The sequence below is a fragment of the Vipera berus genome (assembly GCF_964194415.1).
Source record: "Vipera berus genome assembly, chromosome: Z".
Classification (NCBI taxonomy): Eukaryota; Metazoa; Chordata; class Lepidosauria; order Squamata; family Viperidae; genus Vipera; species Vipera berus.
In genome coordinates, this window is record NC_138205.1 from 26,495,467 (window position 1) to 26,567,555 (window position 72,089).

Consider the following 72,089-nt stretch of genomic DNA (forward strand, 5'->3'; position numbering starts at 1 on the left):
ACCTCTCAGAAATTATACTTTCTTAGAACTAGTGGAGAAGTTGTTCTGGACTGTGTCATTTTTATTGACATACTTTATGCCAGGACTCAACTGAAGCTTGATTCTTTAGACACTTCTGCCTTTTTGGTGCCCTTGTTCCTAAGACTGTTTCTTCAATCACTCAGGATCAGGAGTTTAAACTGTAGGGTGTTTTTTTCCCCTGAGTTCATAGGGTGTTGGCTGTTCTCTTGATGAATCTGGCAGTGCCATCTCTGTTGAGATCCTGCTTTCTGTAGCCTGGAGCCATTAATTCCTGCCTTACCTGCTTTATTTTTTATATGCATATGACTTTATTCATATCTTTCCTTCATTTAATTTTTTTTGCATTGCAATAACAAATATTAAAAAGGAAAAAAAGTCTACATGAATAAAAATATATATTCAAAGGTAAGTTTTAATATGCATATTATATACGGTACATACTGTCATGTGTTCAGCATATTTATGTTGATATGCATTTTAAAATAAGCAGTAATTCATGTTTTAAGTAATTATTGAACCTACAGTGAGTTGCATTGTAACTTTAAGATAAATATGAGCAGCAATTACAGGGCAAGCAAGGGATAGTGATATTCAAATTAATAAAACATCTCCATTTAAGCCAGGCATGTCAAACTCGTGCCGACACATGATGTCGTGTGACAGTATCGGAACTTTTCCCCCATTGCCAGCAATAGGGTGGGTGTGGTTTTGGCATGACGCATCCGGCACATGGGTCAGGAGTTTGACATGCCTGATTTAAGCCCTGCTTTATCCCTGTAAGCCATGTTTCTTTGAGCTTCCACTCTTCTAGTCTCACACACTGACTAAAAGATCCCATTCTTTTTGTCCTCCCAATCTGTGTCCCAGGAGCACAAACTATCTCATAAAAATTCACTTCTAATTTTATACTTACAAATAACCTTTGCTGTAAGATTTCAAATCCAAATTTGTTTCAGATCACCCATTTATTTCTCTTTCTTGAACACACACAATTACTTGGACTCCAAAACAAATCTCCATCCTAAATTTCTCTTTGAGTAATTGATCTAGCAGTGCAACTTCTATAAGAGGCAATGTGGTGGTGTTTTTGATAGGTAAAGTTAGTGCTGATTTTAATCCTAACCAATAAATCAGCATAGATTTGGAAAGAAAATGAAACTTTTAAGTAACCAAAAAAATTCTGCTAGGTCTCTTGTAATCATCTTAACAGGTTTAGAATCTAAAGTATACAACCTTATCATAGAATTCCATATTTGTGGACCACATCATCCAACTGTATAGAAAAGTTCCAACATTCTTGATTTAAAGTATGAGAGTAGATGGAATACTTGGTAGAAATTTTGCATTTTGTTTTTTACATACAAATTGTATGGTTTAATATCTGATTCTCACATTTTGAACTATAGAATATACTGATTGGAAGCATGCAACAGCAACAGTAATGTCTTTCTCGAGCAACAAAAGTAATAGTTTTAACTCTTTGGATAAAAAAAGTCTACCGTATTTTCCGGCGTATAAGACGACTGGGCGTATAAGATGACCCCCTACATTTCCTGTTAAATTATAGGGTTTGGGCTATACTCGCCGTATAAGACTACCCCTCTTCCAATGCACACCAAATAAAAATTAAAAAAAACATCAGATTTGATTTTAATATGGTAATTTTAATTCAAATGCTTATGACATGCAGGTGCTTAGTAGGAAAACTGTCACTTATAAACATAAGGCTGTTTGTCATCAAACATGTAAACATAAAACAGTGCAAGTGGATTAAACTATAATAATAATAATAATAATAATAATAATAATAATAATAATAATAATAATAATAATAATAATAATAATAATAATAATAATAATAATAATAATAATAATAATAATAATAATAATAATAATAATAATAATAAGAAGAAGAAGAAGAAGAAGAAGAAGAAGAAGAAGAAGAAGAAGAAGAAGTTGGAGGGGACCTTGGAGGTCATCTAGTCCAACCCCCTGCTAAGGCAGGAAACCCTATACCATTTCAGACAAATGGCTGTCCAGTCTCTTCTTAAAAACCTCCAGTGTTGGAGCATTCACCACTTCTGGAGGCAGGTTGTTCCACTGGTTAATTGTTCTAACTGTCAGGAAGTTTCTCCTTAGTTCTAGGTTGCTTCTCTCCTTGACTAGTTTCCATCCATTACTTCTTGTCCTGCTTTCAGGTGCTTTGGAGAATAGCTTGACTCCCTCTTCTTTATGGTAGCCCCTGATTCCAGCAACCATTCCCTATTTTCCTAATTCACTTTTTCACTTTTCCTAATTCACTCTAAAGCTTTCCCTGCGCAGAGCCTTAACTAACACAAGCTGCCTGCAATTAGTGCAGGTTCGCATCCCACCAAGCTCAAGGTTGACTCAGCTTTCCATCCTTCCAAGGTAGGTAAAATGAGGACCCAGATTGTTGGGGGCAATAAGCTGACTTTGTAATAATGCTGCTGGGGGGGGGGTGAAAGCCCTAATAAACAGGCATATACACAGAATGAAGGCTATTGCTAAGCACATTGATTTGTGCTTTAAATTGTAAGCCACCCTGAGTCTTCGGAGAAGGGCAGGATATAAATGGGATTTAAAAAAAAAAAGACCAAATGGGAGATCCGCTCCAGGTTTTCCAGCCAGCCCGCCCAGTTCCTGAGTCAAATGTGTCCTTAGAGCTAAGCCGCTGCTCTGGCTGCTGGCTTCCCCACCTGCCTTTCCAGTTGGGATATACTACAGCTGGTCTTCAACTTTAGAAGAAAAGATGCCCAGACCCCAGCCTGTAAAAAATCACAGACTGCAGCTTCTTCTCCAATTGGTCCCGCTTTCCCTGCGCAGACTAAATGGGAGATCCGCTCCAGGTTTTTCAGCCAGCCCTGTCCCTAAATTTTCAGCACCCGGCGTATAAGACGACCCCTGACTTTTGAGAAGATTTTCATGGGTTAAAAAGTAGTCTTATACGCCGGAAACTACGGTACTTTTAAGTATATGGTTTTAATTTTAAAGAGTTCACATTCGTGTTGACCTTGTTTGGCATTTGCATAATAAAATGTTTTGCCAGACTTATGTTTTCCTGATCTTACCGGAGCATGATGAAATGAAATACTTTGTAAATGATGAAAAATAACTTTTAAAATATATATCAGGGCACAAATACCATATTTTGCTGAAAATAAGACCCATGCAGAAAATAAACCCTGGCCTGATTTTTGGTGTGTGCCTACATAAGCTCTACCCCCCAAATAAACCCTAGTTAAGAGCCTGCCCACTTCATCTTGCTGCCTGCTTGCTTGCTGCCACAATGAGGCAGGAGAGCAAGCACCACACTAGTCTTGCTGCCACAAGGAGAGGAGAGGCAGGTGGAGAAGTGGAGTATCTAAAAGTTACTTGTTCATACTTATATTTTAGAATATTATGTCTTCTTTTTCTTCTGAAGAAATATACCATATCTGGATATTAGACAACATGATGATTTCTAGATTACAAATATCCAAAATGGGTGAAGTTTATTTATTTTGCTTTGTTTTTAACTGAAGCCTGTTGTGTATGAAATAAATAACTGAAGCAATCACAAGTGATTGTTAGTTTGATCTAGAAAAATCAATGTGACAAAACAAATTCTGTGAATGTATATTTGAAAATATTGTTTGTTTTTGTTCTTGAAATTTAGGATCAAGCATTTTCCTCTATAAATATGTCATGACTACACAATGAAGGTACATTATATTTTACTATTACTTTTACTAGATTTTTTTGTTAATGAAATTCCAGGCACAATGTAGAAACAATAATTTGTAAACCTCAAAATTCAAGATTCAAGGGAATAATATTAAAAAGGCAATACAAGTGAATAATATAAAAAGAGCTGAAAAGACAATTGGTTAATTATACTTTAAGTTAGTAAACTTCAATTATAAGGATGAATAATAATTTAATTTTGACAATTCATTCTGACCACACAACCATCAGAAGAACTAATATTTCTTTTCCTGTCATATTCTACAATTATATTGCTGATGTATTTAATTGTACCCAATATATCCCCAGCATACAGGAGCTGTAATTTCAAATTACTATTTGGCATTTCTTTCCATTTTTACCAAAAAGGCAGGCTGTGAATTTATAAGGATACTAAAAGAAAATAATAATAGCATGTCATAAAAAGAGGTTGATAACATTTTCTTACTGAGTCTCATATTTAGAAAAAGAACCTCCACATTTTTATGAATACCCATTTGATATGATTCCATACCTGAAAATCCAATTCTGTGAATAGAAAATAATGCTGATATGGAAAAAAGGAAGGAAGGAAGGAAGGAAGGAAGGAAGGAAGGAAGGAAGGAAGGAAGGAAGGAAGGAAGGAAGGAAGGAAGGAAGGAAGGAAGGAAGGAAAGAAAGAAGGAAGGAAGGAAGGATTAGCTGGATAGTTAATAAAGGAATTTCATGGTACATTACTTAGACTTTTCTGACTTGTATGGTTGAATGCAGGATTTATTTATTCACATGAATGCACATTTTAAATATCAGTTTGTAAAAAGGAAAAGAGAAAGACATAGAGGGAGGAAGTTGGCAAAGATTTTATAGATGTATCCAGTGGTGGGAGTCAGCCAGTGGGATTTACACTAGTTCAGCGGAACCAGTAGCTAATTTTTTGTTGCCCAGGCACAGAATGGACTTCTGGAAGCGCCATCCACACAGAGAACTGGTTGTGGATATATCAATCAGAGAATTAGAACATTGGAGGAAATAGATGTCAAGTTTCTACAGCTGTATTTCTCTTATGATCACATATTTGGAAATTAAAGACAAATATATTATGATTTGCCATGGTTCTTTTATTACAGGGGCAATTATCTGAAAATACAGAATTAAAAAATAAGACATACATCAATGAATTCATTCTGTTTGGATTTGGAAACCAGAAAAGCCTACAATTTCCTCTCTTCCTAGCATTCTTCCTCATTTGCATAGGGACCATGGCTAGGAACCTACTAACTATTTTATTTATTTATTTATTTATTTATTTATTTATTTATTTATTTATTTATTAAATTTGTATACCGCCCTTCTCCCGAAGGACTCAGGGCAGCTTGTTTGAAAAGGTAGGTTTTGAGATCACGCCGGAAGGAGCGGAGGTCAGGCGCCATCCGGAGCTCGACCGGAAGATGGTTCCATAAATCCGGTGCGCTCACAGAGAACGCCCTCCCCCTGGGGGCCACTAGTCGGCATTCTTTGACCGGTGGCACCCTGAGGAGGCCCTCTCTGTGGGAGCGTACTGGGCGGAGGGAAGTTGACGCTGGCCGCAGGTGCTCCCCAAGGTATTCCGGACCCATGCCATGTAGGGCTTTGTAGGTCATTACCAACACCTTGAATCTCACCCGGAAGACAACTGGAAGCCAATGCAGCTCACAGAGCAGAGGTGTAACATGGGAGTGTCGGGAAACTCCCAACACAACTCTCGTGGCTGCATTCTGTACCAGCTGGAGCCTCCGAGTGGTCTTCAAGGGTAGCCCCATGTAGAGAGTGTTGCAGTAGTCCAGACGAGAGGTCACGAGTGCACAAGTGACCGTACATAAGGCATCCCGGTCTAGATAGGGCCGCAACTGGCGCACCAGGCGAACCTGGGCAAAGGCCCCCCTAGTCACAGCTACTATATGGTCTTCTAGAGAAAGCTGTGAATCTGGGAGGACTCCCAAGTTGCGAGCCCTATCTATGGGGGGTAATAACTCACCCCCCATAGAGAGAGATGGGATATCCTGAATATCCCGAAATGCCGGTACGCACAGCTAGTTACCCATGATGAACTTCTCCATACTTCAATGTACTTTTTTCTTGGGAACATTTCATGCTTGGAGATCTGCAGCAGCTCAAGCATCTTACCACAAATGCTATCTAACTTTATTACTAAAACCAAACAGATTTAATATAATGCTTGCTTTGTGCAACATTATTTGTGTGGTTCTTTCGTAAGTGTGGAATGTTATTTGTTATCTGCAATGTCCTATGATCGATATTTACTTATATGCAAACCTATCCATTATGTCACTATGATGAATGGCAAAATATGTCTCAGGCTAATCACGTGCTCTTGCAGTTTTGGATTTCTAGCAAATATCATTACATTGGTTATAATATCCAAGTTAGTTTTTTGTAATAATAGAATTGATCATTTTTTCTGTGATACTTTCCCAATTATTGAATTATTTTGTGGAGTTGTTGTTAGCTGCAAAGTCATGTCTGACCCATCCCGACCCTATGGACAATATTCCTCCAGGCCTTACTGCCCTCTACCATCTTCTGGAGTCCATTTAAGCTCACACCTACTGCTTCTGTGACTCCATCCAGACACCTCATTCTCTGTCGTCCCCTTCTTCTATTGCCCTCAATCTTTCCCAGCATTAGGCTCTTCTCCAGTGAGTCCTTCCTTCTCATTAGGTGGCCAAACTATTTGAGTTTTAGCTTCAGGATCTGGCCTTCTAAAGAGCAGTCAGGGTTGATCTCCTCTAGGAGTGACCGGTTTGATCACCTTGCAGTCCATGGGACTCGCAGGAGTCTTCTCCAGCACCATAGTTCAAAGGCCTCAATTCTTTGGTGCTCAGCCTTTTTTATGGTCCAGCTTTCACTGCCATACATTGCAACTGGGAAGACCATAGCCTTGACTATACGCACTTTTGTTGACAGGGTGATGTCTCTGCTTTTTAGTGTGCTGTCTAGATTTGCCATGGCTTTCCTCCCGAGGAGCAAGTGTCTTTTAATTTCTTGGCTACTGTCCACACCTGCAGTGATCTTGGAGCCAAGGAAAATAAAATCTGTCACTACCTCCATTTCTTCCCCATCTATTTGCCAGGAATTGAGAGGGCCAGATGCCATGATCTTGTTTTGCTTAATGTTAAGTTTCAACCCAGGTTTTGCACTCTCCTTCTTCACCCGCAACAAGAGGCTCTTTAGTTCTTCTTCACTTTTTGCCATTAGAGTGGTATCATCTGCATATCTTAGGTTGTTGATATTTCTCCCGGCAATCTTAATTCCAACTTTTGATTCATCTAGCCCTGGCTTTCTCATGATGTGCTCTGCATATAAGTTAAATAGGCAGGGTGACCGTATACAGCCTTGCCGGACTTCTTTCCCAATTTTCAACCAATCAGTGGTTCCGTGTCCAGTTCTCACTGTTGCTTCTTGGCCCACATATAGGTTTCTCAAGAGACAAATAAGATGGTCTGGTATGCCCATCACTTTAAGAACTTGTCACAGTTTGTTATGATCCACAGAATCAAAGGCTTTAGCATAGTCAATGAAGCAGAAGTAGATGTTTTTTCTGGAACTTTCTGGCTTTCTCCGTGATCCAGTGTATCTTGGCAATTTGATCTCTAGTTCCTGTACCTCTTCGAAATCCTGCCTGTACTTCTAGTAGTTCTCGATTCACATACTGCTGGAGTCTAGCTTGTAGGATTTTAAGCATAACTTTACTAGCATGAGAAAGGAGTGCAATGGTGTGATAGTTTGAACATTCTTTGGCACTGCCTTTCTTTGGAATTGGAATGTAAACTGATCATTTCCAATCCTGTGGCCACTGTTGAGTTTTCCAAATTTGCTGGCAAATTGAGTGTAGCACTTTTACTGCATTGTCTTTTAAGATTTTGAATAGCTCAGCTGGAATACTTGCACCTCCACTAGCTTTGTTGTTGCTCAGCTTTTCTAAGGCCCACTTCACTTCACATTCTAGGATGTCTGGCTAGAGGTCAGTGACCACCTCATTGTGATTATCAGGGATGTTAAGCTCATTCTTGTATAGTTCTTCTATGTAATTTTGCCACCTCTTCTTAATCCCTGCCATTTTGATCCTTTATCATGCCCATTTTTGCCTTAAACATTCCCTTCATCTCTTCAATTTTCTTGAAAAGATCTCTGGTCCTCCCTATTCTATTGTTTTCTTCTATTTCTTTGCACTGTTCATTTAAGAAGGCATTCTTATCTCTTCTAGCTGTTTTATGGAATTCTGCATTCAATTGGGCGTATCTTTCTTTTTTTTCCGTTGCCTTTCACTTCCCTCCTTTCCTCAGCTATTTGAAAAGCTTCCTCAGAAAGCCATTTTGCTTTCTTGTATTTCTTTTTTCTTTGGGATGGTTTTGGTTGCTATCTGTTGTACAATGTTGTGAAACTCTGCCCATAGTTCTTCAGGCACTCTGTCTATCAGATCTAATTCCTTAAATCTATTTGTCACCTCTACTGTACGTACCTGAGTGGCCTAGTGCTTTTCCCTACTTTTTTCAATTTAAGCCTAAACTTTGCAATGAGAAGCTCATGGTCTGAGCCACAGTCAGCTCCTGGTCTTGTTTTTTACTGACTGTATAGAGCTTCTCCATCTTTGGCTGCAGAGCATATAGTCAATCTGATTTCTGTGTTGACCGTCTGGTGATGTCCATGTTTTGAGCCGTCTCTTGGGTTGTTGGAAAAGAGTGTTTGCTATGACCATCATGTTCTCTTGACAAAATTCTATCAGCCTGTGCCCTGCTTCATTTTGTACTCCAGGGCCAAACTTGCCTGTTATTGCGCTTATCTTTTGGCTTCCTACTTTAGCATTCCAATCCCCCATGATGATAAGGACATCATTTTTTGGTGTTATCTCTATAAGGTGCTGTAGGGCTTCATAGAACCGGTCAATTTCATCCTCTTCTGCACTGGTGGTTGGGGCATAGACTTGGACTACTGTGATATTGAATGGTTTGCCTTGGATTCGAAATGAGATCATTCTGTCATTTTGTGGATTGTATCACAGTATTGCTTTTCCTACTCTTTTATTGACTATGAAGGCTACTCCATTTCTTTTGAGGGATTCTTGCCTGCAGTAGTATATCTGATGGTTATCTGAATTAAATTCACCCATTCCTGTCCATTTTAGTTTGCTGATATCTAAGATGTCGATGTTCAGTCTTGTCATCTCTTGTTTGACCACATCCAGCTTTCCTTGATTCATGGATCTTACATTCCAGGTTCCTATGGAGAAAAAAATCTTTACAGCATCGGACTTTCCTTTCACCACCAGACACATCCACAGCTGAGCGACCTTTCGGCTTTGGCCCAGTCACTTCATTCTTTCTGGCGCTACTAATACTAGCCCTCTGCTCTTCCCCAGTAGCATATTGGATGCCTTCCGACCTGAGGTGCTCATCTTCCAGCGTCATATCATTTTGCCTTTTTGTACTGTCCATAGGGTTTTCATGGCAAAGATACTGGAGTGGGTTGCCATTTCCTTCTCCAGTGGATCATGTTTTGTCAGAACTCTCTGCTATGACCTTTCCATCTTGGGTGGCCCTGCACGGCATAGCTCATAGCTTCATTGAATTGCACAAGCCCCTTCGCCACGACAAGGCAGTAATCCATGAAGGGGATTTTGTGGTGACACTCATGCCTTCAAAATGTTTCTTTATGTTTTATGCTCAATATCTACTTTCCCACCTTCCATATTAACCTTTACCTCTTACACTTTCATCATTGTAGCCACAATGAGAATGCCTTCTATGATAGGGAAACAAAAGGCATTTTCTACCTGTTCTTCTCATCTCTTGGTAGTTACTATTTTTATGGCACATTGATGAGTATATATGTGGTACCAAACACCAATAAACTGAATGGACTTCATACTGTTCTTTCTCTCTTTTATACTAGTTTGACTCCCATGCTTAATCCTATTATATATATATATATATATATATATATATATATATATATATATATATATATATATATATATATATATATATATATATATATATATATATATATCTCCTGAGAAATAAAGAGGTGAAAGATGTATTCAAGAAATGTATTTCATACCTGTTTCTTAAATACATGGAAAAAATCAGATATTAAAACATTTGATTGCATTCTTTTCTTGTAAAGATTTCAAGATGTGATTGCCATTTTATATTTATGATATTCTTTACAAAATAACTAAATATACATTATTATTTTGGTGTACCATACTGATTTTTGAGTATGACTCATTTTGTAAACTGTGCCAGTACATTAAATAAATTTAGAACTTTTATTGGCTTTATAATTACTAAAACAGGTAATTCAGATCCTTTTTTCCTCCAACAATATTTCTACTAGTCTTCCTTAGATAGGGGCAGAAATAGACATAGAAATATATCAAGATACCACTTTACAATGCCTTAGTAAGGCCACACTTGGAATACTGCATCCAGTTTTTGTCACCACAATGTAAAAAAGATGTTGAGACTCTAGAAAGGGTACAGAGAAGAGCAACAAAGATGATTAGAGGTCTGGAGGCTAAAACATATGAGGAATGGTTGTTGGAACTGGGTATGTCTAGTTTAATGAAGAGAAGGACGAGGGGGGACATGATAGCAGTGTTCCAATATCTCAGGGGCTGCCACAAGGAAGAGGAGGGAGTCAAGCTATTCTCCAAAGCACCTGAAGGCAGGACAAGAAGCACCTGAAGGCAGGACAAGATGGAAACTAATCAAGGAGAGAAGCAACCTAGAACTAAGGAGAAACTTCCTGACAGTAAGAGCAATTAATCAGTGGAACAACGTGCCTCCAAAAGATGTGAATGCTCCAACACTGGAAGTTTTTAAGAAGAGACTGGACAGCCATTTGTCTGAAATGGTATAGAGTTTCCTGCCTGAGCAGGGGGTTGGACTAGATGACCTCCAAGGTCCCTTACAGTTTCATTGTTGTTGTTGTTGTTGTTGTTGTTATTATAATAAGATAATAGAAGGAGATAATGAAAAGTCACAACAGATATTATATTGTTTCTATTATATAATAATGTACAATACAGTAGATTTTTATTATGTATATTAAACATGTAGTAATGTGTAAGTGTTAAGACACTGGAATAGAGAGGGGTAAGCTGGATGACTTGGGCTATTCACTCTCCCTCAGCTCTAGAATGGAAAATTGAAAAAGGCCTATGAAATACTCCTAACTAAATAACAACTTGTATTCCCTTTAACATTTATAATAACTTGATTTATTTGAAGATGCATTGTTCTTAGTACTGGCTGTTAAATTTATGAACTTGATCAGTGACCTTAATAAAACTGAATGAATGTATGCTTCTGATTGTTCTGTTTCTTAGAATAAATATATTTCATTCAAACATGAGTACCCATGTTTGGGTATTCAGACTGTTCACTGACAGTTTGCCCTTTCATGTTTGCATTGCAATGTTTTAAACAAGTCAAAGACAAAGTTTTTGCCAAATGTTTCATATTATTAGTTCCGTCACTCCACTCAGTGAACACATTCGTGTGCCTGTATTTGTTTTTAAGACAGCAGCATATCTACAAATCCATACATGCAGATTAGTTAGGGCTGTATGCTTATAAGACTGCATAAGTGTTTCATTCCCTCCCTCCCTCCCTCTCTCTCTCTCTCTCTCTCTCTCTCTCTCTCTCTCTCTCTCTCTCTCTCTCTCTCTCTCTCTCTCTCTCTCTCTCTCTCTCTGTGTGTGTGTGTGTAGGGACTGCCCTTCAAGAAATCCCTGTAATTCTAGGTGAAACAATCAATTCTAAATACTGTGCTAATTTTTTACAATAATGTGTACTTTTCTGAGAAAAAAAAATTGTTCTTTTTTGTAATGGCTTTTATTGCAAAGCATAGACAAAACCATGTAAGGCAGTACTGAGGATACTTTGTGGAGTTAAGATGTTCAAGAGATACCCAATCACACATTTCCTTCTTGAGTACTGCACCACAAGGGGGGCCAAACCTTCTCCCATATTAAGCTTTGAGCATGAAGAGCTCATAAGTTTTTGAGATAGAATAAAATATAGTGTTTTGCTCAAATACATCACTAATTACTCTTAGTTAGTGTTAATTGCTCCCTCTTCAGTAAATTTCCCCTGAGGACAGTTAATAGTAAATGTGTTAACCATAATGCCAAGGAAACTAGTACAAGATTTATAAATGAATCAGTATATATAAAACATACTTGTTTGGATCTATATTTCCAAATATTATGAAAGAGGAACCTAATTGGCCATTAAAGGTAACATGGTGATGCACAATTCTCAAATTTCAAATACCAATAATGGATGAGGTATTTTTGTTTTGCTTTATTTTTGCTAGAGCACTGCTCTGAATTAAATAAATGTTCTTAGTTTAGTCTAGTCAAATCAATGTCATAAATCTTAGGGTGAATAAGGTTAGAAGAATTTGAATAGTGGTTCTTGAAATTAAGGGTGAAATAAATCCCTGTATAAGCATGACTACATCATGAGTTTACTTTTTCTTCCTAATTCTGTGTTTAAAAAATGTAAGTGTGAATAACTGATTTTTTTTCAGAATTAGTAGAAACAATTATCCGTGAACCTTGAGAGTAAAATACTTAAAACAAAGCATAGATAGATGGATGGATGGATAGATAGATAGATAGATAGATAGATAGATAGATAGATAGATAGATAGATAGATAGATAGATAGATAGATAGATAGATAGACAGACAGACAGACAGACAGACAGACAGACAGACAGACAGACAGACAGACAGACAGGCCATTTTGCTGTAAATTTGAAAAAATACTAATCTTATAAAACTGAAAATAATTGCTTTTTTAAAAATAATGTAGACTACATCTTTATCTAATGACCAATATTAACTCTCCTTTCATATTTCATGATGTATTATTTTATATTCATTTATTCTATCTTATCTCAAAGGATTAATAACAAATATTATAAAACTTCATACATTTTCCTGATGCATTGTGAATCACATACTTATATTCTACAGAAATAGAAAAATATAGAAGTGGCCAGATACAAGAGAGAGAGAGAGAGAGAGAGAGAGAGAGAGAGAGAGAGAGAGAGAGAGAGAGAGAGAGAGAGAGAGAGAGAGAGAGAGAGATAATTGTTATATAGATCTATTTTGCTGGAAGTTTTAGAAAGAATTTTTCAGCTATCTTATTGATAGCATTTGTAGCTTCTTTACTGTATGTCTGCATTGGGATTAATGCAAATGAGTAATTTTTAAGTTGTAATAGCAAGCATTTTTAAAAGATTTTCAACATTTTATGAATGTTACAATAATGGAATTAGTACACTTGATGAAACAGGAGTCAGACTTCTATGTTTCTTTTTTTCATTAGCACATATTTTGAAATCAAATAAAAATGTCTATATGTTTGTTATTTTATTTTTCCCAGGAACAATTTATTACAGATTTAATAAATCAGACTTACAACAATGAATTCATTCTGCTGGGATTTGGAAACCATCCAATATTACATATTCCCCTCTATCTGCTCTTCTTCATCATCTATATGGGGACCATGGCTGGGAACCTACTTATTATTCTATTGATTGTCCTTGATCAACATCTCCACACTCCCATGTATGTCTTCCTTGGGAATCTGTCATGTTTGGAGACCTGCTGCAGCTCAAATATCTTACCACGGATGTTAACCAGCTTCCTTACTGGGAGCGACATGATTTCATTTAGGGCCTGCTTTGTACAACATTATTTCTTTGCTTCTTTGGGAGCTGTGGAGTGTTTCCTGTTATCTGCAATGTCCTATGATCGGTATTTAGCTATATGCAAACCACTCCATTATGTTACCATAATGAATGACAGAATGTGTTTCAGACTTACAGCCTTCTCCTGGATTAGTGGTTTTCTGGCAGCTTCAGTAACACAATTTACCATGTCTCAATCAGTTTTATGTGATAATAAAATAGATCATTTCTTTTGTGACACCTTCCCAATCATAGACCTGTTTTGTGGTGACACTCATGCCTTCAAAATGTTTCTTTATGTTTTATGCTCAATATTTACTTTCCCACCTTCCATATTAACCTTTACCTCTTACACTTTCATCATTATAGCCATAATGAGAATGCCTTCTACTTTAGGGAAAAAGAAGGCATTTTCCACCTGTTCTTCTCATCTCTTGGTAGTGACTATTTTTTATGGCATACTGATTAATATCTATGTAGTACCAAATGCCAATAAACTGAATGGACTTCGCAAAGTCTTATCTCTCTTTTATACTATCTTGACTCCAATGCTTAATCCTATCATCTATACCCTGAGAAATAAAGAAGTGAAGAATGCTTTGAGGAGGTTAAGTTAAAATGAAGATGCTGCTGTACCTGCTTCACCACTGTCTTGCTGTTGAGCAACCAAGCCAGCCTACTTGTTAACCACTCCCAGGAATTTGATGCTGGTAACCATCTCCACAGATGAATCCTTAACACAGAGAGAAGTGTGGCTGTGCCTGTCTTTTGTGAAATTGACAATGATCTCTTTGTTTTTTTCAGTATTTAAAACTAGGCTGTTTTCCTTACACCAGTTCACCAAACCCTCAACCTCCTTGCAGTAAGCACCCTCATTGTCATCATAAATAAGGCCCACTACTGTTGTATCATCTGTGAACTTCACAATATGGTGGAAAACCTAGCACTACAGTCATGGGTCAACAAGGTGAACAGCAACAGACTTAGGACGCAGCCCTGAGGAGAACTTGTGCACAAGAAAATGTTGTTAGAAATGTTTGTTCCAGCTTGCACATATTGGGGCCTTTTAGTAAGAAAATCAAGAATCCAGTTACACAAAGGAGTGTTTAAGCCTGTAATAGGCCCAGTTTGTCTACTAGATCCTGGGGAATGATTGTGTTAAATTCCAAACTGAAGTCGGCATTTATTTATAGCTGTCTTTGCAACATGTTCTAATCTCTCTTTCTATAACATTTGATCTTTTTATGTGATATATCTCCTCCCTTTTAGATATTTATCATATTTATTTCAGGGGCAGGTTTCTTCCTTTGTGCTTTGTCCCATAATAAAATAAAATAAAACATGAGAATCAATTTGTGAATTTGTAGGTGCTACAACAACTTCTTTGATATCACTGGGAAAGAGACTTCAAGTTGGAATGGGGATGTTCCCCATTCTGTACTGGTTCTAACATATTCAAAACTGCATCCACCTCATTGCCGGCAATGGAAAAAAAGTTGTGATATGTCATGACATGTCATGTGACATTGTGAGTTTGACACCTCTGCTTTAGATTGTCTGTGGGAATTGCAGTAGTATTTCTTCTATACTGTAGATATATAGGGGTGGGGGAATGGATGAATAGCTTCACTGTTGAATTGTCTAACAAGGGATGCACTGTGGTTCAGTTATCTCCTCATAAAAATGGTATACATTGTGTATTTGCAATGATTGCAGGATCCATGATCACATGATCATGGATCATCTTGATCATCTTTACAGCTGGTTTCCTATGAGCAAAATAAATGGGGAAGCCAGAAATCAGTTGCAGATCAGGGGCATGTGACATTGCACTTAATGACTGCGAATAAGCTGAATTTGTAAAAATGCCGCTTGGGGGGCGGGGCGAAAGCCCTAATAAGCAGGCATATACATAGAATGAAGGCTATTGCTAAGCACATTGATTTGTGCTTCTTAGATTGTAAGCCGCCCTGAGTCTTCGGAGAAGGGCGGGATATAAATGGGATTAAAAAAAATGATTTTCTAATAATCCCAGTCAAAACTGAAGGTTAGACATATTCACATAATATTTCACTTTATGACTGTCACACTTAGTGACAAACTTGCCAGTCCTAATTGCAGTTGGTATTTACTATCCACATTCAAATTTACATTTATCTCCCTGCCATGTGACTTATATGGTTATATTTGCATTGATGATACAGGCTGCCACATAGATCTTCTCTACACATTTCAGCAACAAATATCTTGCAGGTTTACTATACAACCTTGCATTTTGGTAATGTATTATTTTATTTAAAATGTATAGAAATAGGTTGTTGTCAACAATAAGCTAATAAAGAAATATTTTTTATGAAATATGAGATAACCGCATGATGAAAACAAGTGACAAAGGACAGCAAAAGAATGAAAAGAAGATAGGATCTAGTTTAATTAATTTGTCTTATCAAATGATCTTTGCAATTAAGTCCAGGTTTCATAATTATATTGTAGCATTTTTGAAAAAAGATGCAACCCAGTAGTTCTGCACCAGAGAAAAAAATACCAAAGACTTCTACAGCAACCATGTATTCCCTTTGGTGCTCAAGTAAGTGGGAACAAAGGGGTCCCAAACACTACAAAACACCAACAAGATGCATGTAATAATTTTGGCCTCATTAAAGCTCTCAGACAAGTTCCTTGCAAATAATATAATAAAACTAACAAAAGCTAAGACATCCCTTATACCAGGCATGTCAAACTGCTGGCTCATGGGCTGGATGGGTCATGCCAAAACTGCACCTACCTCATTGCTGGCAATGGGGGAAAAGTCACCATATGTTGTGTGAGGTTATATGACTTGCGAGTTTCACATGCCTGCCATTTCCCTGAAAATAAGACCTACCCTGATTTTTAGGGGTGGGCCTAATATAAGCCCTACCCCCAAAATAAGCCCTAGTTAGAACCCTGCTCATTCCATGGCACCTTGCTACCACAATGGGGCAACAAAGCGCGTGTAGCACTGCTGCCACCACAAAGAGGCAAAGCAGGTGGGGGAGGGTGTGGAGCTGTCCCATGCACCCCACGCCCACTTACTTCAGGGCATCCCTAGCCAGGCCATTCCTTGCTTGATGGCTTTCTCTTTCACTCCCCTCCCAAGCCAAACTGCCATGACTGGACCCTTTCTGCCATTTCGGAGTCAGGGGGAAGTGATGGCAATAGGGTCCACTGCTGCTGTGCACAGCTGGAGGCACTTTAATAAACAGATCATTTGTAAACAGGTGCACACTGAAAAATAAATATTCTTCTAAGGTGTTTTTTTTTTAATGAAATTGAAGATCTTTCTTTCCCTAGACTTCCTCATGCTGCTTTTTCCCTAGTGATCTGTATATGCCTGGGGAGTAAAGGAAACTTTCTTCCTACTCTGATAAAAATACTCTCACAAAACGCAATTATACAATTACATTTAAAAAATCCAAACAGTCATACAAACATAACATTAGTAAGAAAGCTATGAAAGAAATATAACATTAAGGCATTAGGACTGAATCTCTGTTCAAGTTTCCATCACATCAGAGACAGTGGTAACAACTTTATTTATAGATGTTTTGGTAACATATTCAGTTTCTATAATATTCGATCATTTTTATGGGATATATTTCCTTCATTTTAGACATTTATCATGCCTATTTGAGGTACAAGTTTCTTTTCTTTGTGCTTTGTCTCATAATCAAATCAAATCAATTTAAATGTGAGAATGAATTTATATTTTGTGTGTTTATAAGTACAGCCAAAAGTTCTCACATATCACAGAGAAAGAGATTTTAAGTTGGAAATAAAGATATCCAGCTTTCTTCATTGTGTCTAACATATGCATAAATAATTTTTAAAAATTCATTTCTTTTGTGATGGATGTATTTTTTTCTCTCCACTTCATTCCATTAAAGAAACAGTGACATAATTGCAAATACCGGGAACATTGTGAGGTTAGGACAAAGCAGTATAAGTGAAAACACTCTAAGCTGAATGAGTTCTGAAGAAATTCTGTCTCAGCTTTAGATGATCACCTTTCTACATTTGTCATGACTATTCCATTGAAGGTACATAGCTCTTTTGTTCCCTATTAAAAATTGTGTATCTGAAGACCCAAGGTATTACTAAATGATATTAAAAATTAAATGAAAAAGAAATCAAGTCATACTTTAAGTGAGAAAATTCTAAAAAACTGAATTTATTTGAGTCATGTGTGTTTATAGTAAAAAATCATGTGTTCCTTCATAATAGCCATTGCCTTTTGTTATTCAAAATGTAGATTTGATTTCTATTTTTAAAAAATACAATGGTAGTTGAGACCAATCTGTCAATATACAGTAAAAATAAAAGTACCTAGTTGGCTCTGTCAAATAATATTTTATTATTTTAGAAAAAAAATATTTTAAGGGAGGAAAACCAATAACACTAATGATATTGAAGAGGTAGTGGAAGTGGATTTTTCCCATTTTCATACATGTTTTAAATCAAAGAGAAAGATGACAATATGATTTGCCATGTTACTTTTTCCAGGGACAGTTATTGGAAACTACTGAAATGACAAATCAGACATTCAATGATGAATTCATTCTGCTTGGATTTGGAAACCATCAGATACTACATATTCCTGTCTACTTGCCCTTCTTCCTCATCTACATGGGGACCATGGCTGGGAACCTATTTATTATTCTATTGGTTGTTTTTGATCAACACCTCCACATTCCCATGTATTTTTTCCTTGGGAACCTTTCATGCTTGGAGGCCTGTAGCAGTTCAAACATCTTACCACAAATGCTATTCAACTTACTTACTGGAAGTAAACTGATTTCTTACACTACTTGCTTTGTGCAACATTATTTTTTTGGTTCTTTTGTATCTGTGGAATGTTACCTGTTGTCTGCAATGTCGTATGATCGGTATTTAGCTATATGCAAACCACTACATTATAGCATCATGATGAATGGCAGAATGTGTTTGAAACTGATAGCCTATTCTTGGATTAGTGGTTTTTTAGCAAACACTATTACACTGATTATCATATCCAAATTACTTTTCTGCAATAATAGAATTGATCATTTCTTTTGTGACACCTTCCCAATTATAGAATTATTTTGTGGGGACACATATGCTTTAAAAGTTTTTCTTTATGTTTTAAGCTCAGTATTTACTTTCCCACCATCTATATTAACTCTAACATCTTACACATTTATCATTGTAGCCATAATGAGAATGCCTTCCACTGTAGGAAAACAAAAGGCATTTTCCACCTGTTCGTCTCATCTCTTGGTAGTGACTATTTTTTATGGGACTCTGATGAGTATCTATGTAGTACCTAACACTAACAAACTGAATGGGCTTCATAAAGTATTCTCTGTGATCTACACCATAATAACCCCCATGCTTAATCCTATTATATACAGTTTAAGAAATAGAGAAGTAAAAGATTCTTTGAGAAGACTATTTTACATTTTGTTCAAGTTTAGAAAAATATAAAAAGAGTCAAAGTATGTTCCTCTTATATTCTTAAATGAAATACTTTATTTTTTCCTTATAGTTTAGATAATATTTCATTCATTGATTGTTCTATCTTCAAAATCAGTTCTGTAGATACATATTTAATCAGAAAACAAAAACTGCTTAATTTTATGTGCATTGAAATATTATATGTATTGTTTTTAGCTAAGATAAATTAAAAAGTTATGAGCATCACACGGGGTTTTCAGGTTATGTGAAGTTTTACAAATTTATTGATATTGTTTGGCCAAATATTAGAATTAATCCAGCAAATGTTATTAAAAGGCATAATAAAGCTCTAAGTTTATTTATTCAAAAAAATTGTTAATTAAGAAAAAGTTCTAAATTTTGGCTCCCATAGACTAATGCAGCTATCCTCCTACAAGTCTAAAATAAGTCTATAATTGTCTTGTTGATAGTTTTGGTCTGAGGTCATTAGACAATCTTTTTTTTCCTTTATGATTGTTGGGTTTATGTGTTGAAAAGAATGAAGTTCTAAAACCCTCAACTTAAGAAATAAAGATTATTCTGAGGACAACATGGAAAAATAGTTAGGAAACTGTAGCATAAACACTGAGGGTTAGGAGTAATGTTTCAGTATAGTCAACCATGGAATTGGAAGTGGTTCTCTTCCTTGCTCTGAGGCAGTTTCCAGTCAAAATACAACCATCATCAAAAAAAAAACAACACAAAAAAACAAGCCTCTTTGTTTACAGGTCAGGATGACCTAATGAATTCCAGTCATCCTGCAATAGATAAGTCTCTGTATATAGAGTTTCATTCATCAGGCAATATATATATATATGCATACAATATATGTGGGATCCATTGAGGATTTCCCAAGAGGAAGAACCTATAATTTTAGGATGATAATAACTCTGTATAACCACTTCCCTCCCAACTTCTAAAGAAAACATGTTTAACAGATTTAAATTTTTACTCTGTTCCACAGTAGATTTGCACAAATCATATTACAGATTATAGACCACATTCAATTCTAGTAATTTTGGTGTAGATTCCTTTTGTATTTTTGTGCCTTTCTCCAGATGTTTGCTTTTAAACACCTTCAGCATTTTAGATTTAGATTTGATAAAATACTAATCTACACTTTTTTTATTTGTGTCCTAAAATACTACAAACTAGACTTCTATATCTCCTTTTGAGATTACTAAATTATTTTTCATGATTTTTTTAAATGGCTGGGGAAGATTTAATTCCAAAGGAATTATTGAAAATGAATGTAGTATTGGGAGCTAATATTGGACAACAGCATAATACACATAGACATCAGAAATGCTATGAATAAATCTAACAGTTTCCCATTGTATTAAAAGTATATGAAAGAAACCCAGCAAATTAATACTCAATCTGCCAAATTTCATAACATGTTTTGTGGTGGTTACCTGTAACAGAAACTTGTAGATTGGATGTGGTAATAATAACATTTTGGCAGAAGAATAAACAGTGCAAAGATAGGTCAGCTTTACACTTTTGCCATTTAGCTGAAATATATATCACTTAACCTCAGAGAAAATGTTATGTTTCATTCATAGATATGAACATATCATTTGATTCAGTTTCTAGGAATTGTTACCCATCGCCCAGTACGCTCACACAGAGAAGGCCTCCTCAGGGTACCGTCAGCTAGACAATGTCAGCTGGCGACCCCCAGGGGGAGGGCCTTCTCTGTGGGAACGCCAGTCCTGTGGAACCAGCTCCCCCATGAGCTTCGGATGGCCCAAGATCTCCAGTCCTTTCGCCGTGGCCTCAAAACACTCCTTTTCCACCTGGCTGACCTGGACTGATTTTAATTATGTTTTTAATTTTTTAACTCTAATTTTTAATTCATTTTACTTTTAATTTATTGTACAGAGGCCTTTAATTTTAATTTTATCTTAACTTCTGTATTTATTGTATGTTATTGTTGTTAGCCGCCCTGAGTCCTTCGGGAGATAGGGCGGCATATAAGTCCCAATAATAACAATAATAAATAAATAAATACTTAATTGACTGGAACCTCTTTACTCTATTCTAATTATGAAACTACACAGAACAACATAGTTCCAGTTAGATATAATATTCTGAAGAACATCTGCTTAACTTTCTCACTCATGTTCATTAAAAAAAGTGAAACAGAACTACATTTCAACACAGGTATAACTACATAAATTCTCTTGTTAGAGTCCTGTCATAGAGTTGCATTTTCTCTCTGGCCAATAAAACTATTTGGTGTTTACTGATACATGATACAGAATACAGAAACATTGAGATGGAAGCGACTTTGGTGGTCTTCTAATCCAACCCCCTGCTCAAGCCAGAGACCCTAAATAGCCATTCTGGACAAATGGCTGTTCAATCTTTTCTTAAATTGCTAGTGATGGAGTATCCATAACTTCTGGAGGCAAGCCATTCCACTGGTTAATTGTCACTGGGGAAGGAAATTTCTCCTTGATTCTAGGTTGGGTCTCTCCTAGATAAATTTCCATCTATTATTTTTTGTCCTGCCCTTAAGTGCTCTGGAGAACACATCTCTGGAGGGCTAGGGACAGGGGTTGCTCCTCTGTCCTGGTCCTATTAGATCTCTCAGCGGCGTTCGATACCATCGACCATGGTATCCTACTGCGGTGTCTCAGGGGGCTGGGAGTGGGAGGCACCGTTCTACGGTGGTTCTCCTCCTACCTCCAGGGTCGCTCGCAGTCGGTGTTGACAGGAGGGCAGAGATCCGCCCCGAGGTCTCTCATTTGTGGAGTTCCTCAGGGGTCGGTTCTCTCGCCTCTCCTGTTCAACATCTATATGAAGCCGCTGGGCGAGATCATTCGTGGTTTTGGGGTGGGGTATCATCAGTACGCTGATGATACCCAACTTTTTCTTTCCACCCCGAACCAACCCAGTGATGCCCTCTCCGTGATGTCCCGGTGCCTGGAGGCGGTTCGGGTCTGGATGGGGAGAAACAGGCTCCGTCTCAATCCCGCCAAGACTGAGTGGCTGTGCATATCAGCATCTCGGGTTAACCAAGTTATTCCATCCTTAATGATGGGGGGTGAGGTGTTACCCCCCCGTCGATAGGGCTCGCAACTTGGGCGTACTCCTGGATTCACGGCTCAATTTTGAAGACCATATTGGAGCCGTGACCAGGGGGGCTTTTGCTCAGGTTCGCCTGGTGCGCCAGTTGCGTCCCTATCTGGACCGAGACGCCCTACGCACAGTTACTCACGCGCTTGTGACCTCCCGTTTGGACTACTGTAATGCTCTTTACATGGGGCTGCCCTTGAAGACCACTCGGAGGCTTCAACTGGTGCAGAATGCGGCCGCGTGAGTTGTAATGGGGGTTTCCCGATACTCCCATGTAACACCTCTACTCCGTGAGCTGCATTGGCTTCCGGTTGCCCTCCGGGTGAAATTCAAGGTGCTGGTTATCACCTATAAAGCCCTACATGGCCTGGGTCCGGGATATCTGAGGGAACACCTGCTGCCAGCATCAAACGCCCTTCGCCCAGTGCGCTCCCACAGGGAGGGTCTGCTCAGGGTCCCACCGGTAAGAGATTGCCGGCGGGTGACACCCAGGGATAGGGCCTTCTCGGTGGGAGCGCCTGCCCTCTGGAACCAGCTGCCGGTGGAGCTGAGAACTGCCCCCGACCTCCGATCATTCCGCCGGGGCCTGAAGACCTGGCTCTTCGAGCTCTCGGGCCCAGACTGAGGAGAAATTTTTAATTTGGGGTTCTTTTTAACTGACTACAGGGTCAATTTAATATTTTTAATTTGGTTCTTAATTTTTGTATTTTGGATTTTTAATTCCCTGTAAACCGCCCTGAGTCCTCAGGGAATAGGGCGGTATATAAATATAACTAATAATAATAATAAGAACAGGTTGACCTCCTCTTGTCTGGAAAACTGCCATTAGTCCTTATTTTCATTAGACTATATACCCAGCTCTTGCAAGTGTTCATTATATGTTTTAGCTTCTGGATCCCTAATCATCTTTGTTGCTCTTGTCTGCATTCTTTCTAAAGTCTCAATATCTTTTTTATATCTTTTGTATGGTGACTTGGATGCAGTCTTACCAAAACAGTATAAAGTGGTATATTAACACTTCACATGTCCTTGAGAGCATTTAAAAAAAATACAAAAAGGTTTGAGAAGATGTCTCAGGACATTTGACTTTGTTTTCAGAGAAGATGACCCAATTATCAATTATGAAAAACCAGCAGTAATATACTCAAGAAATTATGGAAAACACAGGACATGTACATCAACCAAACTAATACAAACAGGCAAGACCCATCTCTTTGCAGATCTTTAGTACTTGCAAAATATTAAAAAGGTTGTGTGTTAGTTAAGTTACAGCACACTGTTTGACAAATAACATATGTACTCAACCAAAGTTTTTCAGTCAAAAATCTTAAGGACCCTTATTTGTTTGCCCCAATATAATATGTATTCTCTCTGTATGTTTTTGTCTTTGTCTCTGTCTGTCTGTCTGTCTGTCTGTCTGTCTGTCTGTCTGTCTGTCTCTCTCTCTCTCTCTCTCTCTCTCTCTCTAACACACACACACACACAAACACACAATTCCCTTCCAATTCTTCATTACAGCTGGCATCTGGCACAATACAGCTCTGCCATTTAAAAACCTAGCTTATATTAATCTAGTAAGAATCCTCAGCTTCCATGGCCCTACTGGAAATTTTCATAAATAATTAGGGTAAATATGTGGTGATGATGATGGTGGTGATGATGATGATGATAATATTCATTCAGTCATGTCTAACTCTTGGTTGTTCTATGGGCCAGGTGTCTCCACATCTTCCAATTCATTACTTTTTCTATTAACATTTGAGCTTAAATTCTTCTAAGGAAGCCCTATCAAAACTATAACTGAACTGTGCATTAGTTTCTTTATTATTAGAAGACAAGTTAGATATAAAAGTAAATGTATATATTCTTGTCCACTCAAGGAGTATAAACGAGTGGCTCATGTCCTTCTCCACTTTCCTTGTTTTTGATCTGACATAATCACTTAATTAGGCATACTATGAGTTGACACTAAATGTTCTTATTCTTATTCCTTAGCAGTTAAATCAATGACACTCTTTAAGAGAATGGCCAAATCTGTTCACTTATTACTAAATTTTAGAGCAAAACAATATACCATTGCTGTATAAAACAACACAAACACTATTGTGTAGAGTTTAACCTGTTCCATGATTTAGTTTTTATTGCAATATTTTTAGTCACTGGAAATGAATACATTTCACTTATTTGGATAGTAGAGATTTTTAAATTTTCCCATTAGCCTTTCTTCATTTGTTTGGTTAAATATTTTAATTAATTCCCTAGTGCTGAAAACAAAGTATTTATCATAGGGAGAGTTTAAACCCGTATGGACACTAACTGCTTGTGAACATTTTGCCTACTTGAGAAATTTCTTTCATATGTTTAAATATAGCTTTGAATCTTAGACTGAATGAAGTCTAAGGTTCAGGTTGTAAATTATGTTTTTCTTCAAATGTAATGTGGTATACTGTATATTATAGATTCAAGGAGGGGAAAGGAAAAGGAATTTACTTACAGTTATGATTTCATAGAAAAATTCTGCATTCTGCACATTCAGATTTAAGGATTAGAAAATACATGGAGAAACCCTTCTAATCTGACAGACATTTTTAACTGCTTTACCATTTCAGTTCACTTTATTAAACACGCGTGGAGCTGAATCTCAGGTATTTATTTTTAATCCCTATAGACAGTTGTGTATAATCTGTGGATGGAAACAAATACCTTAATGCAATAAAAATACAGATAACCTTAAAATGGTCTCATGCAAGTGGCAGGATCTAGTTAATGAATTCTAGGCTTTCTTGATGGGAAAGCACAAGTGAATTCCACAGTTGTCAGGTAGAATGAGAAATTAGAAAATACTCTCGAAAGCAATGACAAATTATTTCTGAATTGTTCCCAATAAAACTATATGGGTATATATATATATATACAGTGCTTTTTTTGTAAAAGAAAAAGGTGCCGGAACTCACACATGTCATAGTCTTTATCTTTTACATCTTTAATGCACATTATTTGGTTAGTATGTCTGAATAAAGCAGATAATAAGAATGAGGATGAAGATGAAGATGTCTGCTGAGGAGTAAGGGATTTTCTTTCCTTTACTCATGATCTGCTGTGTTTGCTTTCACAGCTGGCTCTTTGGCAGCTGGATTTAAAAGGTGAGCACTTAGGAATGATACAAAATAAATTTTGGATGGCTGTGGAACCACCAGGAAGAGGAAATTTTGAAGATTGCAGCTACTTGTGGGAGCAGCTGAAAAATCAATGGGCATTGATACCTCTTGCCACCAGTAAAACATTATTTTAAATATGTCTTAGATTTTTTTTTAAAAAAAAGATGAGGATGATGACAAAATGTTTTCAACTGGAATGAAGTTTTAACTTAAATAAGGAAGTGCCAGACTATTAAATCAGTTTTATGCCATAAGTGACAATAATTTTTATAACCATGGTTAAAAGTATGCAAATATGAGAAGAAGACATAGCTAGAATCTGAAGAATGGTGTCGTAATTAAGATGCATAAATCTTATATTTAACTCTAGGAGGAAAGATCCTGGGTATATCAGATGACTGTAATGGAGATTACTAATCAATTACTGACCATAGACTATATATATTCTTGCACATTAGTACTCTAAAGTCACAATTCTGTACTGAATACTTTTAGGTCTTGTATCAGTTTTTTATGAGGAATCCTTGTTTTTTATAGGCTTTGCAACTCATTGATTTAACCTACAGAATAACCATGGAAGGCAGAGAAGAGAACAATCAAACAGTAATAAAAGAATTCATCCTGCTGGGATTTGGAAATATTTATGACTTTCAAATTCTTCTTTTTCTGGTGTTTCTAGTTATCTATCTTGTGTCAATGCTAGGGAACTTTCTTATTGTTGTCATAATTGTAGCTGACCAACACCTTTACACTCCAATGTATTTATTTCTGATAAATTTATCTTGCTTAGAAACATGCTACATTTCAACTATTTTTCCCAGAATGCTTGACAGCTTCCTAACTGGAAATAGGTTGATGCCATTAAATTCCTGTTTCACACAGTTATATTTCTTTGGGGGATTGGCTACAGCAGAATGCTACTTACTTGCTGCCATGTCTTTTGATCGGTATTTAGCAATATGCAAACCATTGCATTATGTTTCCATTATGAGTATGAAAACCTGTCTGCAGTTAGCAGGTTACTCTTGGATTATTGGGTTTCTTGTGAACTCTGTGCCCACCTATTTAATAAAACAGTTAGTGTTTTGCGGACCTAATGTAATTGATCACTTTTTCTGTGATTTTACACCACTACTCCAAGTATCCTGCAGCAACACCATGAAAATCCAGCTCCTAATATTTATTCTGTCAGCTATCTTTGGATTGCTTCCTTTTCTTTTAACTCTTATCTCCTATGGCTGTATTGTAAAAAACATTTTAAGGATTCCATCCACTGTAGGAAGGAAGAAAACATTTTCTACTTGTTCATCCCATCTCACTGTGGTTATACTCTTTTATGGAACTATAGTGATAGTATATGTATTGCCAAAGAACAGAACCCTTAGAGATCTTAATAAGATCTGCTCTGTGTTCTACACCATTTTGACTCCCCTAGTAAATCCTTTTGTGTACAGTCTGAGGAATAAAGATATAAAGCAAGCTTTGAGGAAAGCTATCAATCACATTTTTGTTTGACTGTAGGCAGATGTCTATCCTACCTGCCACTCAATATTGTTTCCTTTGTTTTTTAATGGTACAACAAATATAAAAAATGATGTATTTTAATGTCATCAATAAGTGTTACAATTTCCAACTTGGTGAATGTATTCACAGGCAAAGACCCCAGAATAGCTTTTCAGCAGATCTAGTTTGGTTATTCCTAATGGGTATAGTTAATTAGACCCTAATGAACCTGGTTTAAGTCCTGATGCTTATATGGACAATCTTGACTCAGCTTGGTTCTGCAAGACCTCTGCAGCTGAGGACCAAGCTACAGATTAAATCCATATTAATAAATGGGCTCAGAGATAAGATTGTAAAGTACTGAGTTAAGATTCTCCATATAAGCATCAGGACTTAAACCAGATTCATTAGAATCTAATTAACTATAGCAATTAAGAATAACAAACTAGATCTGATGAAAAACTATTCTAGGGTCTTTGCCTATGAATACATTGAATCCATAGCTCAGTACTCGGCTGCAGAGGCCTTCCAGAAAAGCCTGACTGTGAAATGCAGGCTGAAATGCAGCTGCAGAATGAAACTGCTCCTTTAGTCACAGAAGTGGACAAGCTGGGTGGGGTTGTCAGTGATAGAAATTTATTTATTTATTTTTATTTTAATTCGATTTATATACCACCCTTTCCCTGAGGGACTCAGGGCAGTTTACAGGGCAATTAAAACAATACAATATACAAGTTAAAATAAAAATTAAATTAGATAGCCCAAAAATAATAAAAAAACCAAACCTTAAAAACCTTAAAAATCCTCAGTCCAGGCCGGCAAGCTCGAATATCCAAGTCACCCCCCCCCCAAAAAAAAAAGATCTGTTACCTCTTTTGGAGGCAAAAAGGGAAAAAAAATCCTGTCTTATTTTCAGGGAAACACGGTACATTTTTTAAAAAAAATCTATAAAATAAATTGAAAGAAAAACTTGTTCTATTAATAAAGAAAGTAAAACCAGATTTCTATTGCTCCACACATACTTTGTTAAAGAGTGGCACTGCCATCAAAATAAGATGCTCTAGTTTCAGTTCTGTCTGTCCTGTGGATGGATACCAATTCTTAAATTGTGGGGCAGCGACTCCATCTTCTTCTTCCCATGAAAGTTTATTAGAAGTAGGGAACTGTAATACTTGAACTAATCCTGAGTTCATCATAAATTTTGATGCTCTTGTGATGAATACATGTGAATCATTGATATTTAGACAGAAACCAATATATCCTAGATGCCTCTAGGTTATATTGGATCCAGAGGAATCTAAGAGAGTCTTGGTAATTTTTCTTTACATTCTATGTCATGCAACATTTTATTGCCTTTTAAACTAAGGAGATGATCAGGGCTGTGGGTGAATTTCACACAACTGTCTTCCCACTAATCACAGATCTTTATGATCCGAGAGGAGTAATGCCATACACAAAGAGTGAATATGACCAAAGAAATATGACTCCATGTTCAGGCAATACACCGTTGCAGTAAAGGCAGCAGGGCAGGCTCATTTCTCTGGCTTTATTGCATCTGCAAATGTTTGCCTGAAAGCTCTGTTGAGACTACTGCTCTCTACTAGGTAAAGTTGTGGACTTACTATTCTGTTTTGTTTCTGTGACATATTTATTAAATTTCATATTAAATTTATAATAGAATTTCAGCAAATGTTGAGACCATCATTTTGATTCTCTGTAGGAACTGCAGTAGTCAGCTTTATCAGCAATATTTATGTGTATAATAGCGAAGGAGGAATGACTTGATTATTGTGTGCTTTACAGGCGGGGTGGGGAGGAGATCCCCAGGATTCAGCTATTTTCTCCTTTAAATGTATTTGTCCACTAGTTTGAGGTGATAAATCTATCATTAGGCTGTTGATGAAGATAGTCCTCACTTATCAACCACACATTCAAAATTACAATAGTGTTGAAAAAGGAGACTTAATGACTGGTCTTTGAAGTTGTGGCCATTGCGGTGTCTCTGCTGTTAGTGATCAAGTTTTAGGAACTGGACAACCATGGCACATTATGCGTTTATAATGGCTCCAAAGTCCTATAGTGACAAGATTACCATTTGCAACTACAACAGCTGACTTCCAATAAGAAAAATAAATGGAGAAGCCAGCAGTACTTTACTAGTCATGTTCATGTGACATTATGCTTAATGACTATAAGTGATTTGCTAATGTCCATAGACAGAACTAAAGTTGTAAATCAGACATGGACACATGATTTTTCACTTTATGACTGTCCACTTAGTGACAGAGTTGCCAGTCCTAATTGCAGTTGGTAAGTGAGAATTACATGTAATCACATTTACATTTTCACTCTGCACCATATGAATGTGAGTTCTGGTTGTATTTGAATCCATGAGATAAGCTGCCAGAGGAATCTTCATTATACATTTCAGCAAATAACATGTTGGAAGTGGACCGTACAATGTTTTTGCTTTCATAATTTCATAATTCATGCTTTTTTTCGGTTATTTTCCCTCAGTTTTCACGAGCTTTTTAATTCTGGGTGGGTGCGCTTTCTCCTATAGGATAACTAAAAGGTGCGGTAGTTGCCGCCCCCTGAACATTCCCTCTGAAGAAACCCTGGGGGGGGGGACACAACAAAAAGCAGTGTCATCTCGACCAGAGTTCCTTTATTTTATTACATTTTATTTTATCTGAAAAGCATCTTATGTAAAACAGTAGTGTCAAGATTCTTTAGCATCACAAGGACTAAAGTAGGTTTATATATTTTGGTATTGCTCCAAAGATGGCGGACGTGCTGGGGAGAGCTCCGTGAGCCCCAGCGGTAAGGCATCCCCCAGGAGCCCCTCAGGGATGTCTCTGAACCCCTGTGGTGGGATCAGAGGGTTAGGCAATTGAGTCAGGCAATGTGCCGTCTGCTGCCTCCCCGGACCGGCCGTAGGGGCGCCATGGCATCTCCGGCCCGCTCCCTGAACCGTTTGCAGCCGTTTTAACCAGTGCCGCCATCTCCTCTCTGCCTCAACTGCCTCGGTCTATTCTTGGGCGGCGTCGGCGTCTCTGAGCGGATTTTCATCAGAGGAGACGCCGCGGATCAGCTGAGCAGAGGAGACAGCAGCGGCGATAACGGCGACAACGGCGATGACATCTCCGAGCCTCCCACGGACCGTTTTCCGGGAGCCTTCAACTGCGGCGGTGACAGCGGCAGCATGACATCTCCAGCCAGTGCCCAGGCCATTCGCAGCCGTTTAAAACCCATTCCGTCTTCTCGCTGCTCTTCTCTGAGCCTCCTGGGCCCACTTTTGTCAGCGACGGCCTCTCTGAGGCGGAGGAGGTGGTGGAGACGCCCGTGGATCAGCTGAGCAGAGAAGGCGGCGGCGGCGGCCACCGCGGCGACGTACCCGGGCCGCTCCTGGGCCGCAGCGCGGACCGTTTTCAAAGCACTTTCAACGGCGGTGGCGGCGGCGGCATGGCATCTCCAGGCAGCTCCCGGGCTGTTCACGGCCGTTCACAATCCTATACCGACGCCTTCTCGCTGCTCTGAGCCTCCTCGGTCCACTCCTGGCGGCAACGGCATCTCTGAGCTGCTTTTATCGAAGGAGACGCCCATGGTTCATCTGGGCAGAGGAGACGGCGACGACAGCCATGGCGGCGTAGTACTTGGGCCACGCTCGGGCCGTTTTTCGGGCCGCTTCGGCGGCGTCAGTGATGGCGTCTGGGGCCTGGCTCGGCCAGCTTTGGTGAACAATAATGCCGTTTCCCAAGCCCTCACCCCCTTTTTTTGAAGACCTGGGACTCCCGTAACTCTGGGAGGCCGCGCTCTGGACGGTCCCCAACCAGTAAGGGCCTATGGAGCTGCGGCCGGGAACAACACCCAGAGTATCAGTACGGCGAGGGAACTGTAGGGGTGACTAAGCCACCGAATCCGACGCCAGATGAGAATCTCACCACCTTGCCTTCTGCCTGCACTTAACCTTCCTTGCCTACCCTCTCCCCATAGGACATGATGGGCCTGGGTGCAAGCCACGGTGGCAGACTGGCTTGGCCTTACACCTGCAGCCCCATAGAGGTGGGAGCTCTATGGGGTATGCTTCACCCAGAGGGCATTCTGGACTATCCCCGGAAACAGAGCCACAACCCATCGTGAGAGGATGGGGAGTGGCCTGCTTCTGGGGTTCACCCGGCTAAGTGGCAGTGGCTGGGTGACGGTCCAGATACCCACCTACCCTGACTCGACCCTCCTGCTAATCACCATCTATGGGACTGCCTTCCCGGAACCCTTCTTGACTCTATGCACCTTTGCTACTCTAGCACGGATCTGCACGCCCTCAGGGGTTCCCCCCTCTCCTGGGTGCGACCCGCCTTCGCTACCACCTCCAATCCCGATGAAGGGCCCGACCATTGGGCCTCTGAGAGATGGCCGGGCATGGTCAGGGGCCTCCAGCATAAATCCAACAAGAGGCCCCTTGTTAACTTCTTAGTAAAAATTTTTGTGGGGTTAGGGAGGGGGTGGGAGTGGGCTGTGGTTGTTTGATGAAGGGGGGCCGTCCAACAACCATTGCGCAGGCCAGGCCTATGATCGTTTGCGAAGGGGAGGAGCGGGGTTCGGTCGCCGACGAAGCCCAGAGGCGAGCCGACGAACTACCAATTCCCAGGACGGTAGGGAACGGCAGAAGGTGCACAAGCAGAGGGCCGTATCGACACCGGGAGGGTCATCTCCGCTTTCTACAAGCGGTGAGACGCTCCGACCCTCTCTCTCTTCCCCGAGGACCCGGGAGCGAAGATGTGCAGCCTCCTGAGCTCAGGCTGGTCTAGCTGAATGCCAGGTCCATTGCTAATAAGGCTCCCCTTGTTCGAGATCTAGTTGAGGGTGGGCACGCGGACCTGGCTTGCATCACGGAGACTTGGCTGGGCCCAGAGGGCGGTGTTCCTCTGGTTGACCTTTGCCCGCCTGGTTTCCGGGTGCTACACCAGCCCTGGCCTCATGGTAGGGGCGGAGGAGTGGCAGTAATTATCAGGGAGACCCTAAGCCTGCGGGAGACCACCGTTCCTCAGATAGTCGGGTGTGAGTCTCTCTTTTTGAGATACGGTCCTGGGGCACAGTTGGTCCTGCTGCTGACGTACCTTCCTCCTAATCACGCAGCGGCAGCCCTGCCTAAGCTACTCGATGTCCTCTCGGGGTTGGTGGTTGAATTCCCCAAACTCATAATTTTGGGCGACTTCAATCTACCGTCCCTTGGAGGATCATCTGAGCTAGCTCAGGAGTTCATGGCTTCCATGACGGCCATGGACCTGGCGCAAGTAATTTCAGGACCGACTCATGAGGGAGGCCACACCCCTGACTTGGTTTTCTTATCTGGACGGTGGCGTGATGATCTTGGTGGGGGCTCTCCAACCGTTATGCCCCTGTCATGGACCGATCATCACCTCCTACGGCTGGTCTTCCGCTTTGCCACCCTCTGCCGTGGGTGTGTGGAGCCAACCAGATGGTACCGCCCCAGGTGCCTAATGGACCCTGATAGGTTCCAGGCAGTGCTTGGGAACCCACCTGCACTCCCTGCTCACAACTCGGTGGATGCCTTAGTGGAAGCCTGGGAAAGGGCAGCCACGGAGGCACTTGACCGAGTTGTACCCTTGCGGCCCTTGACCCGGCGCAGATCCCAGCGAGCCCCATGGTTCACCGCGGAGCTCCGGGAGATGAAGCGTCGGAGACGGGGCCTAGAGAGCCGTTGGAGGTCCAGTCGATCCGAATCCGACCGGTTGCGACTAAGAATCCACACTAGGTCTTATCTTGCAGCGATAAGGGCGGCGAGAGCCAATTCCTTCTCCGCCCTCATCGCGTCCGCAGATAATCGCCCAGCTGCCCTGTTTAGAGTGACCCTCTCCCTTCTGAATCAAGAGGTGAGGGAGGAGCCCTTACAGGGTCGAGCTGAGGAATTTGGTCAATATCTGTTGGATAAAATCGCTTGGATTCGAACCGGCCTGTACTCCAACTGGGCAGAGTCTGAGGAACAGGACACAGGCAGTCTTGTCGACATCATCTGGGAGGAGTTTGATCCTGTGACTCCAAAGGAAGTGGACAGGATTATGGGGAGGCTGAGCTCCTCCACATGCTTATTGGACCCGTGCCCTTCCTGGCTGGCTTATGCAGCTCGGGAGGGGACACGAGGCTGGTTCCAGGCGGTCATATCTGCTTCTCTGAGTGAGGGTCACTTCCCTGCCTCCTTGAAGGAGGCGGTGGTGAGACCTCTCCTCAAGAAGCCCACCTTGGACCCAGCTACATTGAATAACTTTCATCCGGTCTCCAACCTTCGTTTTCTTGCGAAGGTTGTTGAGAGTGTGGTGGCGCATCAGCTTCCTCAGGTCCTGGATGAAGCGGATTATCTAGACCCGTGCCAATCGGGTTTCAGGCACGGAGACGGCATTGGTCGCTCTGATGAATGATCTCTGGAGGGCCCGGGACAGGGGACATTCCTCTGTCCTAGTCTTATTAGACCTCTCGGCGGCTTTCAATACTATCGACCATGGTATCTTGCTGCGGCGCCTCAGGGGACTGGGAGTGGGAGGCGCGGTTCTTCGGTGGTTCTCCTCCTTTCTCCTGGGACGCTCGCAGTCAGTGTTGGCAGGGGGACAGAGGTCGACTCTGAGGCCTCGCGATTGTGGAGTTCCTCAGGGGTCGGTCCTCTCGCCTCTCCTGTTCAATATCTACATGAAACCACTGGGTGAGATCATTCGTGGTTTTGGAGTAGGATACCATCACTATGCTGATGACACCCAGCTTTTCATCTCGACTCCAAACCACATCAGTGATGCCCTCGACGTGATGTCCCGTTGCCTGGAAGCGGTCCGGGAATGGATGGGGAGGAACAGGCTTCAACTCAACCCAGACAAGACTGAATGGCTGTACATACCGGCATGCCAGGATACTCAGAGTATTCCATCCCTTAATATCAGGGGTGAGTTATTGCCCCCCGTTGATAGGACCCGCAACCTGGGTGTCCTCCTAGATTCACAGCTCTCCTTAGAAGATCACATAGGAGCTGTGACCAGGGGGGCCTTCACTCGGGTTCGCCTGGTGCGCCAACTACGACCCTATCTGGACCTGGATGCCTTGCGTACAGTCACCCATGCACTTGTGACCTCTCGCCTTGACTACTGCAACGCTCTCTACATGGGGCTGCCCTTGAGAGCCACTCGGAAGCTTCAGCTGGTACAGAGTGCAGCTGCACAAACACTTTTGGGGGCTTCCCGATACTCCCATATTACACCTCTCCTCCGTGAGCTGCACTGGCTTCCAGTTGCCTTCCGAGTGAAATTCAAGGTGCTAGTGATGACATACAAAGCCCTACATGGCATGGGTCCGGATTACCTACGGGAGCACCTACTGCCAGCGTCAACACCCCTCCGTCCTGTGCGCTCCCACAGAGAGGGCCTCCTCAGGGTGCCACCGGTCAGAGAATGCCAGCTGGTGGCCCCCAGGGTGAGAGCATTCTCAGTGGGTGCGCCAACCCTTTGGAACTGCTTGCCTGCCGAAATCCGGATGGCCCCCGACCTTCGCACCTTCCGGTGGGACTTAAAAACCTACCTATTCCAGCAAGCCGTCCTGGCCTGATAGATTTTGGGGTTTCATTTGTTTTACTATTGTTTTACTGTATACTTACCTTGCTCTGTACACCGCCCTGAGTCCTTTGGGAGAAGGGCGGTATATAAAAACAAACAAATAAATAAAAATAAATAAATAAATAATATATTGTTTTATTTAAACCATGGATATAGGTTGTTTTCAATAGTAAACTAATAAAGAGACTTTACAGATACTGTATTTTATGAAAAATATAAGAAAAAAACAATACTAAAAAAATAATTACAAATTAAAGAGGGAAGCAAAGAAAAATATATGATAATATCTAGTTTAATTAAGTTTTCTTATCAAATGATCTTTGCAATTAAGTCCAGGTTTCACAATTATAATATAACACTTTGGGAAAAAGATGCAACCCAGTAGTCCTGCACCAGAGGCCAAAATGCAAAAGATTTCGACAGCAACCATGTATTTCCCTTTGGTGGTCAAGTAAGTGGGAACAAAGGAAGCCCAAACACTACAAAACACCAACAAGCTGAATGTAATGAATTTGGCCTCATTAAAGCTATCAGGCAGGTTCCTTGCAAAGGAAGCTGCAATAAAACTAGCAAAGGCTAAGAAGCCCATATAGCTAAGGACACAATAAAACATGGCAGCGGATCCTTCATTACACTTAACTGTGATCTTTGTCCTCTGTGATGTGAAATCCAAATCTGGAAAGGGAGGACTAATTGTTAGCCAGGCAACACAGATTACAAATTGGCTGAGGAAGCAGAGAAGCACAATAGAGTTAACTACTCTTTTCTTCAGCCAGTTTCTCATCTTGCTTCCTGGCTGGATAGCTTTGAAAACTAAAATGATTGTGATGGTTTTGGCCAGTACAAAGGAAATGGCAGCAGAGAAGATGAGGCCAAACATTATTTGTTGGAAAAGACAGGTCAGTTGCCTAGGCTTGCCAATAAAAAGCAAGGAGCAGAGGAAACAAAGCAGGAGCAAAAAAAGCAGAGCGTAGGTGATCTCCCGGTTGTTGGCTTTGACAAGGGGAGTCTCCCTATGTTTAATAAAAATGGTGAGTATCAGAACTGTGATGAAAGACAAAATGAGAGAAGAGGAGGCTAGCAGAACTCCCAAAGTATCAGTATAAGAGAGAAAGTCTATTGATTTTTGAATACATTCATCTTGTCCTTGGCTGGAATGCTTATTATCTGGACATTGGCTGCAATATTCTGCATCTGGAGTTGAGAGAGGGGGAAAGAGAGGGAGGGAGGGACAGAGGGATTGAGTCAGAGAGAGAATAATATTTAAAATTATTCCACTCAATCTGTTTTACAAAAATATAGATATGGAGGATCGCAAACAATATAATTCCACATTTTTGTAAGTAATTTTCATAAATTGTTGAAATTTAAGCTTGTTGCAAGTAGTCAATACAGTAATATCTCAATTTATAGTTTCAATTCTGTCATTTACATTTGAAAATCAGAATTCTAACTAAAAGTAAAATTATATGCAAATTGACACTTAAAAGTTCTAAATTTGTGACTTCAGTAATTCAGAACAACTTTATAAAGAAAGTCAGTAAGCTGTAGGAGATAGACAGTATACTAGGAACAGAAAAGATACAGACTTAAGTCCACCCACAGGTATAGAATAAATGTTTTCTGGCATACTCAAGATCTCTCTGCTTCTCCTATCTAAGTGGCATGCTGCAGTGGAAAAAGAATGTGGAAGGAAGCCTACGCTTAACTCCTGGAGAAATATGCAGTATTTTTTTATTTTTATTTTTATTTTAATTCCATTTATATCCTGCCCTTCTCCTAAGACTCAGGGCGGCTTACAAGCTTAGCAGTAGCCTTCATTCTATGTATATGCCTGCTTATTAGGGCTTTCACACACACACACACCCCAAGCGGCATTATTACAAAGTCAGCTTATTGCCCCCAACAATCTGGGTCCTCATTTTACCTACCTCGGAAGGATGGAAGGCTGAGTCAACCTTGAGCCTGGTGGGATGCGAACCTGCACTAATTGCAGGCAGCTGGTGTTACTTAAGGAGGCATTAGCCCACTGCTCCACCAAGGCTAGAAACTTAAGAATTAAAAGAAAAGAAAAAAATAAGGCAAACTTTGCAATGAACCTAATGCATTCCATTTATCCCTTAGTACATTCATTCATTTTGCTTCAATCTAAGATAGATATTTTGTGTGTACATTTAACAATGCTTGTACGATCCCTAACTATGAGAACTTTCAATATCTTCATATATACCTGTTGTGTTAGAAATTGTGCCTTCAGGGCATGGAATGCAGTCATAACAGCAAACTGGTTCCCCTTCTTGAAGTTGTCTATGGTATCCAGTTTGACAATTCTCAGTGCAAGAAGAATGAGGTGTTGTCTAAATAAAAAAGTAAGCTTTTATTTTTTACTAACAAGTCTTTTTCTTTTGATCTCAAACCAGATTTCCAGATGCCTAGAACTTAGATGTAACTATAGGTTAATGATCAGTCACTTAGCATTTTTCCAAGTTATGATAGATCTCCCCAGAGTTACTTATGACCTTTTTCATAAATACCTAAGAATACTGCCCTCCCCCCCCCCATGATCACACAATCACATTTTGGGCACTTAGCAACCTGCTTGCATTTATAATCATTTGCAGCATCCACCAGTCACATAACAGCAATGTTCGGCATTCCAACTTTTAATTCAGGTTTCTGGCAAATATATATATATATATATATATATATATATATATATATATATATATATATATATATATATATATATATATATATATATATATATATATATATATATATATATATATATATATATATATATATATATATATATATATATATATATATATATATATATATATATATATATATATATATATATATATATATATATATATATATATATATATATATATGAAAAAAACTATTGAAAAATAGTTCAGTTAATGATAGCAGTATTCACTTTACTGTAAATAGATTGTAAAATTGGGCATAATCACTTACAACCATAATTCTGGGCCCTGTTACAGTTATAAATTGAAGACTAGTTTATATAAAATCAATGTATCATTTTATCTTTAGTTTATCTGCTAGTCCACTCCCCACATAGTTAAGCATGTAAAGATCATTTTTCACATGACCAATAGAATTATGATATTTTTTTTCCTTTTTAGATTGTGGAAGGCTTGTGAAGAAAGTTTTATCCTTTTATCATTACTTTACATTTAAAAAATCCAGATAAAGTGTTGGTATATTTTTTAATAAGCAGACAAAAAACAAATCATTTCCCCTTCTTTGACAAATTTAGGAGATTGGCAGCAGGAAAACAAGTGCAAACTCATTTATTCAACTTGTTTTTATTATTCATGGCACTCAGAAGGAGAAGGTATGGAGACCTCTTTCAGCCTTTTCTGCACCAACACTTGGATGAATGTTAATAGCAATAAATATATTAATTGATTATTTACCTATTGCTTTCATGAACTACTTTTCCAATATGAACACAAGCCATCTTGCTGTATATATTGTACCCATGCAATTTTTGCTTCCAAAAAATTCGGCTAAGGCTCAAGAATCTTGACCAGCCAAAAAAGATAGCAGAAGATAATAAAAATAATTCCTTGCCCATCACAGTCCTTTCAAAACAGACTCAGCCGCCCTGAGTCTTCGGAGAAGGGCGGGATATAAATGGAATTTAAATAAATAAATAAATAAATAAATAAATAAATAAATAAATAAATAAATAAATAAAAATGAGAATAAAAACATATTGCCTAATTAGGAAATGCCTTATAAAAGACTGAAAATAGTCTCCCTGGAATATAAAAAAGTGAAAAAGAAAAGTGGGAAGAACCCACAGTCCACTGTACCTGCCTTGATTATAGATATGCCTTGCTAGGCATGTCCCTGGCTCTGGAGAAACATGTATGAAAGTTTATATATATATATAAAGTTTAATTCTTAAAATTATTAAGAATATATATATATATATATATATATATATATATATATATATATATACACACACATACATACGCACACATACATACACACACATACATACACACACATACACATTCTGAAATCAATGACACTGCACAACCAAAGTAATCATACTGTACCAACTGAAATGTATCAACTAGTTGATGTCTATCCATTATGTTTGTTATATTGACAAGTGAGAAAACATTTAGTTTCAGAAACAGGGACATAATAATTTGCAGCATTTGTGCAGGAAAAGCATCGTATTGTTTTCCCATGTAAAACAGAGAAAATTAAAATTTAGTATTTAAAATAAAGGGGGAACAAAAATGTCTCACCTGATTGAACCAGCTATTCCATATAATCATATCATCATTAAAAGTGAACACCAAGGTTTTCAGTCTTTCCTGCTCCACCCTTCCAACTTTTACCTGAGAAAAAGACTCATTTGGGAAGACAATGCAATTCACGATGTCATAACCATCTGTAGATTCTTGGTCCTCATTAAAATAAATTTCATCCCTAGCACTATTGTTAAATCGAATAGTTTTCAAAACATGATGAAGCTAGATGAAAACAGATTAAGTTAGATATAGTTAAATATGAAGGGTATTCTTAACAAGATCTGAAAATTAAAAAATTGGAAAAATAACAACAATATCCACTCCATTGATATTCCCCTGTTGTGGGGCAGGAACTTGGAAATCTCCAATGAGGTTGAGAGCTATAATGGTGGTACTTTATTCTACCAAAGGCTTATTATGCCAGATAAGTCTTAGCAAAAGAGACAGAGTAAGCATATCCATATACCATTAATGTGATGACAAAAGAGAAAAAGAATCCTACATTGGATCAATCATTGCTCAGGCCAATGAGAACGGAGTCAGACGTTAGAATTCCTGGACATCTGTCCACAAGTGGATAGTGGGATTCAGGACCACAGCTACTCTAGGTAACCAGAACTATGGACTCTGTGAGAATATTGGAAGAACAAAAAAGCCTAAACTATACTGTGTTTCAAAATCTTTGAACTATTGAATCATTGAATCATTCAACCATTATGGCCTGCTATTATAAATCAGAACCAACAAAGTGGGAATACTTAAAGTTAGTATTTGAACATTGGAAAATATTTTATCCAGACTCAACTATTATTGAACAATGATTAGCTGATAAAAAGATTAATTACCACAAATAAGATATTCAGGAATGCAGACTTGGAAGAGATTCAGAAAAATCACCACAATACAAAAACCACTATGATACAGAAAAGATTCTGAGGCCTTAGAAAGAGCGAAGAGAATAGCAACAAAGATGAGGTTAGGAGGCTAAATTATTTGATGAACAGCTAAGGAAACTGGCTTTATTTAGTCTAAGACTAAATTTAGGCTTAGGGATGAAATGATTATGTGGGAGGAGCAGGCAGAGCAGGGGGGTAGAGCTAATGATATCATCAGCTTAGAGTTTCTATGTTCCTGCAAACAATCTAAATCCAACTCTTTTTGAATTACATTGGTCCTTATCTGGCTCTAATTGAACTTGATTGACTAGATTTTTGGGTGTAGATTTGAACATGTGGTCCTGGTCCTTTGTGCCTGACAACTGTAGTCTTAAAATACTTCAAAAATTGCCACAGGGAAGAGAACATTGATTTATTCTCCATAGAACCTAAGGGAAAGACAAGAAACAGTGGTGGGCAGCTTGTCAAAAGGAGACTCAACCTGGAAATAATTTCCTGCATATTAAAACAATTTTTATATATACTATTATTAATAATGCTCACCTGTAAAAAATCAAAGAATTGGAAAAGGAGCCCAGAACATTTGGAAGGGAATATTTAAACATTATACTGAATTCCTTTAGTTATTTTTTATTTAAATTGCATAACTGCCCATCTCAAACAAGTGACTCTGGGCAGCAAGCAAACATAAAATAATTAAAATACAAGGATTTTTAAAAAGTTAAATATGATCTTGCCTCCTCTGGACATATTTTCCAAAATTGCCCTTAGTTTATATGGTCTTCCTTGAAATATACAAAAACACTGGTATTAGAAGATTATTTATTTTTGTTTGTTTGTTTGTTTGCAGAGGATAATTGCTTTTGTACCAACAACTATAAAATTTCAGTATTTTGAAAAATAATAAAAAAATGAGTAAAGTACAACTTACCTGCTCTGCCCATCTTTTCCAAAAATGCACCTATTTCATATGTTGTTCCTTAGAATACACAATATTTTTGTGGGGGTAGATAATTTCATTGGCTATCTGGTTTCATAACAACAATTTCAGTATTGGAGAAAATACCTGTTGCATATTCAGAAAACTTGATCCATCCCATTTTTTAAGTTGTCTATACTTGGAAGTACAGGAATAAATTGTATGGAAAGCTTGGGCTAGTATATGTACAGAATTATAGGTACTGTAACTTTGGCCTGACATGATCCTTTCAAAAACAGCTCCTGGCAAGGACTCCATTTTTCCTTTTTCTCTGCAGTTTATTTCATCTTTGGCAGAATTTATATAATGATTATAGTATCCTTGTTTAAATGCATAGTGACAAAATTCCTGAAAGATGATATCATCTTTAGGATAAAGACAATCCAGTGAATCAAGATAATCCTGGAACCCCGGCACATTGTTTGTGTGAATTGTGAAAGACAAAGCACCATGGAAAGCTTTCAGAAACCAGAGCCCTCTGGAATTGACAGCAGTGAAATCCCATTGAGCAGTCATGATCAATACTTTTGTTACAAAAGGAATTTTTTTATAATAGGCATTACAATCCATCCATATTGTGAACATGAGGAGGTCCCGGGAATCCCCACTTACAACTACCACATTGGCACTGGTTTGGGAATATGTATGCTCAATTTTGTCTAATTCAGTTTTAATTTCTGTTTCAGAGGCAGTTTTTGTTGCCAAGGTCTGAGTGAATGACACACAAATATTATGCTTTGACAGCATTGTGACTAGAAACCTCAAAAACATTTCTCCCTCATTATTATCTGGTGCCATTATACCTATCCACTTCCATGAGAAATGAAGAAGTAACTGAATTATTCCTTGAAATTGTAATGATTCACTAGGGATCATCCGATAGAAGAATGGAAACTGGATCTTATTACTTAGCCCGGGATCAAAAGAACCATAACTGATCTAGAAGAAAACACATGAGAAACCTAAGGAGAGGATGTTCTAGTGAAAGTTCGAAGTATTTTCCTCACTATAAAATGTAATTAAAATAAAACAATAAAATAAAAGTATTAAATTAAATTATTAAATATAAGCATTTGTAGAATAAAATGATTAGCATTTATGTTTCTATATTTGTATGACACATTGTGAAATATGTTCACAGTAAAAATAAAAATCCACTTAATTGTTCATGGATAACATTATGGACATTATTAATGTCAGTCAAGATATTAATCTATAAAATCTTGGTTAATGGTCACTTTTAATATTGGCAAAATAAATTTATATATTTTGCATCTGTTTTTTTACATCTTTGTGAGATTTATAGCAATATAAGGATCAGATAAGAGAATGTGTGAGAAGAAAGTATTGCTTAATCTACTAGCACTGATGACGTTACCTAGTTGCGTAATTAAACGCTTACAAGTAAAATGTCTACCAAATTAAGAGAGTACCAAAGACACCCCCCAAATACTAATTTAATTAGACTTTCATATAGTATTAGCTGTCAGCTGAATATCCACAGGAAGTGACACAACTTAACTTTCAGAATATTTATACCTGCGGTATCTTGTAGATGCCTAAAATATTTGAAATTTGGATAGAATTTTCAGAGCCAAGTCCCCCAACAATGGCCAAGAGTTGTGCATCACATCTATAATTATACTTTCCTTTTTTGTGTGTAGTAAGCAGCTGCAATGTATACAAATAAGTCATAATTCCCATGTAATGGTTGTCAACTATGCGGAAACCCAGAGTGATGTTTGATAGAAAGATAGGATCCTTGTTGATCTCATGAACAGCAAATACAGCAGCCAAGACATGCTGATAATTCTTTGGTTGTATTCTGAAAGTGGAATCACATTATGATCTTATGATCTGGAAAGTGACATTTTTTTATTAATAAAAACTGAGAGATGACAATATTGCTATTTTATATTACTTAGTGGTAGAATTCCTTAGTGAGAATCAGTTTATATTTGATCTGATTTCATTTGTAAGCAAGTACCTTAATTATTTACTTCACAACTGTTGGGAAACATCTAAGAAATGAAATAAAAGGACAACAGCTTCTTTTCTAAAGGATTTTTTTGAAAAGCAGAAAGACCTTGGAAAGTAATGATTGCTTGTGAACTCATTATAAAAAAATAAGTAGCAGAAGCAAAAAAAAAAATCAGAGTGGAAAGGTAAAAAGACACAGTATAATACAGTAAACTCCAATTGTGTTATGCCCCTCAATGTTTCAGTGTAAGAATAACAAACAATACTTGCAGGAATACCTCCTTATTCTATTGTGGAAATTTTGTCTTGAGTCTGAATGTCTACTCAACCTTTTTACTGAAATTGAACCTTAAGTATCATTGAGTTATCATTTGGTAATTATATATTTGCTATTATTCTGACTTTATGAGAAATGAAGCATTCCACATTATAGCTTTCTAAACCTTGCATTGTTGGAAATCATTTTGGGAAGACACATAAAGTATGTGTACATTATAACTGAGTTATGCCAGGGTCTGGAAATGTAAGGATTGGTTGTTTGAGATTAAGAATCTAAGATCACAATAATGCATGTAGTATACTTAGAAAACTGTGGATAAATACTCTCACTGTATCTCTGTTGCTTTGTTTTGATCATTATTAGAATAATATTATTCTAATTCTAATTATTAATTATTAATCTTGTGAGCTAAATTCAAGATCCTGAAAGCTTTACAATAAGTGTCTATTTGAGAATTTGAAGACTAAACTTTTCTAGAATAATAGCTTTGTGCTTAGTTCCCTGAAGGTTATTCAGTTTAGTCTGAATCAAAAGATCTGTTTTGATTATATTTTAGATCAATCTGAGAGACATACGGTCAACTAATTGTACAATTTATCACTGGAAAATACAGTTTCAAAAAATGTCATGCATATGAAAATTATTACAACTTGAATTTATGACTGGTTCTAACTATTTAAAATTGCTTGCTTATAAGAAAACTTTCCCTTACCTCTTTCTAATCACATTAAAGAACAAAGGAGGCTTTTCAAAAGTTCCCTCACCATAAAAAGCAGAATGAATAGAAAAAATCCCACCAAAAATATAGTCCCCCATCAAGTAATATTCAGGCAGGTGTTTGTCTGCATCATAACTAATTGTTAGATTCTTAGAAGTAGTATCAGATGGTAACAGTACCAACAGAAAGAGAAGCATATTCATTATGTGAACAAGCAATGTATTTTAACAATATATATAGTTAATATTCTTTTTTTACTGCTTAAAAGATTTAACAGGGAAATATAAAGGTATTATTGTACCAATATTTTACAGTACTTTGGTTTTCATGCATTATATTTTAGCAGTAGAGTTTTCAGTAGAAGTAATGTTTAATTATCATCTCGTGCAAAGTGGTTTGCATTTCTATAAATCCATCTAACAGTTCTATTGCAGCAATTGTAATTTTAAATCTTTTAAGTTATATACAAAAGCTAAATAATTACTGCAGCAAATCCACATAATTCAACCAATGTCATTTGCAAGTAATGTTTCTTAATCTACAGGGACATAGCAAACATTAAAGTAAATCACTGTGATTTAAATAATTGTAGGCATTCAAATGCCAGACTGTCCAGGGGTATCAAATTTGTGAGGGAAGGGAAAAGTCTTCATAACTTTTTATCAGGAAAATTAGAAAGATTTACTGCAGAGTAAATCCAGATGGCACCACCGATTAACTACTGTAATATAGCATACATGAGATTTGTATAATTTAAGAGTTTCCAGAAGCTTTAGCTAGTGGTGTCTGGCAGATTGTCTACTGACTAATCCATGATATCAGAATTAACAGAACTATAATATTTGGCATTTGATGTATAAACACTAGGTAGGGCAATAAATTATATGTTCTAAACAGATATTGTCTTACTAGCTAAAGGACTGAGTAGCTCAATAGGAAACAGTTGGTCAATGGAAAACATTATCTTAAAGATTTCCCAATTATCACAGGACCATTACTAGAATAATAATAATGATGATAATGATGATGATGATGGTGTTAATGATAATGATGATGATAATAATAATAATAATAATAATAATAATAATAATAATAATAACAACAACAACAACAACAACAATAATGATAACGATGATGATGAAATTCACAGCTTTTCTGAAGGAATATTTAAACTAAACAACGGGGACAGTAAGTTAATTGATACAGAACATCACTGTCCCCGGCAATCTAAGAAAATAGGGGAACTTAGGCACCATGCAAGTTATGTAGCAAGTAAACACAGGGTCAGTCAGAAAGGACTCAAATGTCTGTACATCAATGCACAGAGTATGAAAAGTAAGCAGGGTGAACTAGAAATTCAGGTAAATGAGGGCGGATATGATATTGTTGCCATTACAGGAACATAGTGGGATGAAACCCACAAAAGGAACACACAGCTGGAGGGATTTAAATTATTTAAAAGAAACAGACCAAACAAAAGAGGAGGTGGAGTTGCTCTCAATATAACAAATAACTTTGTCTCTACAGAAATAGAGCACAACAATGATGAAAACTGTAAACTTGAATGTATTTGGGTCAATATAAAAGGGGAGAAATGACATTGCCATAGGTGTATACTATAGGCCGCCCAACCAAACAGAGGAAATAGATGAACTTTTTTCTAGTCAGTTAACTAAGGTATGTAGGAAGCGCATCACAATAGTAATGGGGGACTTTAATTACCCTGATATCAACTGGGAGACAAATTCTGCACCAAGTGGAAGATCTAACAGATTCCTGACAAACCTAGCAGAAAATTCCAACACTTGGAAGTTTTTAAGAAGAGACTGGACAGCCATTTTTCTGAAATGGTATAGTGTTTCCTGCCTTAGCAGGGGGTTGGACTAGATGACCTTCAATGTCCCTTCCAACTGATGATGATGATGATGATGATGATGATGATGATGATGATGATGATGATGGAAGGAGGTCATCTAGTCCAACCCCCTGCTAAGGCAGGAAACCCTATACCATTTCAGACAAATGGCTGTCCAGTCTCTTCTTAAAAACTTCCAGTGTTGGAGCATTCACTGCCTCTGGAGGCAGGTTGTTACACTGGTTAATTGTTCTAACTGTCAGGAAGTTTCTCCTTAGTTCTAGGTTGCTTCTCTCCTTGACTAGTTTCTATCCATTGCTTCTTGTCCTGCTTTCAGGTGCTTTGGAGAATAGCTTGACTCCCTCTTCTTTGTGGCAGCCCCTGAGATATTGGAACACTGCTATCATGTCACCCCTCATCCTTTTCTTCATTAAACTAGACATACCCAATTTCAGCAACCATTCTTTATGTACTTTAGCCTCCAGTCCCCTAATCATCTTTGTTGCTCTTCTCTGTACTCTTTCTAGAGTCTCAACATCTTTTTTTTACATTGTGGTGACCAAAATGGATGCAGTATTCCAAGTGTGGCCTTGCCAAGGCATTGTAAAGTGGTATTAATACACGTAATCTTGATTCTACCCCTCTGTTAATGCAGCTGAGCACTGTGTTGGCTTTTTTGGTAGCTGCAGCACATAGCTGGCTCATATCTAAGTGATTGTCCACTATGACTCCAAGATTCCTCTCACAGTTACTACTATTGAGCAAGGTACCACCTATACTATACCTGTATATTTGGCTTTTCTTGCCTAAATATAAAACCTTACTTTTTTCACCATTGAATTTCATTTTGTTACATTGCACCCAGTGTTTGAGTCTGTCCAGTTCCTAAATCTTAAGTCTATCTTCTGGAGTATTGGCTATTCCTGCCAGCTTGGTATCATCTGCAAATTTGATGAGTTCCCCATCTATCTTTGTCCAAATCATTGATGAAGATGTTGAAGAGCCCTTGGGCACCTCACTACACACTTCCGTCCATGTAGATGAAGTTCTGTTGAGGACCACATGCTGAGTATAGCCAGTCAGCCAACTACGAATACATCTGGTGGTGATACTGTCTAACCCACATTTTTCTATCATATTAAGTAGCAGGCTGTTATCTACTTTATCAAATGCCTTACTGAAGTCCAAGTAAATTATATCCACAACTTTCCTCTGGTCCATTAATTTTGTCACTTGGTCAAAGAATACAATAAGAGTTGGCATGATCTGTTTTTGACAAACCCATGTTGTCTTTTAGTAATAGTTCATCTATTTCTTCTTTTTGGTTGGGTACCTATAATATACAGTTATGGCAATTTCTTTTTTTCCCCCTTTTATATTGACCCAAATTTATTCAATACAGTTTTCATCATTGTTATGCTCTATTTCTGTAAAGATGTAGCTATTTCTTATATAGAGAGAAACTCCACCTCTTTTGTTTGGTCTGTTTCTTTAAATAATTTAAATCTCTCTAGGTGTGTGTTCCATTTGTGGGTTTCATTCCACTATGTTTCTGTAATGGCAAAAATATTATATCTGCCCTCATTTACCTGAATCTCTACTTGGTGTATAGACATTTTGAGTTTTTTATGACTGACCTTGTGTTTACTTTCTACATAACCTGTGTGGTGCCTGAGTTCCCCTGAGTTCACCAAGGGTCCCCTGGCGAAGAAATCCAGACGATGTGTCGAGCGTTCCCCTCAAACATCTGGCTGTGCCGCAATCCGGAACCAGCCATTTTTATAGACTTTTAATTTACTTTCTATGCACTGTAACATGTTGGTCATCTATCTGCTACAGTTGCAAATATTAAGAAAATATTAAAGAGGACTCAAAAATGGGGAAATGTAAAGCCTTTGAAGCAGGAGAAAATGGATAAATGTAAAATGAAGAGAAAACTTCAGTAAATAACTCTGACCCTACTTACTCTCCAGATGGACATGACATATATAACTTTTTATAACTCTTTGGAAGGGGATTTACAGCAGATATTGAAATTGAAGGTCAACAGCTTTTCTATGATAGAAAATTCTTCCCTCATCTCTTTGTTCAGCAAACGTGTTGCTTATGCAAAATGGGGAATGATAAAATTGGAAAAAGAAGCATACAACTGACTCAGTGGTGGGATTCAAATATGTGAACAACTGGTTCTCTGTGTGGATGCCACATCCAGAAGTCCATTCTGGGCCTGGGCAACAAAAATTTAGCTACCAATTCTGCCAAAGTTGTGCGAACTGGCTGAATCCCACCACTGAACTGACTTCATAATTAAGCAATGCCTGTTCACAGCTCAATGATCTTGATCTTCAAATTTTTAACTTCAAAAACAAGTTTACCTATTGAAAGGAAATCTTTGTAACATAAACTAAAATAACAGAAATTGTAAAGACACCTGCTGCTCACACTAAAAAGCAAAGAGAGTTAACAGAGAATTTAGGGATGATCCCATTTCTCAATCAACTACTGTAGAACAGAAAGAAATAACCATGGAAGACTTAACTTACAAGAAAAAAGGGGCAGCAATAACATAAGTGTCTTAATAATATTATTTCTAAGGAACATTTTTCAAAACATCTATGACTTATTTTTATTTGGGCACTGGAAGAAAACCCCCCATCATATTCCTATTCCCATTTTAGATGGACACGGACTGATTTTTGTTTGTTAGCACTGCATTGAACAAATGTATTATTCCAAGGAGAGCAATTAACATCTTGTTTATTTTCCCCTTGAAATGACTCGATGCAGAGGGATTAAGATAAATAAAGGAGATTATCTTGGTAAGTACAGTGTTTGTGGTCTGCTGTGCTGTTTTCCACTTGGCTCCTTTAAAGTGTCACCTAGACGTTTGGCAAGAATTTGGAGAGAATTGTATAAATGCAAGTATGGAAGCATAAAAGTGTTAGTGACTTTTCCCAACTGGTATGGTAACCAGGCTTTTCTTCAGTCATGAATACAACAATCTTTCCATTTGTTATTTTTCAATTAGTTCAAAACAGGTAGTGGGTTTCTGAGCATTTTTATACTTAGAGTATAATGTGATTATATTAAGTTTAATGTGCTCACCTCTGTCATTAAAAATAGATTATCTATACATATTGAAAATGGTAAAAAATGTTGAAAGGGAAAAATAAAGAATTGTAATGCAAAATGTGCTTGATCAGAAACTTCCGGTGGCGACGCGACGCCGAAGACAGCCGTTTTCGGGCTGCCCGCTCCGCAGCTGTGTTTTTCCATCGTAAACAGCGCCGATCAGCTGTTTAGATGGATTTGAAGCCCCCTCCTCGAGAGAAGAGGAGGGGGTGAGGCCCCAGGTAGGGGTTGAGCTCTCCGGGGCCGCCTGAGCTGAGAGTTTGGGCGGCTGAAGGATTGAGCCCCCCCGAAGCCTGGGTTGCTCCGAGCTGCGCAGCGCCCCTGCTCCCGGATTTTTGGAGCAGAGCCAGGCGTTAGCAACCACCCCTGCCAAAAGGAAATACTTTTGATTATCAAGATGCAGGCAGAGCGGTACAGGAGTCAAGGTGATGTGGACTCATATCTTTACTCTCTAGCTCAATGGATTTTATAGCTTTAAAGTGAAAGTGCGCAATAAGTGAAAGTGGGGGAAGATGGCGGCTAAAACTTCTAAAGCTCTTCGGAGTGCGGGGTCTTCCCTGGTGCAACAGACCTCATTGCAAGCTTTGCTTCCTCCTGCACCTCCTCCGGCATTGACGCTTAAGGATTTACAAGATGCTCTTGGAAAGCATTCACAATTGATGTCTGACATGATGGATGAAAAGTTGAAAAAGCTGGAGGAGAAAATGGAGGAGAAATTGGAGAAATTGGAGAAGAAGATGGAAGAGAAGTTTAGAGCAATGAGGGTGAACATGCTGTCTATGATTGAATCTGTAGCTGAATGTGTGCAACAGCTGGATGTAAAAGTGAAGGATCTCAGTCAAAAGAACTCTATATTAGAAGTAAAGGTATTAGAAAATGAAAATATAAGGGATAAAATGGACGGAGAATTGAGCCTTGTTCAGTATCATCAGATGCAGTATGCTATTAGAATCAGGGGTTTAAAGGAGAATTGTAAAGAAGATTTAAAGCAGCTGATTTCTGAGGCTCTGGAAGGGGTATTGGGCCAGCCAGCATCTGAAATTGAGGGAAATATGGACAAAATTTTTCGTGTAAATTCATGGATTGCAAGACAGAGGAAGTTACCCAGGGATGTGGTGGTCTATTTTACAAAGAGAGTAATTAGAGATGAAGTCATTCAAGCTGCTTATGATACTAAATTGGTAGTGGCTGAGCAAGAAGTCTTGGTTTTAAAAGAGATTCCTCCGAAGATTTTAAGGAGAAGGAAAGACTTTGCATTTCTAGTACAGGAACTTAAGAAATGTGATATTAAGTTTAGATGGGAGATTCCAGTTGGACTGGTGGTGATGCACGAAGGTAAAAGCCATCATCTGGTTACTGTGGCCCAGGCACGTGATTTTTATAGCAATGTGTTAAAAGCAACCCCCCTATCATTTTTGGAAGCTGTAAAGGGATACGGCGAGGGAAAGCTTCAAGATGTTGCAGATAGACAGACAGAGGACAATGGTGCTGGAGGGGATCACGATACAGTCTCATCGGTTGTTGCAGGAGGCCAGAGGATGACGCGTGCCGCCCTAAAAAGAGCGAGACGAGAGCAAGAGCAAGACCAGCAGAAAGTTATGGAATCTCCAAAGTGTACTTACAGTGAAGCTGTGGGAGGGGCGCGGTCCAAAGAAGTTTTGGGGGTCATGACAGACGTGCTCCAAAAGCTTTGGAGCGTCAAGATTGGTGATTAAATTTTTAAATTAGAATGTCGATGGATTAAATTTATCATAGAGGAGAAAGAAAGTTTTTTTTTTAATATTTAACACAATTTAAGATTGATGTTATTTGCTTGTTAGAAAAGTATATTAGGGTTATGGACTAAAAGTATGTGTTGAACTAAGAATGGGTACGCAAGCTCCTAATTAACAACAAGTTGTCTTACAGACTGCTTAAACCTTTTTTTTACTCTTTTTATTTGAACTCAAGGATGATTTGGAACTGCGAGACATTTGGCGTGATACATGCAAGAACTATTTTTGATCATAGTTTAGTTTGGTTGGAGATTATTAAGGTTAATAGAGATAGGCGCTTTTGGCGCGTAACTGAGAATTTGTTTAGAAATTAGAGAAAGGTTGGAGAATGTAAATAGTAGGTGAAAGTTTTTTTTTCTTTTTTTTTGAAATTAATATGAATAAGGACTGGGATTAAGAAAATCTATTCTGAGTAAAGCTCTTTTTCTGTTTTCCTCTTTTTCTTTTTTACTTTATTTGTAATATTAATATTGTTTGTATTCATTTTATATGAGCTAGAGGGAGATAGAATTAATAGTTTATTGTTGATAACATAGGGGTACTTATGTTTGTTTTTCGATTTTATACCCTGTATTTAGCTCTGGGAAGTCGGGGGGGGGAGGAGGGAATGGGGGAGAGGGATAGGGAGGGTTAGATAGGGGTGGGGGAGGGGGGATTAAAGTCAAAATGTATTGTAAAACTTTTTAAATAAAAAAAAATGTGCTTGATCAAATATGCAGAATATACTTGTAATTAAATCTCCATGAGCAGCTTTTTCTGATAAGAGAAAAAAATGTAAGCAGAATATTTTTTTTTATATTTTATATATTCCTCTATAGGTTTTGCTTGTTCTTTTTTGTAACTTTTCTTCTGCCAACCTAGCAGTTCGAAAGCATGTAAAAATGCAAGTAGAAAAATAGGGACCACTACGGTGGGAAGGTAACAGCATTCCGTGCGCCTTTGGCGTCTAGTCATGCCAGCCACATGACCACGGAGATGTCCTCGGACAAGCGCTGGCTCTTCGGCTTTGAAACGAAGATGAGCACCGGCCCCTAGAGTCGGAAACGACTAGCACGCATGTGCGGGGGAACCTTTACCTTTACCTTTTTATATTTTATTTTAATGTAATAAGACAATTTTTTTCTAGATTTTTATAGTCCATATTAGGCTTTGTGGCCAACAAATCCATGAAATCTGCTACAAGGTCAAAATTAAGAAACATATAATTATGTCATCATACCAATGCTGCAGTTATGTATTTGTGTCACAACACTTGATAGAAACACACATCATGAGATTTACATAATAGGGTGTTCTCCTCACCCCCATCCTTCACCTGAGAAGTTCACACTTTGTGGATTCCATATTGTAGCTCTTCAGGCCATAAGCTGTTTCATTTGATCATTCCTCTTGTTTTTATTACTGTGAAAATGTCATTTAGTGTTCTACATAAGGATGTATTTTATTACAATATTTTTAGCAGATGTTTGACATTGTTTGATTCTTAGATTATTCACTTGATTTTAGGAGTATTGTTTAAAAATATTGTTTTACAGTGATTATTGCCCTATGACTAAAGCACCAAAAAGGACAAAAACAAATAAATTAATAACATTAATACAGATATCTGATATATATTTAATGTTGATGTGTTTGTTGAATATTGGGGAGTGTAATTTTTTTAAAGTGTTCTTTTATCTGATGACAATTGTACTAATCATTGCAGTTATTATATAATGTGTGTTAAGCTCTTGAACTATTAAATTTCATGCAAGCAGTTATGAAAACCAGTTTATTTAATGATACATAAAGAGTTTAATTTGGGGGATATTAAAATATTTTGGAAATGTAACCCATTGTTTTGAAGGAATGTTCCCATATCCTAGGCAATCACTGGGACTTTTTACATCAGATATAAACAAGGAAGTGTCCATCACTTGGAATTACAAAAGTAAAAGACTCCCTATTACACCTATGTATTCATATTATATGGAAAAGATTACATAAATAATGATTTTTGGGTTTTTCTATTTTCATAATCTCATTTTTCTTTCACAGATATTCTCTCCTGCTTTATGTAGTTCTATGCATTCAAGATGAACTACTTGCAAAAAGTGATAGGTAAAATTTTAGATAAAATGTTGACGTCGAATAAGGTTTTCCATATAACACCAAGCTATTCCTTTAATTTCTGAGTCTTCTTGTTGAATTCAGATTACATAGAATCAGGAAGAAGCAATGGCAGGGATTATTTCTTCCGTTCTTCTTATCCTCTTATCTTTTTCCCATTTTGCCTACTTTATATTGTATTTCCCTTCCACTTGAAATTTGTGCACCTAGTAGTTTTCCAGGTTCCCATAAGCATACCTTCTTTCATCCATTGTTGAGGAAATCTCTTGGTCCCTTGCTATTTCCTATTTATTGGTTTATCACTCCTGTTTCTTTAATAAGTCCTTGAAAAATATCATTTTTTTCTCAATTGACAGTCCATCTCTACAGTTGAATTTGGTGCCACTTTTAGGATTCTGGATTCATTTACGATTCACATGATGAAAGACATCTGGGTGGCTGCAGTACCACAGTGAAGCTGGTGGATTTGTCATTATATGTTACCTTGAACCTTTTGATACTTCTCTCCCAGCTGACACTTTTTACTCTTGATACAAACTTTACTATTCTGATTTAACTTTTAACCTTCCCCTTTCTCTTGCATTAAAAAGACACAACGGATTGGATACAGGGTGAGGTTGAATAATGGGACCAAGGACTGACTATGGTTTTAATTAGCTTTTTACTGGTTTTTAAATTGTCATATAATTATTGTATTTATTGTTTCATTCTTTTTTAAAATTTTCTATTTTATGTTTTTAACTTTTATTGTTATGTGCCACCCTGAGTCCTTAGGGAGAAGGGTGGCATACAAATTTAATAAAATAAATAAATAAATAAAGTTCCAATGAATCTGGTAGTCAGGTTTTATAGTCTATATAAAGAAAGAAAAGAGAAGACAACTATTCTAAATAAAAGTGTCACTTGTTACACACAATCTATTTTTATTTGCTTCTTTTATTTATTTATTTATTATTTGTTTTATTGATTCATTTTGGGTTTTTTAAAGTTGGTTACAAGAATATAGGAGGAAAAGAAAGAAGGATCCTGAAGATGATGAACAGAGCCTTATGGTCAAAATCCTGCACCAGAGATTCCATATATACTAACCATTTCTGTAACAACAAACATATCTAATCAACAAAACTCAAAATCAAAGTTTCAATTTAAGCAGACAATTTAGCCATATATCCCGAGTGCTGCGTAGCAGAGTGAGCACCTGTTACTCGTCCCAGCTTCTGCCAACCTAGCAGTTCGAAAGCACGTAAAAAATGCAAGTAGAAAAATAGGGACCACTACGGTGGGAAGGTAACAGCATTCCGTGCGCCTTTGGCGTCTAGTCATGCCAGCCACATGACCACGGAGATGTCCTCGGACAAGCGCTGGCTCTTCGGCTTTGAAACGAAGATGAGCACCGGCCCCTAGAGTCGGAAACGACTAGCACGCATGTGCGGGGGAACCTTTACCTTTACCTTTTTATATTTTATTTTAATGTAATAAGACAATTTTTTTCTAGATTTTTATAGTCCATATTAGGCTTTGTGGCCAACAAATCCATGAAATCTGCTACAAGGTCAAAATTAAGAAACATATAATTATGTCATCATACCAATGCTGCAGTTATGTATTTGTGTCACAACACTTGATAGAAACACACATCATGAGATTTACATAATAGGGTGTTCTCCTCACCCCCATCCTTCACCTGAGAAGTTCACACTTTGTGGATTCCATATTGTAGCTCTTCAGGCCATAAGCTGTTTCATTTGATCATTCCTCTTGTTTTTATTACTGTGAAAATGTCATTTAGTGTTCTACATAAGGATGTATTTTATTACAATATTTTTAGCAGATGTTTGACATTGTTTGATTCTTAGATTATTCACTTGATTTTAGGAGTATTGTTTAAAAATATTGTTTTACAGTGATTATTGCCCTATGACTAAAGCACCAAAAAGGACAAAAACAAATAAATTAATAACATTAATACAGATATCTGATATATATTTAATGTTGATGTGTTTGTTGAATATTGGGGAGTGTAATTTTTTTAAAGTGTTCTTTTATCTGATGACAATTGTACTAATCATTGCAGTTATTATATAATGTGTGTTAAGCTCTTGAACTATTAAATTTCATGCAAGCAGTTATGAAAACCAGTTTATTTAATGATACATAAAGAGTTTAATTTGGGGGATATTAAAATATTTTGGAAATGTAACCCATTGTTTTGAAGGAATGTTCCCATATCCTAGGCAATCACTGGGACTTTTTACATCAGATATAAACAAGGAAGTGTCCATCACTTGGAATTACAAAAGTAAAAGACTCCCTATTACACCTATGTATTCATATTATATGGAAAAGATTACATAAATAATGATTTTTGGGTTTTTCTATTTTCATAATCTCATTTTTCTTTCACAGATATTCTCTCCTGCTTTATGTAGTTCTATGCATTCAAGATGAACTACTTGCAAAAAGTGATAGGTAAAATTTTAGATAAAATGTTGACGTCGAATAAGGTTTTCCATATAACACCAAGCTATTCCTTTAATTTCTGAGTCTTCTTGTTGAATTCAGATTACATAGAATCAGGAAGAAGCAATGGCAGGGATTATTTCTTCCGTTCTTCTTATCCTCTTATCTTTTTCCCATTTTGCCTACTTTATATTGTATTTCCCTTCCACTTGAAATTTGTGCACCTAGTAGTTTTCCAGGTTCCCATAAGCATACCTTCTTTCATCCATTGTTGAGGAAATCTCTTGGTCCCTTGCTATTTCCTATTTATTGGTTTATCACTCCTGTTTCTTTAATAAGTCCTTGAAAAATATCATTTTTTTCTCAATTGACAGTCCATCTCTACAGTTGAATTTGGTGCCACTTTTAGGATTCTGGATTCATTTACGATTCACATGATGAAAGACATCTGGGTGGCTGCAGTACCACAGTGAAGCTGGTGGATTTGTCATTATATGTTACCTTGAACCTTTTGATACTTCTCTCCCAGCTGACACTTTTTACTCTTGATACAAACTTTACTATTCTGATTTAACTTTTAACCTTCCCCTTTCTCTTGCATTAAAAAGACACAACGGATTGGATACAGGGTGAGGTTGAATAATGGGACCAAGGACTGACTATGGTTTTAATTAGCTTTTTACTGGTTTTTAAATTGTCATATAATTATTGTATTTATTGTTTCATTCTTTTTTAAAATTTTCTATTTTATGTTTTTAACTTTTATTGTTATGTGCCACCCTGAGTCCTTAGGGAGAAGGGTGGCATACAAATTTAATAAAATAAATAAATAAATAAAGTTCCAATGAATCTGGTAGTCAGGTTTTATAGTCTATATAAAGAAAGAAAAGAGAAGACAACTATTCTAAATAAAAGTGTCACTTGTTACACACAATCTATTTTTATTTGCTTCTTTTATTTATTTATTTATTATTTGTTTTATTGATTCATTTTGGGTTTTTTAAAGTTGGTTACAAGAATATAGGAGGAAAAGAAAGAAGGATCCTGAAGATGATGAACAGAGCCTTATGGTCAAAATCCTGCACCAGAGATTCCATATATACTAACCATTTCTGTAACAACAAACATATCTAATCAACAAAACTCAAAATCAAAGTTTCAATTTAAGCAGACAATTTAGCCATATATCCCGAGTGCTGCGTAGCAGAGTGAGCACCTGTTACTCGTCCCAGCTTCTGCCAACCTAGCAGTTCGAAAGCACGTAAAAAATGCAAGTAGAAAAATAGGGACCACTACGGTGGGAAGGTAACAGTGTTCCGTGCGCCTTTGGCATCTAGTCATGCCAGCCACATGACCATGGAGACATCCTCGGACAAGCGCTGGCTCTTTGGCTTTGAAACGGAGATGAGCACTGGCCCCTAGAGTTGGAAACAACTAGCATGCATGTGCGGGGGAACCTTTACCTTTACCTTTATAAGCATTTTAATTGTTCCATGAAAATTAACAATATAGATAGGATTAAATAAATATACAACTGGCAGAATCTAGAAGTACCACAGTGTCATTGAACAGAGTGCAGGATTTTCAAGTTATCTTGAAAGTATCATATCATTCAGCGCAAATTTTCCTAATGCTGCAGTCTGAAAAGTGTCAGGTGTTCTCTGTGTGTTTTGGAATGAAACCAAAGTTGAGCAACCTTCTTCCTAATCAAAAAAGCCAGTCATGGCAGAACCACTGGAAAGTCTTCTCTACCTCTGCATCTCATATGACTGATGTAGCTATCTTCTACATTCCTTTAGGGTCCAACTACATGCTTGATTTTGCCAGTGATTTTTCTAGAGAAAGACTTTATCATCTCTTTGTTATAACCTGTACTTACACCAGTTTTAAATCCTTTGATTTACTGTTTGAAGAATCAAGAAATCAAATCTGTTATAAGGAAGATTCTAACTCAAAACATTCTGTTCAAAAAGGCCTGATGATTTCTACCTTTAGAAAATATAAGAAATGGGGATGAGTATCTTCTGAGCATTTTAATAGTTTGTCTGACGAAATATTCTTCACAATCCCCATTTTATAGTTAGGTTTCTTTGATAATTCATGCAATAGACAATATCTTTCATTGTAGAATATTATTGTATAATTTAATAGGCTTTGAATATTCTTGCTTCTATATAGAGACAGAGAGAAAGTCACATACACAAAAAATGCACACAAGAAAGAAGAAAAACATTACATATATAAAAATTTACAGCTGCCAGTTGTTTAGATGGTGTTCTGTTTCCTATATATCAAAAATTTCTCAAGAACCTAGTATATGTGTGGATCTAAAGTCATTTGGCCTTTTGTAATTGATAAATGTAATTTCGCCAATGCACAGCTTTTCTAAATGGCAAATAATGTTCTGATAACCACTGGAACAACTATGGCTAGGTTTTCTATAATGTTACAACTTTTATTTTCAGATCACGGTGCTTTGTGATCTTCTCTAATTCTTTGTATTGTATTCCATTATTTTTTGGTATTGCTTCCTTGATAAGATCCTGTTGAAACACAACCTTTCCTTTATATTCAATTTTATCTATATTAGAAGCCCTTTGCTTTTTCCTTAACCTGTAGGCTAGCCACCTACCTGGTTTATTGGCATTGCAAAAAGTATTATGCCTAGCAAGCTGTAAATTAGTTGCCACCTGATCAGCCATCAACTTATCAAATTGTCCTCTTAGCAGGTTAATAACCTCCTTAATCTTCACATCCAATGGGTTCAAAATTAGGGCCTTTTCTTTTTCCCTAATTTCATTCTCCAATTCTTTCCTTCTAGCTTCCAAATTATGTCTATATTTATTGTTCATATATATCAACACCCCTCTCATATAGGCTTTGCTAGCATCCCAAACCATATCCATAGAGGTATCCTTATTCATATTAATTTCAAAAAAACCCTTCATCTGCTTTTTACATTCTTCCACATTTCTCTGGTTTCTAAACAAGTTCTCATTCACGCGCCAGGAGCGCCTATCTCTATTGTCCTTGTTGATCTCTAACCAAACTGGGCTATGGTCAGAGATAGTTTTTGCACAGATCTTTACCTTCTTGATCCTAGAAAAAAAGTCATTAGTCAGTAATATAAAGTCAATCCTAGAAAAAGATTGATGTCTATCAGAAAAAAACGTATAATCCTTTTCATGTAGATGTGTATCACGCCAAATGTCTCGCAATTCCAGATCATCCTTCATTTCAAAAAAAGATTTAGGCAATCTGGCATGACTCGGGGCATGCTTAAAAAAACCAGATTTGTCCAACTGTACGTCTAGGACACCATTCCAATCTCCCATAAAAATAAAAGATTTATAATCCAGTTGGGTAACCTTTGTATGTAGTAAGTTAAAAAAGTCAGCTTGTTGTTGATTAGGAGCATACAGTCCAACTAAGAGCGTTTTTTTGCCTTCTAGCAGCAAATCTATCATAACATATCTTCCTTGCTTATCTGCTTCCATTAGTTCCGCTGTCAGAGTATTCTTAACATAAACAACCACTCCATTTTTCTTATTCATTGCAGAAGCAATAAATTGCGTGCCCAGCCTTGAATTCAATAAATACTTTTGGTCCATAACCCTAATATGCGTTTCTTGCAAACAAATAACATCAGTCTTAAATTGTTTTAAGTATTGGAAAACTTTCTTTCTCTTCTGTGGTGAATTTAATCCATTAACATTCCAGGTTAGAAATTTAGTCGCCATTCTTGGCGTCCCGAAGCTTCTGGAGCACGTCAAAATAGTCCTTTCTCAACAGAGGACTATCTCCAGTTTACAACATAGTCCTTTCAATAGTTTCAAGAAGGCTCTACCGCTGTTTGCACTACTCAGGTCACCCTGATGACACAGGTAAACCTCCATGTGGCATCAACGACTCTCTGAAACAGGCATGTCAAACTGCCAGCCTGTGGGCTGGATGCATCACACTGAAACTGGGCCCTCCCAATTTCCGGCAATGGGGAAAAAGTAATGATACATCATGCGATGTCAATTGATGTCGCGAAGTTTGAATGCAAATGACCAGTTGTCTGCAAGGAGTAAAAATCCTTCCATTCCCCACCATCCAGTCAATCCTGAAGAAGGTTCTTGGATAAGAAGTGAAAGGTCTTCAAAGAAAAAGAAGAAAGTCCAGTTGCCTTGTACAAAAGCATCTTTGGGATACCAATTTAGGGATACACATAAATTGCACATTTGGAAATGAACAAATGTGTATGGAGTATATTTCCAGGATTTCTTTCTCCAGAAAGTAAAAATCTTTATGCTGAGAACTTTTTACAGTTATTTTTTTTTTAAAAAAATCTTTATTTCTAGTTTTACAAACATGTAGATCTACAGGGAGCATAACCATCATGTATATCTTTGGCATTGAATAAATTAATTTATTTAATGAAAACAAACACTTCTCAAAAGATAACTCAGTAAACAAAGGAGGCTCCTACAGAATTATGGAAGAATAGGAGATACAACCTGAATTATTATAAGATAATATCAAAGGAGGGAGAGCATAGAATGAATTTTCTTAATAAATTCAACCTCAAAAATGCTTTGAAGATAGTCATAATCGTTTCTTTTTTCTTTTTCACACATAAAGATATTTAGGCCCTTTCAAAAAGAAGATTTTTGTTTAAAATCTTTCTTATAGCAAATTTGAATTCCTGATTCCTCAATGTGTAGATCAAGGGATTTAAAACTGGTGTGATTATACTGTATAAGACAGAAATGATCATATCTTTTCTGGAAGAATCACTGGCAGAAGCAAGCATGTAGTTGGAAAGTGCTGGAATATAGAAGATGGCCACCACACTCAGATGGGAGGCACAGGTAGAGAAGGCTTTCCAACAGTTCCGCCATGATTGGACCTTGAAGAAGAGGAAGGAGATGATGTAAAAATAGGAGAGAAGCGTAAAAAAGAAGGGACTCAGAGCAATAAAACTACTCACAAGGTTCAGCAGAATGAAATTGAGTGTTGTGCTACTGCAAGCTAACTTCAGGAGAGGCTTGATATCACAAAAAAAGTGTTCAATGAGATTAGGGCCACAGAACCACAGCTGAGAGGTCACCACTGTATGCATCAAGGCATGAAAGAAGCCAGCAGCCCATGTGGCCCCAGCTAATGTAATACAAGCCCATTTACTCATGATGAGAGTATAACGCAGAGGATGACAGATAGCTACATATCTATCATATGCCATGACACCCAGTAGCACAGCCTCACTACTGCCCAGGAAGTGGAAGAAGTGCAGCTGAGTGAGGCAGCCAATCAAGGAGATAGACTGATAGTTTCTAAGGAAGCCACTTAGGATTTTTGGCACAGTCACTGTAGAGTAGAATATATCTAAGCAGGAAAGATTTCCTAGAAAAAAATACATGGGGGTATGGAGCTGAGGCTCTGCTAGAGTGATTGCCAGGATGGCCCCATTTCCTAATAAACAGGCAATATAGAAAAGCAGGAAAAGTGAAAACAGAACTTGTTTCAAACTGTGATCATTTGTTAGACCAAGGAAAATGAATTCAGACACATCTGTCCAGTTCTTCATTGCTGCAAGTAAGAAATAAATATAATAGATATGAAAATTAAAGCCTATGTTTTGGAAGACATTTTTCATTCACACAGGAATCAATAATTTTCATTAATTGATGTTTCATTATCATTAAAAGGTAAAGGTGTCTCTGTCAGTTGTGTCCAACTTTAGGCCAAAATGCTCATTTCTGCTTCTTGGCCAAGGAAGCAACCATTGTCAGAAGACAATTTCTGTGGTCATGTGCCAGTGTGGCTATAGGCAAAAAACACACTGGCCCAACCAAAAATGAATGTTTCCAAAAGAGATAATATTTGGAGAAACCATCTCCTTTACAAATGATGGATTATTTTCTTCAAATTTTCCATTAATGTTTTGTTCAGGTTATGCATAAGTCTGCTGATTGTCTATACAAAGGAGATTAAAAGTTTCTTTATAGATGATTTTAAATTCACAATGAAATGCAGTAATAAAAATTATTTTTATATTTCATTTCAAGGATCAGAAGATTGAATTCTTAATGGGACTCTGAGATATATATATCAAAGTCTATGTGACAGTTTTACTATTTACATATTGTCTAATTCTAAGGACTGGTGTGGCTGTTTAAAAGGCAACATTAAAACCTTTAAAATACAGCAGTTTGGTTCACCTAGACAGATGTAATAGCTCAACTATTTTTGCAATGATTCTCCAGAATGTATCTGTCAGCTCTGATAGTTCAGGGACAAAAAGGATGGCACTTAATTTCTTTGTAGTAGCTAATGACATTTTATGAATGAAGATATATTCTTCCAACAATTTTCAATAGATACTATGGATGGATTATCCAATGAAAATTAAAGCAAATAATATTCATGTATTTATTAGTTTATGATATCTAGGTCCCATCTCAGAGATAACATAAATGATTTGGCAGATCTTCTATTTCTTAGCAGTTCCAGACAATCTGTATATTGGGAAGGCGATGCAAGTTATGATTCAATGAATGTGAAGAATAGGTAGAATTTTGAAAATAATTCATGTTTCTCTTCAGCTCCTACCTGCATATGTTATGGTCGAATCTATGTAGCCATTCCCAGATCTGCAGTTCAGAAGACAAAAATATTTCCATTTGCTTATATTCCAGCAGAATATGCCACTGCCATTTTCCACACACACACACACACACACACACACACACACACACACACACACACACACAAAAACCCCAGCACTCCTTTAGCAATTATTTCATGTGGGAAAATGACTCAGGAGATAACCTATGTATGCTATAATAGTTCTGAAAAATATAACTGATTAAACCTCAGGTGAGATAATAATGATTAAACTGCTCCAATAGGGGATGTAAAGAAAAATTGCCCTGGATCTCAATGGAAGCAAATTGCTGAATCTTCTAGGATTAATATTTTTGAAGTGAGGATGCCCTCTGCTAGCATTCCAACCTGTGCTTTATGTTTTGGGAAATAATAAGGGTTGGGAGGAGACGAAAGAGGATGAGCTACATATAAGCATTGATTTCAAGGATACTAATTCCTCACAATCTGTAGCCCGTAAAAAGTATATGAGAAAAAGTGTTAATGTATAATGTATCACAGAACAGTTGTCAGACTCTTAAAGCATGCATCAAATTTTAAAATCCTAAAATGCAATATATTTGGTATTGGTATTTGATATTTGGTAAATCTGTATTTTAGGGAAATGTGTCGGTATTTTTTTCATTCTTTTATCCCCCACCTTTATTAGTTTTATAAATAATGCAAGGCGGCAAGTATACCTTATACTCCTTATACCTTATACTCCTTTCTAGTCCTATTTCACCCATAAAAACAAACCAATGGGATAGGATGGGCTGAGGGAGAGTGAAGGCCAAATATACCTGCCATGAAGCCCAAAGATTACCTACAGTAGATCCCTTCAAAAAGAAATGGGGGGATTGAACCCTCAGAGCTGCTGTCTGAATGTTCCTGGATAGTTTGAAGGGGCTCTAAGTAATATCTTTCGTTTGTTTTCCATCTGTTTTTTAATTTTTATTTTATGTGGATGGAAGGGGAGAAGGTTGTGTCTGATCATCATGTAGTAAGCAAGGATTGATAGTATTAGATACACTGTCATTTGCAGAGCATCTGGAAGTGTTGGACCTCAATCAACATTGGAAACCTGGAGGCCTCTTGGATCAGCATCAGAGATGGAGGTTGCCTTGGATGCAGAGCTCATGACAATGGTGCAAAGGAGGCAGCAGCACAAGGGCAGTGTTGTTTAGGTCCTTTTATCAGTGGATGATCTGTGCCACCGTCAAATAATCTTGTGGGGCTGAACTTTTGATTGGAGCTGGACACTGATACATTGACAACCCCTGCCAATCCCCAAGTCTAAGAGAGAGAGTCAATGTGTCAGCACCAGACAAAAGTTCAACCCCACAAGATTTGTGGCAATGACAAGAGGAGAAAAATAACATTGACCTAGCACTGATGCTTTACTTTGTCTTTCTTAGAAACTACCCTGTGATCATGGCACCTAAAATGCTTGTCTATGCTTAGACATCTAACTTCAGATGTGGGAAGGAGGGACTAGAGATGAGCAAAACATAGCGAGTTATAGTGAGCTTTCATGATATTGCAAATGGTCTTTGTACTTTCACTTTGTCTATGCCTCTTTTGATTTCACCGGCCTCGAGTTCAGCCAGCAAATTTCCACCATTTTATACACTCTGGATCAAAGCTTACCTCCAAGTTCTGCAAAGTTGAATGTGCTCCAGCATCTCTAGAAGCATGATCACATCAACCCTTCCTCTTGACATTGTGATCAGTCATAAACATCTCCCCTTCCATCCACATAAAGAAAAAAAGAAGAAGATGGGAAACATACTCTTTCTAGCTCTATCAAACTACCCAGCATATTTAGGTTACAAGTTTTGAGGACTGCAAACATCAAATTTTCTTTTGGGGGGATGGAAAGCAGCCTGGAGGCTTCACGTTGGGCATATTTGACCAGCATTCTTTCACACATCAACTATCTCACAGAGAATAATTGGAGGAGGAGTAATATTGGGTATGTTCGCTACACTGAAATATTTACAAAAATAAAAGGGCAGCATATAAATCAAATATGAATTAATAAATAGATGATAGAAGATTAGATAGATGATAGATAGATAGATAGATGATAGACAGACAAACACATAGATATTTGTCTTGCATTTTTCTGTGAATGCAGATTGCTTAATGCTTTAGAAGTCTGACAACATTTCTGTGATATTGAGAAGATGGCGCTGCCTTGGGAGGGGAAGCGATAGACGGCTGAGCCTCTTGTTGTTTTTCAAGCCTCCTGCAGTGATATTCTGCCATTTCCAGCCCCTTCTCCAGCTGGGAGAAGTGGAGGGGGCATCTTCAGAGGCGTGGTGTGGTGCGACCACCTTGCTGGAAAAAAGAAAGCACCCCGAGTATCCGGAGGCTTGAAAGAGGGCTTCCGTTTAGCAGCTCTGAAGCCAATGACTCGGCAGTTTGAGAAGAAGCAGGGAAGTGAGAAAGAGTGGAAGTGAGTTTAAAGACTTTCCGAGCGAGTCCGCTGGTGGGGCACTAAGCAGAAGTGAAAGGAGCTGCAGCCAGTTATCGGGGGTGGTTTTGGCAACAATTTCTTTTTTTTTTTACCCCTTTTGTTTTCTGCTGCTGTGGATCCGAATGCTGATTAGAAGCTTAAATGGACTTGTTTACGAATATGACATGATTGGTGGAAGCTTCTTCTCCCCTCAAAAAGCTAGCGTACTGATTTACAGACTTATAGAAATTCTGCTTTAAACTGATGGATATTGATGTGACTTTTTTTTTCTTCTACCTAAAGAGCGGAAGTGAAATTTATTTACAGAACAGGTTTAGATAAGTTCTGGCGGAAGACTTATTAGAAGGAAGTATGGGGTTATTGGTAGTTAGGTGTTGGCCCTGACAAGTTTGTAATAAAGTATCTGGGAAGGAGTTAACCTGTGGTGTACAGTAGTGTGGAGAAACCTCTTGGGACAAACTGAAATGTCTTTAACCATGATGTCAACAAAAACCTTAAAGAAGGCCCCTGCCTTGACAACAGCGGCCTCTCTGGTTACGACGCCACCAGGGGTTAGGAAGTCGATTAAACAAGAGATGAGCCTGTTTTTTTTTTAGAAAATAGGATAGAAGGGATGCCCCTACGAATAGTTTGGGACATGGCTAAAGCTTATCTGAGAGGCTTGACAATAAAACAGTTAAACGTAGGAAGGAGGAGAAAAGTAGGAGGGAAACTGCTGAGCAACTTACTAAGGCAGAGAAGGCTCTTCAGGTAAACCCACAGAAAGTGTATGGGAAGGAGCAGGTGGATTTTTGGAGGCATAAACTCAACCTTGTGTATCAAGAGAAAATAGCGCGTCAAATTAGGGTGGCGAGGCAGAACTATTTTGAATATGCCAATAAGCCAGGGAGATGGCTTAGTTATAGAATAAGGAAAGAGAAGAAAAGTAGAAGAATTGATCAGTTACAGGATAAGAGGGGGACACTGATAGGGGATGAAGAAGGGAAAGAAAAGATAGCGACTGAGTTTTTTACAGAATTATATCAGAAAGAAAAGGTTCCTGAGGAGAGGATTAAACAATACCTGATGGAGTCAGACCTTCCTAAGTTACTTCCTAATGAGAAAGAGGCCTTAGATCAGGAGATAACAATAGCAGAAATTGAAAAAGCGGTAAGACAACAGAAATGTCAAAAAAACCCAGGCACTGACAGAATTCCTGCAGAATTGTATAAGGTATTAGTGGAAGTGCTTGGAAAACATATGAAAGCTCTATTTAATGAAATTTTGGATAAGGCTGTAGTCCCGCAAACTTGGTTGGAGGCAAATATTCGTTTGATACCTAAGGATGATTCCCCTTTGAAGCATATTAAAAATTATAGGCCAATATCCCTTCTTAATTCAGATTATAAAATATTTGTGACAATAATTGCTGATAGATTAAAAATTTACTTAAACCAATTCATACATACAGACCAGAATGGGTTCCTCCCCACCAGACAAATAAAGGATAATCTTAGAATTATATTAAATTTTCTGGAGTATTATGAACGCCGACCAGATATTGCTAAGCACATTGATTTGTGCTTTAGATTGTAAGCCGCCCTGAGTCTTCGGAGAAGGGCAGGATATAAATGGGATTAAAATAAATAAAGAAATAAATTAGCTTTAATATTTATTGATGCTCAAAAAAGAATTTGATATGGTAAATTGGGACTTCCTAATGTGTCAGTTGGAACATATGGAGTTTGGGGCTAAATTCTGTAATATGATTAAAGCAATTTATACTAAGCAGGAAGTGAGATTGTTGATAAATGGGAATTTAACTGACAAATTTGATATCTGTAAGGGCACTAGGCAGGGTTGTCCACTCTCCCCACTTTTATTTATTTTAACCTTAGAACCCCTATTGAGAATAATAAGGAAAGATGAGGAGATTACCGGGCTTCAGATAAGAGACCAAATTTACAAACTGCAGGCGTTTGCAGATGATATGGTTTTTGTTTTGGAAAACCCTCTGGAATCCAGCACGGAATTACTAAAAAGGATTGAGGAATTTGGAAATGTGGCTGGTCTACAAGTAAATAAAGATAAGACAAATATATTAATGAAAAATCTTTCGAATAGAAGTAAACAGATGATGGAGGACATTACAGGGTTTAAAATTGTGAAGAAGGTGAAATATTTAGGAATTTGGTTGACGGGAAGATGTTCATGTATCAGGGAGGATAATTATTCTAAATTACTGATACAAACAAAAATGGACTTGGGAAAATGGGGTAGGATACAGTTGTCATTATTAGGAAGGGTAACCACAGTGAAATATTATATTTTGCCGAAATGGAATTTTCTTTTCCAGACAGCACTGGTTAAACTTTCAATGAAATTTTTAAAAGAGTTAGAGGGGGCAGTTTCTAGATACATATGACAGGGGAAACAGCCCAGGACTGGGGAAAAAATGATGCAAGAAATCAAGGAAAGGGGGAACCTTGGCCTGCCGAATTGGGAACTTTATTATCAGGCTGCCCTTTTAGTTTGGGGCAAGGAATGGATAAGTTTAAGGAATAATCGATTGTTGAGTTTGGAGGGATTCGATTTGTTACTCAAGAAGGGAAGAAGACCAACTTACAAATAACTTTTAGATAGCAGGGGAGAACTCAAAATGCGACAAGATCTGGCTCAGCAAGGGTTTCAATTGGAGTAGTGGGTCTACCTGCAGATTCAGTCAAGGTATAAGAAGGATAAGGAAGGAAGGGGTATTTATCTGAATCTGCAGGAATTAGATAAGATTGTGCTGGGTCCGGAGAAAGGGATGATATCTAAGTGTTATAAATTGTTGATAATCAGGGTAGTAGGGGAGGAGGTGGTAAAAGACGCGTTGATTCCCTGGGGGAAGAATTTTGGTTATGCACTTCCACTTGAGAAATGGGAAGAGATTTGGTGGATTATTATGAGGCTGGTGGTTTCCACGCCATATAAGGAGAACATATACAAAATGCTTTATAGATGGCATCTCCCTCCGGCTAGACTTTCCAAAATGTTTCCCAGATTGTCGGCCGATTGTTGGAAGTGTGGTAAAGGGACTTATTGTGTAGTGGGTCTGACGCAAGGAAGAGACACCAGCCGGTGTGTGAGTTCAGCTCTTTATTGAAGGGGGTAGTGAACTGGGGAATGAGGGCTACCTGGCCTCCTTATATACCTGGCCAGGTAAGCTAACAGCCAATGGGGTTGGCCCTAGGTTTCCTGCCGAAACTGTCCAGGCCAACGCCCCCTGGTGGCTGTTGCTATGCAGGTGCCTGCATACATAACACCCCTCCCCCTTAGAGAAGAACCACATAACAACAACACTTGCAACTACTATAACTATGATTATATATAAAAAACATTGGTGTCCTTGTGTGAGGGTCACTTGCACACATAGTCCGACAGGTAGGCTGGTGTCCTATGTGGACGGGTGGATCTTCTGGGTGTGCTTGGCCCCTGGGCTTGGACCGTGGGTTCCTGAGGCCTTTGTGCAGGGCTGCAAGGAGCTGGAATCAGGAAGTCCTCCTCCTCTGGTCCCTGCTCTGTGACGTCCACGGCTGGGTTGACCCCTCCTGGAGTGTGGTCCTCCTGTTGATCATGTGCGTTGAGTTCAGGGACGTGTGTGACGCGCTCGGGGGCATGTGTGATGTGCTCAGGGACTCTTCCTCTGAGCTGATCGATGTGTCGCCTTATGCGTCTGTCCCCCTCCACCCCTACAATGTACGAAAGGGGTCCTGTTTTCTCGACCACTGTCCCCGGAACCCAGGGATGTCCAGCCCCATAGTTCCTTGCCCAGACCAGGTCCCCCAGGTTGAGGGCCCTGTGTGTGGGTGATGATGGCAATGGTGATGGTAGTGCTGCTGGTGGTGATGGTGATGATGGTGATGTCACCCTTCTGGTCTCGGCTGCTACCCGGTCTGGGTGTAGGCGGTCCAGCTTGGTGATGAGGCGCCGTCCCCATCGCAGTTCTGCTGGGCTCTTGCCGGTAGCCACGCATGGTGTTGTGTGTTGGGCTAGTAAAAATTTGGCCAGTCTGTGGTGCCAATCCCCGCTGATGATGCGCCAGAGTGCGTCTTTGGTCGTCCTTACCACCCGTTTGGCCTGCCCGTTGGTAGATGGATGGAAAGATGCAGAGGTGGCGTGCCTAATCCAGTTCGCCTTCAAGAACGCCTGGAAATCAGCAGCAGTAAACTGAGGCCCATTATCAGACACAATTATGTCGTGGAGGCCGTGTGTGGCAAAGAGAGCTCTGAGCACCTGGATTGTCCTCCCCAAGGTCATGTTGGGGACAGGGACTACCTCTAACCACTTGGAGTGACCATCCACCACTACTAAAAATAGTTGACCCTGGAATGGCCCTGCATAGTCAATGTGAATGCGGGACCATGGCGTGTGTGTGGCCTCCCACCAGTGTACTGGTGCATGTGGCATTTCTGGCCTGGATCTCTAGCACGTGTAACAGGCCCTGACCCGATCCTCAACCTCCTTGTCCAACCCGGGCCACCAGAGGTAGCTCCTAGCCAGTGCCTTCATTCTGACCACCCCCAGGTGCTCTTCGTGTAAGGAGTCCAATGCCCTGGCGCGTAGTGCAGGTGGAATGATGACCCTGCTACCCCACAGGAGGCACCCCTTGTGTGTGGAGATTTCATCACGTCTAATGATGTAGGCCTGAAACTCTGGCCCCGGGGATTTGTCCTGCCACCCTGTGCAAACCCATGAGTGCACCCTGCCCATGATGTTGTCTGTGGCTGTGTGGCTGGCAATGTCCTTGGCAAGAACTGGACACTCGGGTAGCTCCTGCAGGGCTAGGATCTGTGTGGCTGGTGCTGGGTCTGGGTCGTGTGTGTCTAGCACAATATGCTAGAAGGTGCATATTACTCCGGCCTGGTACGTTAGTGATAAAAATGTGTCTATCTAATATACAAAAGGTACTCTTTTTTGCCTTTGTTTTTGTTATGTACTGGGCTTGTGGTGTTACACCACATGAGTTGCTGGAGCAGCTAACGGCTCTCCAGCAACCCAGACTAGCTGTCTCCGGTCCTGCAATTGGTTAGCCCCAGGCAGCAAGAGTGGGTTCAAACCCATTGGCTGCCGCCTAGGGGCTAGACTATACATTGTGGCTGGTTGCAGCCCAAGATTCCAGTACAGTTCTGGCAAGAATAAAGCATGTGTTATCTTGTACTCAGCCTCGTGTCTTCCTTCCAGCACCCAAGAGCCCATGACTTAACAGTGGCGACGAGGATGTGATCCTGCTTCACTGATTAAGAGCTGTAGTCAATGAGGAGTTGGCAGCACACGCTGGAGGGAAGAGGCATTTCCCCCCCCCCAAAGGCCGGCTAGTAAGTCACACTAGCGGCCTCATGCTCAGCGGACGCATTCCCTGAGCCTAGAAGCAGGATCTGAAGATTGCAGGAATCTGAAGGAAGAATGCCGAAGGTCAGCAAATTAAGAGTTTGATGTGAAGCATCCGGAAGAATGGCCGTCTTACCTTTTGCAAGTAGAAAACTATCTGAGAGCAAATCAAATTGCGGAGGAAGGCCTGAAGGCTGCCACATTGCTTTGCATGTGCGGTCCAGCAACTTTTGACCTAGCAGAGTATCTTTTCGCGCTGATGCCCATTGAAGCAGTATCATACGCAGACCTTAAAAAGAAGCTAACCGGGCACTTCCAGCCTAAGATGTCGGAGATGGTGTGGCGATTCAAATTCAACCAAAGAGTGCAGCTACCCAGGGAGACAGCCTTGGAGTTCATTGCGGGCCTAAGACAGGCCGCACGCCTTTACAAGTTCTCAAAATTAGAAGAATGACTAAGAGACCAGCTCATCTGTGGCCTTCGGAACACAACGCTTCAGCAGAGACTGTTTGCTAGACCCAACTTAACGTTTTCTGAGGCACAGTATGAGGTGATGGCTGGCGAAGCCACCAGGAGCACAGTGCAGGCAGTCCAGCCTACCAAACCTTCAAAAGTTGAAGAATCACTCCATCTAGAGGTCATGAAATGCACCAGAGAATCGTCAAAAGAAGAAGAACCCGAGATCAACAGACTTCAAAGGCAATCTAATGCACAAAACCACAACAACCACCAGCGAGAGGACGGTTACAAGGCAGTTTTCTTACCAAGATGTAAGGGGTGCAGAGGCAACCATCTTCATGCCAATTGCAGATTTCACTTGGCCACGTGTAGAGCCTGCAGAAGAACAGGCCACATCATGGTGGTTTGCAGAGCCTGCCAGAGAGACCGGCCACCCAAACACCAGTCAGAAGAACCGACTAGGAGAGGTACTGGTGCCTAGGATCCAGTTAGTGTGGGATTCTTCAGAAGCTGTAGAAGCGTGTGCCACACCGGGGCTCAATGCCCCCTCAAACCCAAACTTAAGCTCTTGGTAGAGCTACAAGGAGTTCCATGTAAGATGGAATTAGACTCTGGCTCTGCAGTCTCAATCATTTTGCAAGACACATTTGATTTTGTGCCTAGACGCAGTAACAATTGGGCTAAACTAAGACCCTCAGATATCATTTAAACAGATTTTCAGAATGCTCACATTAAAGTTAAGGATAAAGCCACATTATTGGTAAAATTTAAAGGGGTTTTGGGGCACCTGGATGTAATAGTAGTAGGGGGCCAAAGAACGAGTCTAATTGGACTTGATTGGTTTGATACCTTAGGTATTCAGATTACTGGTATAAACCAGACACAAACTGCAGACCTCATGTCAGTATGCGAAGAATACACGGATGTTTTTGATTCAACCCTGGGGACATACACAGGCCTGCCTATTTCTTTTAAGTTAGATCCTAATGTTGTTCCAATTAGGGTTAAACCTTGCAGGGTCCCCTTTGCCTTAAAGCACAAAATTGATTCCGAAATTGATAAGCTTGTTGTACAGGGCATGTTATAGCCTATTGATGGGGGGGGGAGTGGGAAACTCCTATTGTTACCCCACTTAAGTCCAATGGGGAAGTTTGTATTTGCGCTGATTATAAATGCACATTAAATAAGGCCCTCAAGCAACACCCTTACCCGGTTCGTGTAGTCAACCATATTTTAGCCTCCTTGCAAGAGGGAATCATTTTTGCTAAACTTGATTTAGCACAGGCCTATCAGCAATTGCCAGTTGATGAGGCCACAGCCACGGCTCAAATGATTGTGACTCACAGAGGGGCATTCAAAGTTAAATGCTTACAGTTTGGAGTCAGTGTTGCACCGGGTATTTTCCAAGGAATTATGGAACATACACTTAAGGGCATCCAGGGTGTCTGCCCTTATTTTGATGATGTTCTTATTGCAGGGGAATCCCCAGAAGTGTTGGCCGGAAGGCTCAGGGCTGTTTTGCAGAGGCTTCATGAAGCAGGCCTCAAATTTAAAAAGAACAAGTATTGTATTGGGGTTTCATCAACATAATTCTTGGGGTTTTGAATTGATGCTAACAGCATTCACCCCGCTGATTCTAAAGTGAAGGCCATAAAGTTGGCTCCTAGGCCCAAATCAAAAGGAGAGCTGCAAGCATTTTTGGGTCTCCTAATTTTTTATCATACATTTCTACTGCATAAGGCAGCAATAGCAGAGCCCCTCCACAGGCTACTTGACAAAAAAGCTCCTTGGAAATGGACTAATTTACATGAAAAAAGTTTCCAGGACTTGAAAGCACTACTGTCTGAAAACTCCATGGTAACTCATTACATAGAGTCTAAACCTGTATGTCTTGCATGTGATGCATCTCCTTATGGAGTGCGGGCAGTCTTAAGCCACTTAGAGAAAAAATGGGAAACAGGCTCCAATAGCATTTTACTCAAGGACTTTGTCCTCTGCTGAGCGCAACTATGCCCAGATTGACAAAGAGGCCCTGGCCATAGTTGCTGGAATTAAAAAAATCATGACTACTTATATGGCAGGGATTTCACTGTCTACACTGATCACAAACCTCTGTTGGGACTGTTCACAACAGACAAACAACCCCCCCATATACTATCTGCAAGAATGTTGAGATGGTGTATTTTTCTGTCTGCATATAATTTTAAACTAATTCACAAACCAGGGAAGGAAATGGGCCACGCTGATGGCCTCAGCAGACTACCACTGCCACTAATGGATCCAGATCCA

The 72,089-nt window shown here is 38.7% G+C and overlaps 3 protein-coding genes across 3 annotated transcripts; 2 read left to right on the top strand and 1 right to left on the bottom strand.

Annotated features, from left to right (window-relative positions):
* Positions 1-13,330: 13,330 nt before the first annotated feature.
* Positions 13,331-14,131, top strand: LOC308678852 (olfactory receptor-like protein DTMT; the record flags this gene model as incomplete). Its single annotated transcript, XM_081346087.1, has 1 exon — positions 13,331-14,131. One exon carries the CDS (start codon positions 13,331-13,333, stop codon positions 14,129-14,131), a length of 801 nt encoding a protein of 266 aa, XP_081202213.1.
* An 11,709-nt stretch (positions 14,132-25,840) lies between these two features.
* LOC308678853 (olfactory receptor 11L1-like) lies at positions 25,841-26,782 on the top strand (the record flags this gene model as incomplete). Its single annotated transcript, XM_081346088.1, has 1 exon — positions 25,841-26,782. The coding sequence occupies one exon, from the start codon at positions 25,841-25,843 to the stop codon at positions 26,780-26,782; it is 942 nt and encodes a 313-aa protein (XP_081202214.1).
* Positions 26,783-59,507: 32,725 nt separating this feature from the next.
* Positions 59,508-60,449, bottom strand: LOC308678854 (olfactory receptor 12D1-like; the record flags this gene model as incomplete). Its single annotated transcript, XM_081346089.1, has 1 exon — positions 59,508-60,449. One exon carries the CDS (start codon positions 60,447-60,449, stop codon positions 59,508-59,510), a length of 942 nt encoding a protein of 313 aa, XP_081202215.1.
* Between the last annotated feature and the right edge of the window lie 11,640 nt (positions 60,450-72,089).